The sequence below is a fragment of the Tenrec ecaudatus genome, chromosome 10 (assembly GCF_050624435.1).
Source record: "Tenrec ecaudatus isolate mTenEca1 chromosome 10, mTenEca1.hap1, whole genome shotgun sequence".
Taxonomy (NCBI): Eukaryota; Metazoa; Chordata; class Mammalia; order Afrosoricida; family Tenrecidae; genus Tenrec; species Tenrec ecaudatus.
In genome coordinates this window covers 41426702-41498790 of record NC_134539.1, presented here as the reverse complement: position 1 = coordinate 41498790, position 72089 = coordinate 41426702, and the positions used below count along the sequence as shown (strand labels likewise).

General features: G+C 38.7%; 1 protein-coding gene across 3 annotated transcripts; it reads right to left on the bottom strand.

Annotated features, from left to right (window-relative positions):
• Nucleotides 1–16035: 16035 nt before the first annotated feature.
• Nucleotides 16036–57423, bottom strand: SMC2 (structural maintenance of chromosomes 2). 3 transcript variants are annotated; one of them, XM_075560255.1, is made up of 25 exons: nucleotides 57175–57423; nucleotides 56238–56466; nucleotides 54509–54658; nucleotides 52303–52425; nucleotides 49258–49296; nucleotides 47484–47594; nucleotides 47276–47320; nucleotides 45465–45698; nucleotides 45087–45236; nucleotides 42683–42916; nucleotides 41077–41236; nucleotides 40497–40614; nucleotides 39431–39569; nucleotides 38182–38301; nucleotides 37039–37243; nucleotides 33872–34007; nucleotides 32428–32552; nucleotides 31741–31934; nucleotides 30000–30143; nucleotides 28823–29017; nucleotides 21664–21864; nucleotides 19501–19617; nucleotides 19065–19225; nucleotides 17583–17730; nucleotides 16036–16438 (listed from the first exon to the last, which is right to left on the bottom strand). In XM_075560255.1, the coding sequence occupies exons 2-25, from the start codon at nucleotides 56403–56405 to the stop codon at nucleotides 16280–16282; spliced, it is 3576 nt and encodes a 1191-aa protein (XP_075416370.1). In that variant the 5' UTR covers nucleotides 56406–56466; nucleotides 57175–57423; the 3' UTR covers nucleotides 16036–16279. The 3 variants fall into 3 exon arrangements, with proteins under 3 accessions (XP_075416370.1, XP_075416369.1, XP_075416371.1); XM_075560254.1 differs by having other exon boundaries at nucleotides 57238–57423; XM_075560256.1 differs by lacking the exon at nucleotides 57175–57423 and adding an exon at nucleotides 57062–57141.
• Between the last annotated feature and the right edge of the window lie 14666 nt (nucleotides 57424–72089).

The following is a 72089-nucleotide window of genomic DNA, read 5'->3' as shown; positions in this document are numbered from 1 at the left end:
TGTGACCCTTCCATAAGGGGAAGTCCAATTGCCTACAGATGTGCTTTGCGTCCCCACTCTGCACTCCACCTCATTCACGATATGATTTTTTGTTCTCATGATGCCTGATAACTGATCCTTTTGACGCCTCATGATTGCACAGGCTGGTGTGCTTCTTCATGTGGGCTTTGTTGCTTCTGAGCTAGATGGTCACTTGTTGACCTTCAAGAATTTAAGACCCCAGACACTATATCTTTTGATAGCTGGGCACCATCAGCTTTCTTCACCACATTTGATTATGCACCCATGTTTCTCCAGTGATCGTATCGGGGAGGTGAACACACAATGATATGATTTTTGTTCTTTGATGCCTGATAACTGATTCATTCGACACTTCATGATCATGCAGGCTGGTGTGCTTCTTCAATGTGGGCTTTGTTGCTTCTGAGCTAGATGGCCACTTGTTTACCTTCAAGCCTTTAAGGCCCCAGATGCTATATCTTTTGATAGCCTGGAACAATTAGCTTTCTTCACATTTGCGTATGCACCCATTTTGTTGGGAAGGTGAGCATCATGAAATGCTAATAGAACAAAGTATTCTTGAATTGAGGGAGTACTTGAGTGGAGGCCCAATGTCCGCTACCTTAATACTAAATCTATACATACATGCACACAGATTTACTTCCACATCCTCATATATAAACACATTTACATATGTATATGCCTTTATTCAGACCTCTATAAATACCCTTTTCCTCCGAGCTCTTTCCTCTATTCCCTTTTACTTTTCTCTTGTCCCACTATCATGCTCAGCCTTCATTTGGGTTTCAGTAAGTCCTCTGGGTTACATTACCCTTGGTCATGTCCTACTAGGCCTCCTACACCCTCCTCCCATTGATTTGGATCATCTATTGTTCCCTTGTCCCTGAGTTTGTTAACACCACTACCTTCCCCCCCCCCCGCCCCCCCACTCCTCTCCCATGTCCCCGGGAACTGTTGGTCTCGTTGTTTTCTCCTCGGGATTGTTCATCCAGCCTATCTTATTTAGACAGACCTGCAGAGATAACACGCACAAAAACTAGAGCAAAACCAAACAACAAAAGAAAACAAAGCAACACCACCACCAAGCCAATGACAAAAAACAAAACACATGAAATAAAGCATGTAGTTAGTTCAAGGACTGTTTGCTGGCCTTTATGTGTGTTTTCCAGTCAAGTCTGTTGGGGTGCCAAGGCCTGACCTTAGTCTACTTTTGGTATTCTCTGGGGACTTTGTTGCTGTTCCCCTTGCTGTTCTGTTGCCCCCCTTAGTGTTTTGCCTCGGTGTGGTGGGATCATATCGGGCGCAATTCCCACACTGTGTCTCCAGTGTTGTCCCCTGTAGGACTATGGGTCAGTGAGGGATGTTGTGTCTCATAGTGTGGCCGGCCATATGGTCTTCTCTGTGGATTGGCTGCTCTGAGAGGGAATATCGTCTGTCAAGGCTTGGTGGGCCAGGATGTGCTCCCCTTTTTCTCCGCCTTCATTTGCTCCCATGTGCTCTGATCAGACCTGTCCCTCTCCCAGAGCTGCAGATTCAGTGCTGTCTTCTGAAATAAATTCTTGGGGGAGGGGCAGGTGTCCACTGAGTTGGGATTGGGGCTGGGCCCTCAGATCTCAGCATTATTTTGAGGTGGCTATCTCTCAAGGTGAGTAGCTTTACTATACACAGGCAGATGAGCATAGGTGACAAACGCCAGTAAAAGCCCCCGGAAGGAATCTTGTTTGTCAATGGTCTTTTCACAAAATAAACCTTCCACATGATGGTGTGCAGTCTTTCTCAAACTGCAGTTTGAAAAGCACTAAGGCAGCCTCAGGATGTCGTTTCAGAGATCTATACAATCTTCTCAATATTTAAATTATCAAACTCTTACTTGGCAAGTTTTAACATGAGTTCATGCCTACTGGTGGCTCACAACTTGCATGGTCCTTTTGGGTCTCACATTTATACTTGTATAATTTCTTTACCCTGAAATGGGGGTTTTAATGCAATGGGCCATGAAATAAAAGAACAGCAATGTTCTTTATACGTTCCTGGTGTGTTCCCAGTGGTTGACGGCCAAAGGCCTTAGCATGCACAACGAAGGGTTTCACAGTGGTTCGTGTTGAGGAAAGTGGTGGGGAAGATGCATCCTGACATGGTTCGTATTATCAAGCTCATTAGAAACCAAGAGCCTGCTCCATAACAGGCAATATCATAATCTGACCTTAACAACTTCATCTCACACCACTGTCTGCACCTAGCATTCTTGTTGCTTTCTAAGAATTGTAAGGCACAAGTTCACTTCTAAGCTTATGCTCATCTCTATTTAAGTAAATCTTGCGTGAAAGTTTTTATGTCCTTAAAATAGTGGTTACATTATTAAATAACACTTTAGAAATACTTGTGTAGTTGAAAGATGATGAAACTTGAAATTAAATCCGGATCCGATTGCATCTTGGCTGAGGAGGTATGTGAACATCTCCGAGTCTGTGTTTTCTCATCTCTAAAATGAGAATAACTGCAAATCTGTTGAGTTACTAAAATAAGATAATAGATGAAGCTATGTGTGGAGAGTACACGCCTGTCTTCTTTCTCTTTCTACTGCGTTCACGTTCTGTCATGCAAAATTTTCATTAGCAACATACCACAGAGGAACATGAACCATGGAGAACAGCACATTTTTGGTCCATTTAGTCCTGATGGAAATTATGAGAGAGAGGACGTGGAAGATATTTCTTAAAGTATTGGAATTATTTATAAAAGTAAATTACCCGTGCTCTCTCTGCTCTCAAAAAGCAGAGGTAATCAAGATATATTTTAACACCTGCTTCCCTTATGCTGGGTTAGAAGCAATTTCAGAATAAAAATCTTTTTTCTTTTCTTCTATTAGATTTTATTTTTTATCAAGGTAATCTCTGCCTTGTATTAGCAAAGATTTGTATACCTAAATTAGTATGGGGTTTAGTTTTCTTCTGTGATTAAAGTTGAAAGATGAGAAAATTAAACCCCGTAACTGACCCCTTTTCTTGCACAGACAAAAGATAGTAAGTCTAGGTATATATACAAAGGGAGGATGGTATTACGTAAAAGTCTGATTTGGGGTGGGTGGGTGAGGGAGTCTCCAGCATGAGATACTACAAACATTTCACAGTACGACTCTGTTTTAAGTAAAGCTTTATGAGCTCATAGTCATCCTTCATAGGAAACGGGTCAATCGAATTTAAGGTAGTTTCTTTCTCCATTCAGAAGGGCACATGCGCTTATTAATCATCAACCACATTCAACTTTTGACTACTTTTACAGGCTGTCCCAGGGTGAACGAACCCTGTCCCTATGTGTTTGTAAATTGGTCTGCCGACAGGGAATACTGTTATTTACTGCAGTGTCAAGAAAAGGCTTGAAGCCTTCTCAGTAATTCATATGTTGCACATGCAGCAAGTGGAGGGGAAGGGATGAATTTGAACTGCCTCAAACATAACAATTGTGAGGATGGCATAGAACTAGGCAGTGTTTTGTTCTGGAGTACAAGGTGTCATTCTGAGGCAGAACCAGCTAGACAGCACCTACCAGCAAGGGCTTGGTTCAGTCATTTGGAAGTGACGGCAAATTTACTTAACATGAACGGGCAAATACAGGTTGGCTGTTTGTTAACTGTAAACTTCCTGGCTACTTATTTAAACAAATCATCTTCGAGCACTAAAAATGGTATGTGAGAATTACAGAGAGACAATGGGCAGAATGTATATACTTAGACTACTATTCATTGTTAGTATTATTTGGGATATTACTTGATAAATGCCCTAGGAAAGCTAAAGGAAAAAGGATAAAAGCTCTATTTCAGCAAAGTCATGAAATTATAAAAATATTTTAATTGGGAATAAATATCATCCCATAGTTCAATCATGTCCAGCAGACTTGTACATTTTCTACCATTTATTTTCTACATGGATCCTTTGACATTGTCTCCCCTTCACGCCCCCACCCCTGGCCCCGAAACCCTTATTTTACTTGCTATCTCTATAGGTTCATCAACCCTGGGTTTCATATACTAAAAATCGAAAAACACGTAACACAACTTCAAGAGGGTGACCCTTCCCCCAGGACCTGACACCTCTGAGATACACCCTAATATGTAAAAACAAATCAATGCAAACCAAAAGTACAAAAAATTTGTAAACTAGATCAAGCCAGCATGCATCATGAGGGAGATCTGCTGACAAAGTTTTAACTGCTCAAGTCAAATTTATGCCTTTGATCTTCTATACTCAACTATCTACTGCACTCTTGAGTAAGCACTTTCCTCCTGTCCCTCAATTATGGACAGAGGGAGCTTGCCATTCCTATGTGGTTCCACAAATGGATCTTGGGCTCCCACTATCCTTCATAGCCTCTGCAAACCGGATACTCACAATGTAGGCTCTGATAGTGATCCCTCCTTCAATTTCAGATTATACGCTTCACAATCCTTCAGTGACTGATGATGGTATGCTTCAACCCTGTGACATAGCTGACATCTATCTCACTTAGATGTCTGCTTGTTTGGAGACAAGTCTTGAGACCCCAGACACTATTGAACCCAGTATCTCGGCACCATCTAATTTCTTCACCACATTGTGCTAGAATACCCATCTCCTCTGTGTTCCCTTCCTGAGGGTGAGTATCAAGCTGGGCCAAGATCTAAGAATTATTAAGTTGGAGCTAGGATTTAGTGTAAACCCAACACCCAGTCCTAATCTGTTTTTTGTTGTTTGTGTTAGTTTGCGTAGACTATAGAAAGAATTCATGGACACACATATGTGTATAAGAAAAAAGTTTTATATACAAGAGCAATTTAGTACTGAGAAAATGTCCCAGCCCAGTCCAGATAAAGTCTATAAATCCGAGATTAGCCCGTATGTCTGATACCAAGCTACAAAGTCCTCTTCAGAGTCAAGAAACACATGCAATGACACCGAATGTAGGGGTTGGAAGGCCAGTGGGTTGGAAGTTATGTGGATTCAGTGGTGTTGTAAGCATCTCAATGCTGGCACAGGTCTCTTTGTGGCTTCTCCAGCTCCAGAGGCCTGGCTGCATAAGGTAGGTCCATGTGTCTTGTCAGTAGAGCGTCTCTCAGGGAGTGAGCAGAGACAGACTATTTCCTGCCTTCTCAGAGGAAATCCAAGAGTTCCCAGAATTCTCAGGAGGCAATGCCCACACAGAGGCCTCTTGATTAACAGGCCAGACTCCACCCCTTCACTGGTAATCCTCTCAAATCGATAGCAGATTATGTAACTACCACATTGTTCTTTAAATTTATTATTTGATCAAGTAATAATGAATAATAATCATTCAATCACATCAAGCAGGATTGTATCATTGCTTCCATCAATTTCCGAACATACTATTTCTTCCTGGGTTCCTTGACATTGTCATCTCTTTTCGCCTCCCCTAAACCGGCCCCCATGCGCACCTCCCCACCCATCATTTGAAATCTGTGCTCCACTTGCCAGGCTCTATGCAGAGAACAGAAAATGCTTAAAGTCCATCATGTTACATGGCTCATCCCACAACTACACCAAAAAAGCCCACCACCATCTAGTCAATTCCGACTTAAAAAGATCCTTTGTAAGCTGGGATTGTAAATCTTTACAGGGACAGTCTTGGCTTTCTTCAATGGAGCATCAGATGGTGGGATTGAATTGCTTACCTTTCCCTTATCAGCCCAATACCTAACCCACAGGGCCAAGTCTCTTTAACCTTTACCCTACCTTGTAAGAGTAGAAATCCAGGCCCCATTTAGAGGAGAGTCATTCCATGCCCGCCATACATTTAGGTATTAGTAGCCACCATACTATCTCATTGGAGCACCATAAAATGATCCACTTCCAGGAATCTAAGAACTAAAGTCTGTAATCTTTGGTTTCCAGAAACTTAAACACAAGGAGGACTTCAAAAAGTTAATGGAAAATGGAATTGAAAGATCACGGATGTTTTTTCATGAACTTTTAAAAATTCGTTCTACCTTTCCAGCACACATAACATCTACCAAAAGGATTTGTTTCTTTGTAAGGAGGAATATTAATGTTCTCACTTCTGGCATGAATATAGGACTATCCCTAGTCCACGTTATGTAAGCATCAGCCATGGGCTCGGTCCAAACCAAAATCATTGCCACTGATTCCATACTGGCTCAGAGTGACCCTATCTGGAAGAGTGGTTCTTGTGAGTTTCAGACTGTAACTGCTTACAGGAACAGAAAGCCTCAGCTTTTCTCCAAGGAACAGCTGGCGATTTCTAACTGCTGACCTGGAGGTTCACAACCCAACGTGCCATCATTACACCAGCAGGGCCAAACACAGAGTACAAAGCTTGACATTTCTACTTACTAGTTGTATGATTTGGGGATTATTAGGGTTTCCCAACTAGAGATGAGTAATGTATGTAGTTGGAGAAGAGTATTTTTAAGTATTTTCAGATAATACAGTCTTCTTTAGTATTAAGACAAAATGGTTTAAGTGGTAGCTGCTTGAAATCCAGTTGTGATATGATACCTGGAACCAAATACATGTTTTGTCCTCTGTAACATTTCAATCCATTGATCTTTTTCACTTGGAATGGCTTTTTCACCCAGGCAAGACTTTGCAACATCACTCATTAGTCACCTGGATAATACCAGTCACTGAGATGTGAACATCTTCCAAATGTTAACATTTCATAATTAACTATCAAAAACTCTCATCTTAGTACCGCCATTGACTTTACCAGAACTCTTTAAGTGACTGTCAAGCTCATGACGACAGATACAATTTTCCTAAAATCTAATACTTGTGTGAACACTATAATTTTATTATGGACAGCAAATATGTCATGCTCAAATGACACCCAGGCTCACTTTGAGCACTTTTTGAGAAATATGTACCAAATATAAAAAGTCTAATAATTGTAGTTTTTTCCTCAATCATTTGTTCAAGTAAAAATCATTTCCCATGAAAAAAGCAGTTACTTTAGTTCTCAGCTGAAATGACTGTACACTTTTCTGTAACATATTCATTGTGTTTACTTATATGGCTGAAGTGCTTTATATAGAATTCTTTCCCCCCCTGGATATATAATTCCATTATTCAGATGATAAGATTGCATATGTAAATTGAAGCAAAAATAATTCTTAAATTTCATTGGAGATATTGAGTACAACTATCATTATGGCTAATATGTGACACACATAGATTGCACTTGGCTTCTAACCAATAGGTTTCATTTTCAAGTACTTTGGTAAGATTACAGCCACTATACACCCTAGAGAGGACACTTCTATTCCGACACAAATGGTCCCCATGAGTTGGCAGTGATTTGATGGATACAGACCAATGTTATTTGATGTCAGCAGTTTTACAAAGCATAGCTTTCAACCATTCATGAAAATGTCAATAATTACAAGAATTCTTATCTACTTTGATACAACTGCTTCATCAATTAGATCCATTGCAAAATTTTTTTTATGTCTTCAAGGAACCTGGTAGTGCTGTGGATTAAGAAATAAGTGGCTAACTGCAAGGGTGACATTTCAAACCCACCAGCCAATCAATCTATAGAACGATGCGACTGTCTGCGCCCAAAACATTTAGTCTTGGAAACTACACAGGGTTGGTTCCTGAGTTGGAATCTACTCAATGGCAGTGGAATTGGTAGTCTATGCTGTTTTTCATTTTCTTGTTCTTGTCCTTAGATTCAATTTTCTTATGTTAAGGATCTTTTAAATGTTTTCATCTAGTATAACTTGGTATTTTCTCCCTATTTTCAGACAAACTGTTCTTTCCTTCCTGAAACCAAATCACTGCCATCAAGTCAATCCCAACTCATATCCCTTATAGGGCAGACTCAAACTGCCCTTGTGAGGCTTTAAATCTTTATGGGAGTAGAAAACCTTATCTTTTTGGTGCCTAGCAGCTGGTGATTTTGAATTGCTGAGATTGCAGACCAGCAGCTTAATGTAGCCACAGGGTTCCAGGAAGATATTTAATAGCAAGTTCAACTTCATTTATTCTGATTCTATTGTCGGTTTTGGTGAGTTTCATTTTTCAAATCTTCTCTAAATTTTCAAACTTGTCATAAACTATGCCCACCCCTTTTTCATTTTCTTTTGAAATCTAGGCCAAAGCCATAGTGGTAAATTATTTGTAAGTCCTCTGGGCACCTGCTGGGTCCTGTTTGGGCTGTGCCACACTTTTCTTTTCAAAGAACCAGCTTCTGGTCTCATTTTTCCCATCTTTGACTTTCTTGATTTATACCTTTTCTTACCTTTATCTTTCTACTTTAAGTTTACTTTGTCCTTCTCTATCTAGGACATAGATAGAGCACCAACCCACTCAATGTGTTGATCTTTTTTACTGCAGAACATGGTAGCACCGTGGGCTAAAAGTGGGGCTAACTACAAGATTAGCAGTTTAAAACCATCAGCTACTCGTTCAGAGAATGACAAGGCTGTCTACTATCATAAAGATTTAGTCTCACATCTTTCCCTGGAGGAGCAGCTTGTGGTTTCAAACTGCTGACCTTGCAGCTAGCAGCCCAACTCATAACACTGTGTCACCTGGGCTCCTCTTCAATAAGTGGTGCTGGAAAAAATGGATATTTACCAGCAGACAAATGAGGCAAGACCCTTATCTCATTCAATGCACAACAATAAACTCAAGGTGGATCACAGACCTTGAGGTAAAACCCCAGACTATTAGGGCCATTAATGAGGCAACGGGACAAACCTGAGAACCTTGGCACAGGAAATACATGGACGACCGGAAATAGAGAAGGATGCAAATACAGAGGAGTCACAAATTGGCAAGTGGGATATAATGAAGATAAATTCACCTGTGTACATTTAAAGAATTCACCAACGGAGTAATAAGAGAGTTCCACAGACTGGGAAAACATCTTTAGCACAGATACATCAGACAAAGGCCTTATTAGTAAAATCTACAATACTGTGCAAGCTTACTGCCCACTAAGGAGGTGAGCAAAGGACCTGAACAGAAGTTTCACAGAATCTGAAATCCGAATGGCTAATAAACATATGAGAAAATGTTCCCCATCATTAGCCATAAGAGAAATGCAAATGAGGTACCACCTAACACCCTAAAAGATAGCCCAATTAAAAAAATCAGAAAGTAATAAGTGCTGGAGGGGCTGTGGGGAGATAGGAACTCTTGTCCACTGCTAGTGGACCGGTAGGTACATACAGCCATTATGGAAATCAATTTGGCGATATCTAAGACTGATGGAAATCGAGCTACCATATGACCCAGCAGTCCCACTACTGGGCATATACCCAGAAGAGGCAAGAAATGAACCACGGCCAGACATCTGTGCTCCAATGTTCATCGCAGCACAGTTCACAATTACAAGGAGTTGGAAATAACCCAAATTTCTATCAACAGATGGAAACAAAAAACTGTGGTACATACATACAATGGAGTACTACACATCCCTAAAAAGCAGCAACGAATGCATGAAGCACATTGCTGCATGGGAAGAACTGGAGGAAATCAAGCTAAGTGCAGTAAGCCAAGCACAAAAGGACAAGTACAACATGAGTCCACTGAGGTAAGCTTAAACAAACAAACAAACAAACAAACAAACAGGGCATAAGAGAAAAGCTACTATAAACATATATCCTTGGGGGTGAGGGCCAGCAACTATGGCAGGGGCCAAACCCAATCTAGGGATACATATGACAGCCAACTAAAGAGGAGGAAAGAAAGAAAAAAGAAAAAGACATGGATGTGGGGGCAGAGCAGTAACCCACCCAACGGGAGGGTAATATTTATATCTTCACAGAAGGAGAAAGAGACCAGACGTCACACCAATGTGCCAAGACGAGAATACAACATACTGGCATGTACCAGGGAACCAATAGAGAGGTCTGTCCCAACTATGTGGACACCATCCTTCACCTTCATAAGAATGCACTTCAGAGGAAAGCAATGGGGCTACAGTTTAGGAAGAGGGGCGCGTCAGAGTACAGCACCTGGGAGAAACGAAAAGAGATGGGGAGGGAGGAGAGGATCTCCTGGCCCACCATGCCCTAGGAGGACATTCCTGCTCAGAGCAGAGAACGCACAGACCACAGGGCCGCGCCCACCATTACACCCTACGTCCATCCCTCACTAAAGCTTAGCGCTGAGGAAGCCAGCACTGGAGACAGTGCGGGAATAGTGCCCAATCTGACTCCATCACGCTGGGACAAAACACTACGGACATGCTCCAGAGCAGCAAGGGGAGCAAGGTGACACAATCCCCGGGGATACAAAAAATAGACTTTGGAGGCCGAGTGTGGCACCCCATCAGACGATACTGGAAAACACAAAGGCCAACAGATCTTAAACTATTTATGGGCTTTTCTGGTTTTGTCAGTAGCTTTCTTTTTGTTATTTGGTTTTAGTTTTTGTTGGTTTGACTTCCTCTGTTGTCTAATTTGGTTTTGCCTAGTTTTTGTACTTGGTGATGTATCTGCATGTCTATCTAGATAAGATAGGGGGGTTAAATAATTTGGAGATGAAGAAAATGGGACCAATGGTTCCAGAGGGATACGGGAGAAGGGGAGGTGGGAGAAAGGAAGGGTGGGGGTACGACCAACGACAAGGGAATAAGTGAACTAAACTCAATGGAAAGAAAGGAATAGGCTGCCTAGTGGGCTGAATCAAGGGCACTGTAGTAGCGAGGATTTACCAAACCCGAATGAAGGCTGAACATGATGGTGGGACAAGAGGAAATTAAAAGAAATACAGGAAAGAACCAGGAGCAAAGAACATTTATTGAGGTCTAAATAAAGACATGCACATATGTAAATCTATATATACATATAGATCAAGAGAGGAACAGAATGATATATTCATATCTATATATATTAAGAATTAAGGCTGCAGACAGACATTGGGCTTCAACTCAAGTACTTTTTCAACACATGAACACTTTGTTCTAACAATCCGCATTCTATGTTGCTCATCTTCTCGACAGGATCACTGAAGACAAAAAGGGTACATAAGCAAGAAAGCTGATTGTGCCCAGTTATCAAAAGATAGCATCTGGGGTCTTAAAGGCTTGAAGATAAACAAGCGGCCATCTAGCTCAGAAGCAACAGGGCCCCGCGTGGAAGAAGCACACCAGACTATGTGACCAAAAGGTGTCAATGGGATCAGGTATCAGGCATCTAAGACCCAGAATAACATCATACCCAATGTGAATGGGGGTGGGGAGGGGGGGGCGGGGACGGCATGGAGTGGAGACCCAATGCCTGTCTGTAGACAATTGGACAGCCACTCACAGAGGGGTCACAGGGAAGAGACAAGCCATTCAGGGTGCAGAATGGCACCTATGAAACACACAACTTTCCTCTACTTCCTTGGTGCTTCCTTCCCACCACTATCATGATGTCAATTCTACCTTACAAATCAGATTACACCAACCATGAACACTGCTACAGATAAGAGACTGTGACACAGGGAATCCAGGGCAGATAAACCCCTCAGGGACATCAAGGAGAGTAGAGATACCAGGAGGATTAGGGAAGGGTGGGGGGGACATAGGGGGAATCAATCACAAGGATCACTCTAAACCACCCCCTCCCAGAGGGACAAATAACGGAAAAGTGGGTGAGGGGTGACTGAGGATGATTTAAGATATGAAAATTATAATATTTAACTATTCAGGGGCTTTGTGACGGAGGGAGAAGAAATGGGGAGCAGGCATCCAGGACTCAAGTGAAAAGAGAATGCTTTGAAAATCATGATAGTGGCCTACATGCAAATGTGCTTGGCACACTGGATGAATGTATGGATTGTGGCAAGAGCTGTAAAAGCCACCAATAAAAGTACGGAGAAAAAAAAGGAAAAAAAAAAGATTTAGTCTCAAAACCTCACAAGGGCAGTCCTACTTTGTCCTATGGGGTCACCAGGAGTCAGAATCGACTTGAAGGCAGTGAGTATAGGGTTTGGGCTAACATGAGCATTTTATTCTATGAATTTATAAATTAAAAAAATCAAATAATACAATTTGTACTTTGATCACAGAGGAATTAAACTAGGAAAGTCAATGACAGAAAACGTACATGAAACATAGTCCCCTGCAAAATTCTTGAGTCAAAGAAGAAATGTCACACTAAATTAGAGGAAATGTTGAGCAACAACAAAAAACATGAAAGGACGAACTATGGTGTTAAGTTTAAAATGTACTTACGAAAGAAGTGCACAACAATGAATGCTTATTAGAATTAAGCAGGGGTCTTTACATCAATAACCTAAGAACAAAATAAGCCCAAAACAGAAAACTAAGTACAGAAATCAATGAAATTTAAAAAACACACTAAACAGGACTAAGCCAACATAGTCAAAGTGGCTGGTTCTTTATAAGGATCAACGAAACAAAGATTTCTAGCAAGAGTGATAAAATGTTCCTTAAAATTAATTTCCAAACAAACCCAGGGACAAGGGAACAACAAGTGATCCAAACTGGTGATGAGGAGGGTGTAGGAAGCCTGATCAAGGGAAATGTAATTAAGAGCAATAACTGAAACTCAAATGAAGGCTGAGCATGATGGTGGGACAAGAGGAAAGTAACAGGAAATATAAAGAACTAGGAGACAAAGGGCATTTATAGAGGTCTAAAAACAGGCATGTACATATGTAAATATATTTATATAAGAGGGAGGGGAAATAGATCTATATGCATATATTTATAGGTTTACTATTAAGGTAGCAGATGGATATTAGGCCTTAACTCAAGTACTCCCTCAATGCAAGAATACTTTGTTCTATTCAACAGGCATTCCATGATGCTCACCTTCCCAACAGGACTGCTGAAGACAAATGGGTGCATAAGCAAATGTGTGAAGAAAGTTGACGGTGCTTGGCTATAAAAAGATATAGCATCTAGGGTCTTAAAGACTTGAAAATTAATAAGCGGCCATCTAGCTGAGAAGGAACAAAGCCCACATGGAAGAAGCTCACCAACCTGTGTGATCACGAGGTGATGAAGGAATCTGGTATCAGGCACAAAGAACAAAAAATCAAGTGATTGTGAATGAGGGAGAGTGCAGATTGGGGATCCAAGACCCATCTGTAGGCAACTGGAAATAATAAGGGTCCTGGGGAGGAGACAAGCCAGTCAGGATGCAGCATAGCAACAATGAAACGTACAACTTTCCTCTAGTTCTTAAATGCTTCCTCTCCCCCCACCCCCTCCCGCTATCATGATCCCAATTCTACCTTACAAATCTGGCTAAACCAGAGAATGTGCACTGGTACAGATAGGAACTGGAAACAGGGAATCCAGGACGGATAATCCTTTCAGGACCAGTGCTGACAGTGCCGATACCATGAGGGTGGAGGGTGGAGAGAGGGTGGAGTGGAAAGGGGGAACCAATTACAAGGATTTACATATAACCTCCTCCCTGGGGGATGGACAACAGAAAACTGGGTAAGATATGACAAATTAAAAGTAATTTATAAGTTATCACGGGTTTACCAGAGAGGGGGGAGCAGAGAAGAAAGTAAAAAATGAGCTGATACCAAGGGCTTAAGCAGAAAGCAAATGTTTTGAGAATGATTATGGCAACAGATGTATAAATGTGCTTGACCCAATGTACGTATGTATGGATTGTGATAAAAGTTGTAAGAGCCGCCAATAAAATGAGTAAAAATAAAATATTAATTTCCATATGTTGTACACACAGCTTAGATTACTCATATATATTCATCTCTTAATTTTTTTGTATAACAAAAATGCAAATATTGAAGTTGCCAGAGGAATAGTATGTAACCTATTTGGAGTTCAATTGCCAACAGCTGCAACGTGGCCTGTACCTCAGTAATTGTATTATCACTGTGGGTAAAGTCCTTAATTTTCTCTAATTTTATTTCCTCATAATGCTGAAGATAACAGTATTAACTTTATTGAGTTAAGAGGTTAAATGTGAAAATACACGCAAATGAGAAGTGTCTGGTATACACAAAGCATGATAAATGTTATATCCATATTGCAAACGCAAGGAATGTCCCCTTAAGGTCTTCCATCGAACCAAAGAGTAATATTACTCATAAAACATTAATAAATGCTTGAGAATTTTTGTCAGAGTCAAATTGTATATAAGAAAAATTAGGAAAGCACACAAATCAACATTAGCAGAGGAAGTAAATTAGCATACTTGGCAAAATGTTCAACCACTGCTTATTTTTAAAATACTGGTTAAAATGGCAACCAACTAGCTCTTTGTAAAATAATAATGACCTCAAACATTAACAGCCAACGCTGTCAAGATTGTTTCAAACCAGCACACTAAACTTCATCCTTAACAGTTTGAATCGAAATAACATTTTTGGAAAATAATTTGCAATTGCATTTAAAAGGGAAAAAAGTATTTTTAATAAGCCCATTATCTATGATACTATAATTCGTATAATTCTATATAAACTCAAGTCTCTCTTTACAGTGTAGACAGAAATTATTTCATATTCAACACTTTCTGATGTGTCCCATGACTCCAGTTAACCAGTCATTGCATGACAGACAGCAAACCTCATGCTAGTAAGACTAAGAATTTATCTAGGACAGGAAAACAGTAATACTAAGTGCGATAGTTTATTGTGCCTCCCTGGCCGATGAACACAAGTAGGGTTGATTAACTGAAGGGCAGAGGGATAAATGCCTCGGTGAGCCTTGCCTTGTTTGTTCTATGCCTCAATTTAAAGGGGTACACTACCTGTGGGATGCCTAGCCTGTGGACTGTGTCGATACTAAGTAACTCAAACCAGGGTTTCTAGGGCTAAAACATAATTGCAAGGTCTGATTAGTCAGATCAGAGCTTCCAGAATTCAGTGTCTCACGACACTATTTGGGTGATGAACGATATTAAATATTCTTATATAAGCTCCATTATCTCAATCTTAAAGGAGCTTTGCCCCGTTGAAATGGAAAATCATAAAATAAAACACTAAAAGTTGTAATCATTTTTGAAATCTGAATAGATCAATTTATGGATTTATATATGTATAAGAATCATCGAATTTGATTTAGTATGTTAACTCCTACTTTTCATTTACCAACAGATTGCTTTCATTGAACATACAAATAAGCTGCCAAAAATCTACTTTAGAAGTATCAGGAAATTCTAGATTAACTTGAAGCAGAGAGCAACAGCACACAATATACCCTCGCGCTCCCACGTTATTCTTAAAAAATTCATATGCATAACTAATGGTAATAAAAAAATTCTTAAAGCGGAGAGCAACCACTAAATAGACAGACATGATATTTAAGCATCATTAAAATTAAGATAAACATCGGTGTTCAAGACTGGGTCTAATCCGATTTTTGGCATTGTGTCCCCTAGGATTAGCCTCTATGTGCCACTGTCAAGGCTGACTCACAGCGACCTCCTGTGGGTTTCTGAGACCCTAACTGTTTACACATAGCGAGGCAAGTCTTTCTCCTGTGGAGCTGCTGCTGGGTTTGAACTGCCAAACACGAGGGTTACAGCCCAACCTGTCGCCACTGTACTACCAGGGTTCCTTGTCGTTAACTTAATATATGGCTACTATCTTTCCCTGTATTCCCTTTGTGGTCCAGCTATAATTGCTGAAATTCTTTCTTGCTTAACTTATAAACAATAGAAAATACACAATTTTTTTGTTTTGGGAGTTACACTAATTAAAACTTGTAACATTTTTCAGTTACAAGCCCCATATTCCAAGTTCGAATGACTTTGAAGAATTGCCCCAGGTCTATACCTATGGGCTCTATCATACATAGTTAACTGTAAATGTGTGGGTTATAATAAGAGCCGAAACCACTTTCGATTGCACACCTTCTTGCAAGATTAACAGATTTTTTAGTTTTACTCCCTTGCCCTGCGGCATTCAACATTTGGTCAGTTCAGACAGGACCCAGGAGCAAGAGTAGACCAATAATGTGAGTAGAGCAATAACTTCGTTTCACTTGTTTCCCTGTATTCTTTCTTTTACTTGTAGGAATTACCACCGATCAAGCATTTCAAGCCAGTATGTAAAATGTTTACAAGAAAAAACATTTAATGATACACATAAAAATCACAACAATAATTGGACCATAGTAAGAAGAATGAACCTTTAAAAGTGATTGCATAACTGAAGAAAATACCTTGAAAATATGACTTTAGTGACAATAACACCATACTTCTATGTTAACAAATTAGATAAAGCACATTTGATTTTTTTTGCTTTATGTTTACAAACAGGTGAAGGGCTAAATTTGTACCTCAGTCATTGACTATTGATCATTTCGGCACTTTTGTCTTGGATTTTGTTTCTTTGGGAATCTTTCCATTTTGGCACTGAGTAAATCTGGAAACTGTAGAAACTCCATCCACAAACTTAGTTTTGAAAAGTACGTTTGCATTGTTGAACATACCTTCTTTTAGGGACACTACAATGAACTTAAGAGAGAGAGAGAGAAAAAGATATTGATAATACTTTTTGTACTACCTTTAAAGACGTTACTTTCTTTTTTTGTATTGGGGCTAAGAACAGTGCAGACGTTATTTCTTTATATACTTGACTCCAAGCACTTAGATATCCTCAAATGAAAGGAACAAGTAACTATTGTCAAACCATGCCACCCCCACCCCTAATGTGTTCCATAGGGTTTTTCACTGGCTAATTATTTGGAAGTAGATAGCCAGGACTTTATTCTGAGGTGCTTTGGGGTAGACTCAAAGTCTAAGCTTTCCATTAGCCATTCATGGCACAGATTATTTGGACCACCCAGAGAACGCTACCTTTCCATACAAGAATATATAATTTTTCAATTCCACCATGAGTGCATCTGATACGCTGACTGCTTATAAATTACTACCGTCTGGTCGATTGACACTGCTGTGTTCCACAGTCATTCAGTGTCTGTTCCTAGCTCCCCAACTGCAAGGTGAAACACATGTCAAGCTCTGGGCGGCATCAACCCTGGCCCCTTCTCCTTGATATACTTAGGAGGAAAGGTGCCGCTTCGTGCGTTCCTGGCCAACAACTGCCACAACAAAGCAGCAATCTTTGATAGGTATGAAAAAAAAAGGTCCTTAGAATTGAACAATGCAAATGTATACACATATACCTGATCGCCCCGTTTCCTATAGAGACAGTGCATTCAAAACAAACTGCTTCAGGGGGCTTTTCTCCCCTATTTCGCCAGGCAAAATGAGATTTGTCTTATGTACCACAAGACTTTCTGATATCTAAATAAATCCCCCAAATAGGCTTTTATTTATTGTGTATCTTCCTGGCAGCAAGCCAGAAAATTAATTGCAAGAAATAAAAATCAATTCCAAAATTATGACAAAACTGGATTCCCCTCTTGCCACAATAAACAATTTTAATGTTTGTTCTTTCTTCTTCAGGAGCCCAAACATGCTTCCTTTCGACGCCAATTAGAACATACGCACATTTACCAGAAATACAACAGTTTCAGTGTGCCTTAATCTTAAGGATCACATAAATCTTGATTACTGCGACAGCACACTTTTAGAACTAAATAATATGTGTACCATAATAATAAACTGCTAATGATATATGGATTCTGCTTCTCACCTGAGAATGTGTGAAATGGGTACGCAGCATCTGTCCGATATTCTGGGTGTGCGACAGGTCCAGGGCTGCATCAACCTCGTCCAGGATGTAAATGGGAGCAGGTTTGAAGAGGAGCATAGACAATATTAATGACAAGGCCACTAAAGACCTAAGATAAAAGGGGGCCATGGGAGAAAAGTTATTTTTAAAAAACAATGAAGCAATTGTGTCACCTTGGTACTATTTTGAACAGCACATATATATTTATACGATCACAAAAAGAAATGTAAGCTCCAAAGTTCCACATTTCTTCTGCAGTACTAATGTTTCCTTTTAGTTTTTCATTTTTTTGCTCTTCTCAAGAGTTTTACTTTAAATAAGACAGGTTTCTATTCTTTTCATTGAAACATCTAGGAATCTTAATCTAAAACCTTTTTCATGGGAAAAACTCTTTAATTTTGCCTCACAAGACTGTTTTTCAATTTATAAAACCAGTAATGTTGAAGGTAACACTTTAAAACTCACATAAATGTTATTTTCAGAAGAAAATTTTAGCCTTTTTAACCTATCTTCAATACAGATCCAAAAGATTTTGTTTTAATAGCATTTTCCCTTTTTCTCCACAAATGAGCACTCATTGCATAGATTGTTATCTTACATACTTCCATGTCAGAAATTAATACCATGTAAAATTTGTATTTACTGACACTCAGATTTCATAGATCTTTGTTTTCTTCTAGTTTTAACACCCTTTTAATACTAGATTTCTTTCATTTTAATCTAGTATACAGTATTATGATGATACTTTTAAGAAAACATTTATATCATAACAGTATTATTTGATCTTAATATAAAATACTTGTAATTACTCAACATTAAGGGAAATAAAAATATTTTCAACATACGTATTTTTGTGTTATACTCAATTAACATGACCCTTCCAGCCATAATCACTATGTGATATGTGATAATTCTGGATCTCAGAGATCTGTGGCTCTAGTCCCATTTTGGAGGGCATTATCTGCTAACAGACAAGAATAAGATTAAGATTTGGCCTGAGTAGAGGGTGTGAATCAGACCACACTCCTTGTCTAAAGGCTTTCCTGGACATTGTACTTGCAATGGATATAAAAGATTATATGCCCCAGCTGAGAGGAGAAAGAAAACTGCTTCTGGATTGGCCTGGGGAAAAGCCTGGCTGTTTATGGTTTGTAGGAGCCCTCAGGTGATATGTGCACAAATAAGATCCAGTCCATCTTGGACTGCTAGAATGCTCATTTCCCAATGCCTACAATAGCATTTTTCATATATTTTGCCTGGTTTTATAGTATTTTATTTTTGTTTCCTACTCAAATGCTTATACTAAACTGTATTAGGCTCTTCAAATTCTGCATGCAAAGAAAACTATGCAAGGCGATACTATGAAATTGGGAGGTAGACAGCTAATAGCTTATAATATCATGAATGGAGATTTATAATCTCAGAAAGGGACTACTTACTCACCTCTGACCACCGCTAAGTTCAGTTAGGTTGTCCTTCCAGGTGTTTCCTAAGGCAACCTTGAACTCTAGACCATCCAAAACCGTCTGTCCCTCTGGTGGTGCAAGCATAGCATTAGCGCCAGGCAACAGAGTAGAAAAAATAGAGCCAAAGTCCTGGTTCACCTGGGTAGAAGACATTAAAACATCACAAAATGTCCCCAGAAGAACCAAATGAACCTACTGACTTGTATGACACCTACACAACTCAGCTGGGGTAGATTGCTGTCTATTACAGTACTGGAATTCAGGGAACAACAAAAAGGTCATTTAACTATGACCCACAGAGAATCTCTCCCATTCATTTGCAAATTGTCTATGGCTTCTAGCAATACAGCAACTCACTCAAGTACCTGTGACAGATCTCATGCAGAATAAATTACACTTTAGGATTCAAATACCTTTTGCCAAGCAATATTTAAGGCTTGGTTTTTCTTCTGGTCAAGGTCTTCTATAGTCGCAAGGATTTTGGATTTGTCATTTTCTACAATTCTCTTCTTCTTCATCAAGTCATTATACTATTAAGATTAAAAAGCATGCTTAATTAGGAAAATACAAAATTTCCTTTATAGGCTACAATTCAGTCAGGAATAGTATTCATTATTTTTGTAAATAATAGATATCTTTCTATTGACAAAATCTTTTAAGCCCTAACCATTAAAATGAAAACCCAATTTCTGGATATATTAAACTTAATTTCTATAACTGAGAGTAATAAAGCCCCCCTTGAAATATTTTGACTCTATATTATTCTCTTACCTCCTTTCCAACCAAAGCAAAAAGGGAAATATGTCATGTAAACCCCTATAAAAGTAGTCCTGTTCTGTCCTGAAGGGTTAGTTAGCACCATAATATACAAGAGCTACATTTGATGCTTATTTTCCCTCACTTTATCTTACCAGTCCTCCCATGCTTCTGCCATAGTTTTTTTCTGTTCCTTTAATACAATACAATCATTCTCTAGCACAAGTCCAATGTAAATGTTCTCTCTTTGTGGATTGCTCTTCTCTGTAATTAGTATTTTATCCCACAAGTCTTAGCCAAAACATTACCTGTCAGAATAGCCTGTTTAATATAGAAATTTACTGAAACACTTCCAGAGGAGGCCACAGTGGGATAATTATACCATAAGCAGAAGTAGATAACCTATTTCTCACCCAAACCGCACATTTCAGGGAGGCTTCAGATTTTAGGGTTCCGCTGTGCCCTCTGCTTTACTGACAAGCTTCCCAAACCGAATCTTCATTAAAAAGTAGATAATTTCTTGTATAATAAAGTTTCTTATGTATACAGATATACAATGCAACAACAACAAAACCATCTGCTAATCCATCATAGGTTTGTTTTCTTTCTCTGATGAAAAGATGGGAGTCGGCAAATTCTGTCCTTAAAAATACTAGGCTGTCATCATTTTTTATAATAAAAACTCACAAGTGAGAGAAAACAGGTGCCATGATTAATCTCAAATTCAAACCAAAGATTTTCTTCCAGTTTTAATGTAGAAATTAAAAACTAAGAGCAGTGTTTTATAGAGAACAGAATGTCTGTTATTACTAGCCCTGGGCAGGTTCTTGGGAAATATTATTAAAATAACAGTTGGCCAAAAAAAGCCCCGATATAGCGAAATTTCTTTTAAAAAATTGAACTTATAAGTACTATCAGTTTTGCATTTATCTCATTAGCTCTACTGTAATATGCAAAATAAAAAAAGAATGTTTCAGAATTGAAGACATACAGGATATAATATTATAGAAGTAAAGAAATGAATGAGCCATTATATAACATTATTCAGGTTGTTATCTCATATGTCCCTCGGGGATAGGGATTCCCTTATTCTGTTTGGGGTTTTTTTTCCCCCCCAGTAACACGGTCTCCAAAATTAATCATTTAATGACAATAAAATTTCCATTTTAGACTTTGAGCGTTTTCTAAGGGGAGATGAGTAACATTATTGAGTAAGTGAGCACATTAAAACCGAGAAATACCAATGGGTTTACAAAGGATAAGACAATTTTAATCACAACTTATAAAATGGCTTTGAACTCCTAGTGGTATAGTGGTTACATGTGATTCATAAGGTCAGCAGTTCTATTCCTCTGAACAGTTAGTCTCAGAAACTCACAGGGGCAGTTCTACCCTTGAGTTGATGGCAGTGAGTTTGTTTTTTAATATAATGGTTTCAGTTTACACTAGAGTCAAAAGGCAGATAGCAGTTATGAAGTGACCGGAAAAGAGGAAAACAGCAGTATTTTACAAGGCTTTTTAAGTAAAAGAAATGATATAAATGTGAGGCATGAACAGCACCAAGAATGAGTAGAGCATGCTTAAGGCAAAGCACAAAAGGTAGTGAAAGTCATTACCATACACCAGAATACCCGAACAGCTGATGATGTTAAAACAAAAGGACAAGAAAAACATGAGAATAAATACAGAAAACCAGAAAGTAAAACAGGTATTAAGGGCATTAAACAAAAGTTAACTCTTATACTTATCAGGGGTCTCATAGCACCCTGACTGCCACACATGCCCCAAAGTGGTGGGTTATCCATGGGAAATTGGCTTACCCGCTCTTCAGCTTCTGTTAGTACATTCATGGCTCTCATGTTGACATTTCTTCCTAGCTTTTCCTTCATTTCTTGCAATTTTTGAAGTCTCTGGCCAGCTTCTTTTGGGTTGTTAGTTTTGAAATCATAGGCACTATTAGGTTGGCCAAAGAGGTGTTTCTCTGCATTAATCCAGTCATAATCTTTCAACATTTTGGATACCTAAACAAATATGAAAATGATAGGATCTATTCCTGCTTATAAACCTCTATTTGTAAGCCAGCTTCCTTTTAAATTTTTATTTATTTTTCAATTTTAACATACAAGGTGTTGAACGGACCATGTAGCAGACACCAAGGTACAAAAACAATCATTGTGTGATCACCTTCCTCACATAATCGCTGAAGACGAAAGTGTGCATAAAGCAAGTGTGGTGAAGAAGGCTGATGCTGCCCGGGTACTGAGAGATATAGCATCTAGAAGACTCTTACACTTAAAGGCTTGAAAGCAAACAAGCGGCCATCTAGCCCAGAAGCAACAAAGCCCACATGGAAGCAGCACACCAACATGGGTGATCGTGAAGGGCAGAGGAGACCAGGTCTCAAACAACAAAGGCAGGGGGCATGGGGAATCACATCACCGTGAATGAGGGGGAGTGCGCGATAGGGACAAAATGCCCATCTGTAGACAGCTGGACATCCCTTCCAGAGGGGTAGTGGGGAGGAGATAAGTCACTCAGGGTTCAGTGTAGCAACAATGAAACTCAAAACCTGCCTCTAGTTCTTGAACGCTTCCTCCCCTCCCAATCATCATGACCCCAATTTTACCTTGCTGACCTGGTTATACCAGAGGATGTACAGCGGTGCAGTAGGGATCTGGAAACAGGGAATCTAGGACAGACGAACCCCTCAACACCCACGGTAGGAGTGGCGACACCAGGATGGAAGGGGGTGTAGAAAGGGAGAACCGATCTTGGAGATCTATGTGTAACCTCCTCTCTGGGAGATGGGCAATGGGGAGGTGGGTGAGGGGAGATGCCGGGCAGTGTAAGATAAGATATAATAATTATTTGTAAACTATTAAGGGACCAGGGGGAAGGGGGGAGTGGGGAGGGAGGGTGAGGTAGGGGAAAAAAAAGGAAACCGAGCTCATTCCAGGAACCTAAGTGGAAGGTGAATTTTGAGAATGACGAGTACAATGAATGTATAAGGGTGCTTTGCTCAATTGTTTTATGTACGGATTGTGATAAGAGTTGTATGAGCCCCAATGAAAAGATTTATTAAAAAAAACCATCAAATCATTTTATTGGGGGCTCTTACAGCTCTTGTAACAATCCATACATCAATTGTATCAAGCACACTTGTACTTATCTGAAACATTTTCTTTCTACCTGAGCCCTTGGTATCAGCTCTGCTTTTTCCCCCTCCTTTGCCCCCCCCCCCCCACCGCATGAAGCCTTGATAATTTATAAATTATTCCTATTTTCATATTTTACACTGAAACGCTGTCTCCCTTCACCGACATCTCTGCTGTTCGTCCCCCTGGGACAGGGGGTTTTGTATGTTGATCATTGTGATCAGTCCCCACCCCCACCCCTACCCTCATTATTGGTCCCAAGGAGTTTATCTGTCCTGAATTCTTGTGTTGAGAATTCCTATCTGTACCAGTGTACATGCTCTGGTCTAGCCAGATTTGTAAGATAGAACTGGGGTCATGATAGTGGGGAGAGGAACCTTAAAGAACTAGAAGAATGTTGTGCTTGCTTTGTCAGTGCTATACTGCACCCTGTGTAAGCCAGTTTCTTAAATATTTGTCAATTTAAAGTATTATCGAGGAAACGCCATAATTACTCATTTCAAAAATATAGGGTCACTGTTATGAGGTACATATAAAATATATTTTAATCTGGACCATAGGCTCAGTGTAACAGAATGTCTATGATGCTATAAATATAAAATCTCAACCTACAAAAATCTTCCAGAACTAATGGAAACTTTAGTAAAGTTGATGGATACAAAGTCAACCAAAATCAACTGGGTGTCTAAATTTCAGCAATGAGAAATCTGAAAAGGAGAAACCAAAAACAAACCTGTTCATAATAGCATCTAAAACAATATAGTATCTAGAAATAAATGTACCCCGGAATGTAAAATACAATGAAAATTATAAAACACTGTTCAAAGAGAATAAAGGCAATCTAAAAAGATGGGAGACATTTTGTGCTCATGGACTAGAAGACTTAACATAGTCAAGAGCTCAATACTACCCAAAACAATGATCTATAGACAGATAAATATTCCAACCATTATTCTTTACAGAAATAGAAAAATAAATCCTCAGTATTACCTGAAAGGCCAAGAGACCGAAAGAACCAGGAAATGGTGAAGAACAAAATATGAAGCCTAATATTTCCTGACTCCAAAATATGTAACACAACTACAGTGCCCAAAACACTCTAGTACTGGTTTAATGAAAGATAGGTGGAATAGCGGAATAGAATTAAAAATTCAAAAATACATCCAAACATATGGTCAATTATTTTCAAAATGGCCTGAAATCTAGTCAATGTGGATAGAAAGAACTCTTCAACAAATTGTGCTGACAAAAATCGATCTCTAATTAAAAAAAATAAAGTAAGATATTCCCATAGATCCAAAAAGGGGGTGTCCTGAAGGCATACCCTTTACCACAACCATAAGGAACAAGTTTGTGAAGTAGGCCCCAGCATCTCTTAAGACTCCTGTAATTGCTATTCTATGTGCATCAGGATTAACAGTGGGCACTGCCCTAAGTGAACTCCGACATTTGCCCACATGGGGCTGATTGGTCCCCATGATGGTAGAGGGCAGGTGTCAGCATTGAATCAACAGACAGGGTAGGCGTGGTTATAATAGACAACAAGTTTTCAATAGTAATCAAAGCAACCTGTCTCGTGTGGAATTATGGCATTGGCTACTTAGCCACGGTGTCCCTAGGAATGAAATAGATGGGAAGCCTATTAACTATTTACGTGATCTGTACAGGCAAAAGAATGGTAGATCAGGTGAACAGCAGAATAGACAGTCACGATCGCTCAATCAATTCCCAGACCTGAGCCAGTTTACAGACCCACAACCCCTTGAATGAAGGGGAGACCGGGTCCCTTGTAAGGAGGATCCTGCTACATCACTGAAGGTTTATACTGTTAGTCTTTCTTCTAGCCTTCCCCAAAGGGACCTGCGGCCTTTCACAAGAGTGACGGTTCATTGGGGGAAAGGAAATAATCAAACTTTTCGGGGTTTACTAGACACCGGCTCAGAACTGACACTAATTCCAGGAAACCCAAAATGTTTTGAAGGCCCACCAATCAGAGTGGGGGCTTATGGCGGTCAAGTTATCAATGGAGTTTTAGCTCAAGTACGCCTCACTGTGGGTCCTGTGGGCCCCCGGATCCATCCTCTGGTTATTTCCCCAGTTCCAGAATGCATCATTGGAATAGACATACTTAGTAACTGGCAGAACCCCCATATCGGATCCCTAAAATGTGGAATAAGGGCTATCATGGTAGGAAAGGCCAAGTGGACACCATTAGAATTGCCATTACCTAGGAAAATAGTAAACCAAAAGCAATACCGCATTCCTGGAGGGATTGCAGAGATCAGTGCCACCACCTAAGACTTGAAAGAATATAGGGGTGGAAGCTGGAGTGGCACCACTCACTATTACTCCTAGTGATCCATTTGCAGCATTTTTGCTTCCTGTCCCAGCAACCCTGTGTTCCTCAGGCCTGGAGATCCTGGTCCCAAAGAAAGGAACTCTCCTACTTGGAAACAAAGCACGGATTCCACTGAACTGGCAGCTGAGAATGTCCCCTGGGCACTTTGGACTTCTCACGCCTTTGGATCAACAGGTCAGGAAGAGTGTCACCGTACTGAGTGGGGTGATTGATCCTGACTACCAAGGAGAAATTGGACTGGTACTACATAATGGAGGTGAAGAAGAATATGTCTGGAATCCAGGAGATCCCATAGGCCAACTCTTAGTGTTACCATGCCCTGTTATTAAAGTAAATGGTAAGTTGCAGCAACCCAATCCTAACAGGGCTTATAATGACCCAGACCCCTCAGGAATGAAGGTCTGGGTCACCCCGCCAGGCCAAAAACCACAGCCAGCTGAGGTGCTTGCTGAGGGCAAAGGTAATACAGAATGGGTAGCAGTAGAAGGTAGTTCTACCTATCAGTTATGACCACGTGATCAATGTAATTGTCAATGTATTTTCTTTGTATAAATGTATTGGACAGGGTTCTCTAGAGAGACAAACCAGATTGCTAGTAATTATATATGTAAATATATTTATAAAGATATATAATTCAAGAAATGAACCGTTAAAATTATATATAGATAGATAATACAAGAAATTAACAGTTAAATTATAAAGCAGTGAGACACTAGGAGAGCTGGGCTATATATACCCAGGCAGCAAACAGCAAGGCAGGCCCCCAACTGTCATCAACTGTCAGTCCCCAGCTCCAGAGATGAACATTCCAATCCTGTGGGCTTAAAGGGACCTCAACTTACAGCGACACAGTCCACAGGCTAGGCATCCCACAGGTAGTGTACCCCTTTAAACTGAGAACAACCAAGGTGAGGCTCACTGAGCCATTTATCCCTCTGCCCTTCAGTTAATCCTACTTGTGTTTATCAGCCAGGCTGGCACAATAAACCATAGCACCATCTTAATTCAAAAGAAGTACAGATTGTAAAGCTATAGCCGTGTTCTTTAGGGCCAATGTTTGAAACTAGTATCAAATACAACAAATGCACAAGCAAAAGAGTAAAGAGAACATACAGGTTGGGGGGAAAAAATCTTCAGGAATAGAATCAATAACGGCCTCATATCTAAAACATGTAAACAAACCCAGCTTAATAAAGAAAACAAATCGCCCAACCAAAAATGGGGGAAAGTTGATAAATAAGCACTACATCAAAAATATTCAAATAGTAAATAGACACATTAAAATTGCTCATTGTCACTAGCCATCGGAGAAATGCAGATCAAAACCACAATGAAGTAACATTTCACTCCTACCAATATGAGTATGACTTAAAAAAGAAGGAAAACAACAAATTTTAGAAGGAATGTGGAGAAATGGGATCTTCATCTATTGCTCACCACTGCCACCAAAAATCACTACCACTGAAGTTGATTTCCACATACAGACCCTACAGGACAGGGGAGAACTTCCCCAGTCTGAGGGTGTAGGGTCTTTATGGGAGGAGATAGCCTCTCTTTCTCCTATGGAGCAGCTGGTGTGCTTGAACTGTTGATCTTATAGACAGCAGCCTAAAGAATGCAAATTGCTTCAGCCATTGTAGAAAATAGTCTGGTGGTTCCTCAAACAACTAGAGAGCTAACATAATATACAATTCTAGTCCCAGGTATATAAGTATGTGAATCTATTGTTTCTTAATATATCTTCCAAAAGATTTTCTAGAAGTGGTGTTTGCATCTCTCTAACCCAGCGGTTTTCAACCTTCCTAATGACGTAATCCTTTAATACAGTTCATGTTGTGGTGATCCCCGCAACCATATAATTATTTTTGTTGCTACTTCATAACTGTAATTTTGCTACTGTTATGAATTGGATGACCCCTGTGAAAGGGTCATTAAATCCCCAAAGGGATTGTGACCCACAGGTTGAAAACCACTGCTCTAAACAATTTTCCAAAGAATTCTGCACTCTTTGATTAACCAGACTTCAAAAAAGCAGATTTGACATCCATAAAGATATTCAAATCATGTTCTCTTCAGATTTTGAGTTTAGGAACAAAAGGAAACCAGAAAGGACACAATCGGGGCTGTAAGGGAGGATAAGTAAAGTTTCCCAACATACATCTCATAGGACAGATCTTGGTACCCAGGTGCTCTGTCAGAATGAAAATCAAAACCACAATCTGCTTGAGCAACTTTCCTGGTCTTTTTCTCACGAATAGTTTCACATTTCTGAAACTATCTTCATAATAAGCCCCATAATTTCCTGGGTCCTTCCAAAAAATAATCTATTGGAAATTTTACTGTTTTGATTGGACCTACTTTCTGAGTCACATGGTAAACAGAGACAGGTCCCCAGCAATGCGTGGTTGCAAAAAGGTGAAACAAGTAGGCCTTTGAGCTACGCATTCTTCACACAATGCTTGTCTTTTTAATATCTTCTTTTCCCCAAAGACACTCGAAGGAGAGAACTTCCTGCAGCCACTCACCGATTTCAGAGACATGTTTCAATAGGCTTTCTTTGGAATAAGCCATATATAGTATGTACTAGTAGAAATACTTGTTTGACTTTATATAACTTTGAAAATTCCAGAACAGTGCTCAAGATCTATTAGCCTCTTTTAGAATTGTTTTAAGGTTCATTCTGATTGGTGGATTGTAATCCTTGCCACAATTTGTTTACCTTCATTACTTGCATGGATATTTTTCATGACTGTAAGTAATATCTGCTAAGTTTCACGAACGTGTTCTAGGCATGTGCTGCTTATTCTTCTATTAAGCATTAACAAATGATCTGACACTACAAGGTATTCAAGGAGGTATGGTGACATAGAAGATTACTCATTGGACTGTTCAGTGCAAGGTCAGCAGTCTGAAACCACCAGCCTTTCCTCGAGAAAAAGATGAGGCTTTCTACTTCAGGTAAAGATTTATGGTCTCAGAACCCACAAGGGCAGTTCTTACCTTACACTGCCCGGCGTCTCCCCTCATTCACTTTCCTGTTGCCCATCCCCCAGAGAGGCAGTTACATGTAGATCCCTGAGATTAGTTCCCCCTTTCTACACCTCCTTCCCTCCCGGTGTCACCACTCCCACCGCTGGTCCTGAGGGGTTCATCTGTCCTAGATTCCCTGTGTTTCCAGATCCCTACTGCACCACTGTGCAACCTCTGGTCTAACCAGGTCCACAAGGTAGAATTGGGGTCATGATAATTGGTGAGGGAGGAAGTGTTCAAGAACTAAAGGAAGGTTTTGAGTTTCATTGTTGCTACACTGAACCCTGAGTGACTCATCTCCTCCCACTACCCCTCTGTAAAGGATGTCCAGCTGTCTACAGATGGGCATTGGGTCCCCATCACGCACTCCCCTCATTCACGGTAATATGATAAAAAATTGCTTATTAAGAGTGAAAATGAAAAACACAAACATGCCTTCGCAGCAGCATCTTCAGCCTCCCGTTTATGTTTGTTGATGTTGTGGTCTAATTCCTTCAGTTTAAGCTGAGAATCATTGTTTTGTTCTTTATGTTTTGCCACTTCTGCATATTTTGCTTTAATGACATTGTCCTGGGCTGTAATCACTTCTTTTTGCTTGGTAACCTCTTCTTGAGCTTTATTTACTGACTCCTAAAACAATCAGAAGACAACAGTACGGTAGCATTTACATAGTCTGTAAAACAATACCTTTGCAGATTTCTGCCAAATGCATGGTAATATTAGAGGTAGATGGCCACTTAACCCTTTATATCCTCATTAATGTGGCTAATAAATTTACAAGCAGGAGAAAACTTGTGTTACCACCATAAACAAACAAACAAACAAACGGAATGGGTGCAGTGTCTCTGCTGGAAACAATAGAATTTCTGCTGGAGATAGCTCATATGGGAACAATTAGGTAGGGTGGGCTGTCAAGCATTTTTCTTCCTTGAGTAGTGTCTAAGGCCTACACGTAATGAATGTTACTTGTAATTTACTACAGCTGTATCCATCCTGTATAACAAAATAGAAACAAACTCCCTGCCCTGGAGATGATTCTGACTCATGGCAAACCTGTAATACAGACAGGATAGATGACCCTTGTGGGTTTCCAAGACTGTAACTCTATTTGGGAGAAAAAAGCCTTGTCTTTCTCCCATGAAGTGGCTGGTAGTTTAAACTGCTGACCTTGGGGTTATCTGTTCAAATCAAATCCCAGAACCACCAGCCTCCAATCTTCCAAATGTCTACTACAGTTAAAAATGGCTTCCATGACACAGCAGCTATATTTTGTGGTTGGAGCCCGGTGGCATAGCTGGTTACACATTGGGCTGCTAGCTGCAAGGGGAGTAGAGAGACCCCACTAGCCATATTCCTGTTGGATTTACAGTCTCGCACATCTGAAGAGGTAGCTCAACCTGGTCCTATAACGTCAGTATGTGTCAGAATTAACTCGACGGCAGTAAAAAAAAACAACAATATTATGTATTCCAAGGTTTTTTCAGAATCCTTAGTTTTGCCTCAAGCACTTGTCATAAGAAAAGTAGAGATTAAGAGCCCTAAAATCAAACTTCAAGCTAACATTTGATATATTGGCATTTATAAATTCCCTAATTTTATAAGTAAGTGGTACCTTATTTTTAGCAACTTCAGCTGCCATTATTTTAATCTGATCTTCGTAGGATTTGATAGCTTCGTTTACAGCTTCAAGCTGCTGTTCATAGGATGCTTGCTCTCTCTTGAGCTCTTCCAACTCCAGCGTGGTAGCTTCAAATTCCTATAACAAATGCGTCACAGGAGTGTTCTTAGTTTATTAACTACTGAAAGGTGAATGTCTGTGTACACAACAGTAACAATTCTCATACAGAGTACCCACAGCCCACTTACCTCACAGCCACAAAACACACGTTTTTATGGATTCAAAGCACTTATCACAGGTTATTTTCCATACACTTTTATTCTTAGAAACATAGACTTCTATGTCTGGGTTAAAGGGCTAAAGCATTTCTTTGAAGTAGATATTAAACTTTTTAATCATGATTATTCAATATGTAAAATGTTACACAATTTTCTTCTTTCCCATTAGTTTTCAGTCCATCAGAAAATACTTTGTCTAGCTATTCAATGATAAAATCCTTAAGGGCAAATGAGCAGCTGCTAAAACTACTCATATGCAGCCAAATACCTCCTGGGCTTTAGTTCCTTTGTTTGGAGGTTTGGTGTCAAGGGACAGACCAGTTTATTAGCCTATGAATGTGCTCAGTGCTAGTACATTGGCCCTGGGTCTCTATATGCTTGCAAACAAATATGGTAACCGAAGTTACATTTAGTCTCTATTCACCTAAAACAAAAACCAAACAGAAGCTAGCTGTCTCCATGCAATTGCATCAACTGACATGGTACTAGAAGAACTGGATGGTACCCAGGACCATTCATTACTGAACATTTTAGTCAAAAACTCTATAGAATAATTTCTATTGGACAGAATTTCAAATTCTGATGGTATCCAGATTTTCTAAGGGATGACTGAAACCCTGAAATAAACCTTAACCAAAATATTCTCTAAGAGAATCTTAAAGCAAAACAACAGTTTAAAGTAATGAATAGTGTCTGTCTTGAGAACCGTGTTCTTTTAAGACTTACTTTTTATGTGATTAAATTGAAAACAGTAATTTTAAAGATGAAGTAAGAAACTTAGAGGGCACTGAGTTTAAGACCATGGGAGAGGCACACTATGAAAAAGGAGGGTGAGAGCGAGCAACTGTGTAACTCCAAGGATGTAATCGATGTAACTGCATTGTGCATGTAGAAATTGTTGTATTGCTGCTTGTTCTATGTATATTCTCAGCAAACAAATAAAATAAGCCCCACAAAAGCCCTCCAGAAAAGGAAGTTTACACAGAATAGTAATTAAGAACATAGTCTTTGGAGATAGAAAATTAAGTTTTAAATTTCAGTTTTGGTGCTAACCAAAAGCTATAAAGAGAGTAAGTATCATTCTATAATTAAGAGTACTTCAGTAATATAACATACTTTGTCCTATACCATCCTCCAGCAGTAAACACTCAAACAGAGTGTTTGCCCACTATGATTAGTCAACACACAGAATCATGATATAAGCATTATTCACTCTTGAAGGTAACTTTGAATTAGTAAATCAATGCAACCCAAATTATTTTATAATTATTTGATATGATATTATAGGTTTTGCATGTAATAGTATGTTTGCTCTAAACCCTTTTAAGTATTTCCTTAAAATGCGTGTCTATCTTGAAGCTGGTAAGGAATAACCGGTAAGTAAGGTTAGCCAGGATGCTCTAACATATTTAGTTCTGACTTTAAAAGAGTGTGAATTTTCAATAGGTTATTATTACCTGCTGCTTTTCTTTCATTTTTTTGCTGGAAGCATCTGCCTTTGTTTTGGCGCTATCAAGTCTTTTCTGAGCATGCTTTAGTTCTCGCTCTCTTTCAGCCTCTGCATTCTTCATTTTGTTCTCCAGTACTTCATATTTTTCTTCTGCTTTTTTCTGAATTTCTTTGGTGTTTTTTAATGTCTCCTCACTTTCCTCTGTACAGAAAGTAGACAAATGAGGCTAAATAAGGTCCTCCATTTAGCTGCAGATAAAGCTTATAAATTAAACTTTTAATAGAAGTCTGAAAAGTTACAGGCTAGTTGTAAAAAAGTATCAAAAATACTACAAAGTTAAAAGACAATCTCACACGGCAAAAAGACCTTTGTAATGTACATGAGCTACAACAGGTTAGAACTCTTAACTAGAATAAGGAAAGCACATTCCCAATCCAAGCTGAGAAAAACACATGAATTGGAAATGCCAGAAGGAGAAATTCAAAAGACCAAATAACATAGATGCTAATCTTCACCATCAAGTAAGTACAATGAGAAACGCTAATGCGGGATCCCATTTCATAACATTGTATTGGGGAAAAAGAGAAAAACAAAAAACCCACAAACTCCCAAATATGCTTGAAAGAAAGCACAGCATCTTCTAAATACCCACAGCAAGATGTACAAACAGATGAAACACAGGATTGTATCTTACCAATGATTTTCTTAAGGGCATCTAATTCTTCTTGCTGCTTATGGTATGAACTTTGGTGGAGCTTGGTTTGTAATAAATCTGCCTCCTCAGTTTTCATCTCCCACTGCTGCTTGAGTTTGCGATACCTTGGACAAGGGGAAGTTTGTAATCAATCGTCAGTTTTTCTGGTGTTTGAAACATGCATCCAAACTGCAGGCTTTTACCTAAAATAAATTCACTTTACAATATAAATAACGTGCAATTGAGAAGATTTTTATGTCAAATTTCTGAGAAATCAAATTTAAGTCTTATTTGGTCAATAAAATTAAACAACTGCGCACGACCATAGTACAGCACAATACAAACAACCTAAAGATCCATAATAAGTATCTACAGAAGGCGTTCATCTTATAAAACACTAAACGCAATCTTTCAATAAGTAATTTTCTCGGAATATAATTTTTATACAGTTCTGAATTTTTTAAGTAAATGAGATTTTGTCTTTCATATAACCATGTACACAGTTCATCTACATCTTTTAGGTGTTCAACCTCACTCAACAGTCATAAGCTCAGGGAGGACTTTCCTACAGGATCAATCTGAAATTTCAACACCTCTTAACCCTTGTCAGTTCACAAATATTCTGTTTTGTTTCCTCTGAGTACTATTCAACCAAATTTGAGTTGTCAATTTGCTTTTTTAAATGATCCATTTCCCGAAGTAAATGAAAATTTTATAAAAGCAAACGTATTTATGTTTGATTCATTGCTATAGTTACAGCTCCAAAAGAGCATTGCTACACAGAAGGAACTCAGTATTTATTGAGTGACTAACAGAGAGGAAAAGAAGTTTACATTGAACAGTATAATCCCAATAGGGGAACAAAAACTCACACACATACCACTCCTAATTTTAAAAGTGACTTTCTAACATGAGTTTAACCCTTTTGGGGGTCAAACAACTCTTTCACAGGGGTTGCCCGATTCATAACTGTACAAAAATTGCAGTTACGAAGTAGCAATGAAAATATTTTATGGTGGGGGGGAGTTACCACAACATGAGGAACTGTATTAAAGGGTCACGGCCTAGGGAAGGTTGAGAACCACTGCTCTAGAGTATCTAAGGACGAGTCTCACCAAACTAATTGTTCAGTATGCATCTCAGCAAGGAGAGTGGTTATCTTTCTTTTTAATTATTATTTAATTAGACTTCCCTACTCACCTATTGCAAAAAGAATACTTTTATAATCATAAATAACTGACAAATTATCAACTCATACTTCACTGAAATAACTTAAATTAGAAATACTTTTTCCTTAAATAAAAATTTATATTTAAAGAAATATGAAAACTTATTCATGGAAATACAATTTCTAATTTAAAAAAAAGGAATTTTCTTTAACTTTTTATCCTACAAATAACCGACCAAGAAATACAAAAAAGATAGTCTAATCCAACAGACTTACTTCTCGGCAGTGCCTTTCAGACCTGCTAATTCCTCTTCTAGCACATGGAGCTCACTCTCCTTACTTTTCAGTTCATCCTGAACATCTTTGAGTTCCTGAAATTTGGTTAAAATGGAAGCTGCCTGAGAACGAGCTCCTGATAGAGACAAATTGAAACAGGTCTTGGTATTAAGTTTTCTCATACACAACAAGCAAGAAATGTTTTACATTTATAGCTTATGAAACTACAGAATTTTGTTAATTTCATAACTTAAATGTAAATGACTGCATTAGAGTTAATACACAGAAGGAACTCAATATTTATTGAGTGAATTAATATAAAGAAAAAAAGGTTTATATTAAACAGCATGATCTAATCATCAGGATCTTATGACAGACATAACTGCTAAGAAACACTTGTAAACAGAGGTGGTCAGTGATTTAAAGTACTCATTGGCACTGCCTCGTGGGCCCATCCCTCTCAGGATCATTGTCCTCTCCAATGACATCATATTAGGTCATGGGACTAGCTCTGGCTAATGAAATGTGTCTCTTATGAAAATATGGCTTATAAGGCAATACACTATTGACTACTTGCTCTCTTTCTGCCATGAGAAAAGCATCATGTACGTGTTCAAGACAGGGACTTCACCTTTAAGTTTGGCCACATAATGAGAATAATATGAAGCAAAGGCAACTGACTAGCACTTATGGAACAAATTTGTAAATCAATGAGATTTGGAAGCCATTTATTATCATATCATAACCTGGAATAAGCTGATCCACAACAGCACAGAGAATAAACCAGTTTCAATGTACAAGTTAACTACAAATCACCTGCCACTGGAAGTGGCAGGCTGCAATGCTCTGCTGGTAAAAAACTGTTTCCTGAGAACTTGCCACAGAAGAATAATGACACTCTCTGTGCCCACAAAGATTTACAATCTCAGAAACCAATGAACGTTTTCAGGCTGTCCTAAAGGGAGGGCCACTATGGGTTGACATTAACTCTGTGGCAGTGGGTATTATCTGTAAGGAGTTAATGTAATACTAGGTTACATATTTGCTAAAGTACAAACTTGAAGAGTCCCCAACACAATAAAATCGACAAAGTTCTTGGTTTTTTGAATTTTTTAAAAAAGTAACTAAAAACACTTGGTCTCTTTTCTTCCAGGTCTAGATATTAGTCATCTTCTCGTACAAGAGGAAATTGATACTTAATCACTCTAAATTTATTTGCTTGTTTTCTTGGTGCAGAACAGCAGTTCTCAACCTCTCAACAGTAGGTCCCAATCTCTTTGGAGGTCAAATGACCATTTCACAGGAGTCGCCCGATTCCTAACAGTAGCAAAATTACAGTCATGAAGTAACAATGAAAATATTTTGTTTGGGGGGTCACCACACATAAGAAACTATTAAAGTGTCGCGGCATTAGGAAGGTTGAGAACCACAGACCTAGAAAGACATCAAGTCCCTTGATATCTCAAAAGGCAGTATGTACTGGTGAAGAATGTAAACTCTGAAATGAAACTGTTGGAATTAAAATTCACTGGCCACATCCTAACATCATGCACCTTATTGGTTTAACTGCATTTTGAGGATGATAGCACACCTCATGTCAATTTGGTCAAATTCCAAAGACCAGGTTGTTACTAAGCCAAAAATGGAGGATCACCACTTCAAATCACCAAGTAGATAAAGATACATCATTATACAACTGCCAAACTCCCAAATGATATCATCACATTACTACAAGTCACTGCGTCGTGCCCCAGACAAATTGACACTTAATCTTAGCCATCAAAGCCACATTGTTCTCTTGCACCCCAGTATTCCAGACTCCCCAGATATATGCTGCTAATGCGCACTGAACAGCTGCATGGAGTTTTCCTTATTGTCTTAAAGGCAAAATGTCGGCTAATTAGTCAATAAGTGGGGTTTTAATATGTTCACCACATAAAAAAACTAAATGACCTAATTATGTAAGGCTTTAGAACAGGGCTTCATAAAATGATAATGTTCTATTACTGCATTGTCCAATAACTCATTAAACATTTGTGTTATTAAGTACTTCAACTATGGCTAGTGCATAAAGGAATTTTTTTATTATTTTATTTAAATTTAATTAACCTACATTTCAATATAGAGCCTCATGTGGGTAGTGGCTACTATACTGTGAAATAAGATGTTAGAACACAGTTAGTGCAAACAAAGTACTATCCAGGGTTTGATATTATATTAACCCTTTGCACAGAGTTGGTGTCTCAATGCGTATGTAAGAATTCATTTCTTAAGGCGTCACCTCAAGGAAAGAGTTAATATTTTATTCTTGACATAGTACTAGCAATAGTATGTACACAAATTTAGAGGTCAATGCTTCCTGGAGGGGAAGTGGATAGTTAGGGCCAAAATGTACCTAATAAGAAGGCTGCTACTCAACGGTGAGTTTCCTTATGGGGCAAAGAGTAAGAGACTAATGGAATGGATTTAGCATAGGAGCTCCATTAGGACTAAGTCCCTGCATCCCTCTACATACATACTGTAAATATATATGCGACATTAAGTACTAGACGGCTAACTGAAAGGCTGGCGGTTCAAACCCATCAGCAATCCACAAAGAAAGTTGAGGCTTCTTCTGTAAAGATCTACAGCCTTGGAAACTCTGTAAGGTTGTTTTGAGTTGGAATAGACTCACTGGGAGTCGGTTTATACGAAAAATGAAGGCCATGATTTAAACCCTTGGTTTCTGATCTTTCTATGTGTATAATCATATTAATGCATAACGCCAGCTGCCCTACTGAGGGGGCTGCAACTATCTATTTTGTTGACCAGGTTTTGTGTGTGTTTTTTTTAACTCTTCTTTCTGAACTCTCATTACTTTGTCCTTAGGTAAATGATACTCTTTTGATCTTAAATAGCTGATTATTCTTACATGGGAGTAAGTTCAATTCCAGACCTGAACTAAGGGCCATAATCTGTGGCCCACCAGTCTTTCTCTGACCAGTAAGCCAGGTCTCTTTCTTTCATGATTTTGAGTTGTTTCACATGTTCTCCTACTCTATTCAAGAATGTTAAAGTTTCAGAGCAATTAGTAGTGTTAGTCGGGCATCATCTAATTCCTCTGATCTCAGACATTCATGCTACGCTACACAAAGAATTGGGGGTGAAAAATAGTATATAAAACTCACCTCCACTCAGTGTCCCATGGGGATCAAATACATCACCTCCAAGAGTTACTGTTCTAGTCATTATCCTTTTATCGAAGGCCACTTTTTTGGCATTGTCCATGTTGTCACAAACAAATGTTGTTCCAAAAACAAATTCCATGGCTTTCTGAAGTTCTGGTTTATATTCCACCAGAGAAAGAGCTACATGTACATTATCAGGGCCAACCTGGGGTGTGGGGGGGAAACAATAGGTATGCCATAGTATGTACTTCTTCCTTTCAAATAGTTTTATATGCTAATAAGAACAGCTAATTAACAAGAACAACTTAACTATCACAATTCAACTACCAACACAACTACATATATTTTAAAGTTATTTTCATTGAATGAGTCTCAATTTCAGAAAAGACTTTCTATATCTGTTTTAACTACTTTAGTGTATAAATAAAATGTCAAATAGGTTTACTCTAAAGGCACTTGCTAATTACAAATACATGTCTAGGTTTTACAGAACTATCTTTACAACTCACAGTTGGAATGGCTACTCAGTAACAAACTGAAATCTCTGCTATATGTTACAATGAACTTCATGTTTTTATCCAATATTACATCATCACAGTAATGTTTCAAATGCAGTTCCCTAGACTTCTCTTTTTTCTTCCTGGTAGGCATGCCTATCCCCACTCAGTGGCTGACATGGTTCACCAGGCACCTGCTACACATACACACTCGTATGGAAGATGGCACTCTTGGACCAAGAAGAACCCCTGCAATCATCATTGTCAAAATGGCTGTCACTGTAGCAGTTTAAATGTGCCTGACACAAGAAGAAAGGAAAAAACCTAGACAATTCTGAATGCTCATCTATAAGCTCAAGTCTTGCTAGCAATTCAGAATGGGAAGATTTGCATCAATTGCCATCTGACACTCACGTAACTTGACCCAAGGTGTAGACATTACAATAATGGATTCTGAGGTGCCAAAGGGAGTTCTAGTCTGATAATATTTCTATTTGTGCACCATGTAAATGAACTAAACAAACTCCGTTTTCTTAGCTATCTTTTTATACTGCAACAAAATTAAAAATCGTGACGTCCTCAGAGGGTCTCATTAATGTCCTAGATTTTAAATTTTTACGGAAAACTAAACATCAGTAATACTCACAAGATTCTGAGCCACCCTCAGGGTTTCTGGAGCAATGCATCTGGCTGAAATTTTATTGAGTGGAATTATAGTATATCGACGTTTCAATTCCCCCTTTTCTAACAGTTTTTTGCCAGTAACCTAAAACAATATATGAGATTTTTTAAATGTGAAAAAAATATTTAATAAAGGTAATAGAAAACATTGAAATAGAAATCATGCCAATTTAAAAATCAAAAATCCATAATCTATATTGAGGATCCCACTACTTGTCTGCGTTTCTCATGCTATGGTGGTTGGAAGCTATGTCAATAGCAGCAAAGTCACCCAAGTTAAACAGGTTTCAGTGGGGCATCCACACTCAGAACAGACCAAAGAAGGACTATGCTGTGTACTTTGAGGAATTAGCCAGTGAAAAACTTATGAATAGCAGCACACACTGACAGATCGAATGTCAGAAGATGAGTTGCTCAGGTCTGAAGGCGTTCACATTATGACTGAGGTGGTGCTGCTGTCCTCTTGCAGTGGAATCAGTCATATTCATGTCAGTGGAGCACAGCTTTGAGGACCTTCATTTGCTGATGGGGCCTAACTCAAAATGAGAAGAAACAGCTGCAGATATCCCCTCGCAAGCGAGATAGAAAGCATTCAAAATATGAATTTAGGAAATCTAGAAGTTATCAAAAAATGAAATGCATAAAGATAGATATCCTACACATTAGTGAGCCGGAATGAACAATGAATAAAGACCTGTGAAGAACTGATGCACCTGAGTTATGGTGTTGGTGAAAAATCAAAGTGCTTATTAGAAGTCAAGCTAGTGAGACTTTGTCTATGTACTTTGGACCTCTGTGGTCTGAGGAGAGACCAGCCCTGGAGGACAGTAAGCTTGGTAAAGGAGAAGGGTAGCAAAAAGAGGAAGGCCTCCATCCTGATGGACTGACACAAGAACTCCACAACAGGCTCAAACGTAACTGTGAGGAAGGCACAGGACTGGGCGTGCTTCCGTCTGTTGTACATGGGGTTGCTGTGAGGTGGGACTGATTTGAAGATTCCAAACACATGATGCCCAAAATCTAAGATCAGTAATGACTCCAGGTTCCTGGGCCAAGTCAGCCTGAGACTCCCTCTCAAAGAGCTTTCAAAAACTCATTAACTAAAATGTTTTACCTGAAAATACAAATGACTTTAAAACATTGAGAAAGCATTTACTATTCCCAGCAGCATATAATGTTTCAAGCTAAATTGTATTTAATTACCATCAATTTACCTCTGTGTCCACGACAACATTGTAGAGTCGCTCCCCAGCTACCAATTCCAAAGCTGTGGTTGCAGAAGTATCTTTGACACTAACAAGAGAAGCCACGAGCCCTTTTACACAATTTCTATTCCAGTTCTTCTCTGGATCCCTATAATATAAAAGTTTAAAAAAATTAACAGATTAAAAAGTAGGGGAAAATGAGTTTAAACATAAAGGTTTCAACAAAATAAAATTTAAAAAAATATTCCAGATGTCCAGCTACATTATTTTTAAACCAGGCAAAAGAACTTACAGGATAGATTATATTACAAAAACAACTCCAATGTCCCAATTTTTATAATATATAGTTACTCTCATTGTTCTATTAAAACACAGTGGAGTAAACTGTAAAATGTCAGTATGGATGTTTAATATTATTTATAATAAATGTAAAGGATTTGAATTGACATTAAATTCCCCACATTGATATCCAGTAGATCGAACAGTTTCTCCTCTCACAATTTTGATATGTTTAGATGTTTAAGGTGACAATTCAGAAAACTTCTCATACAAAATTTTGTATTATCAAAACTCTCAAGTTGTTTTCTAGCTTAAATAAATTAACAAAAACAATCATTTTACATCAAGTTGAATCTGACTCTGACGACACCATATCTGTGAGAGTAGAAAACAGTAGGATTTTTCAATTGATTGTTTTTTGGGGTTTCTTTTACAAATAGATGGACTTAAAACTTCCAATCAGAAACCAATTGCATTTCTGCATTAACTATTTATATACAGTTTATATGCAGTTATATACATTAACTTTTATATGCAGTTAACCTGAAACCCCAAGTACAAAAAAAAATGCTTAGGTTATTCATATTAAACGTTTACTTAATATTAATTTTAAAATTCAGTATTTCAATCTGTGAGCCAAATAACTTGCACAAAAATGAGACTATTCACATCATAAAGAATGTAACTAATGTCACTGAACAACTTGTGTAGAAACTGTTAAATGGAAACCTACACTCCTGTATATACCTTCATTGAAAACACAGTATTATTTTTAGAAAAATTAAAAATCTTTTACCTGTATGCAAAACGGAGATTGGGAAATCTGGCCAGGAGAGCTTCGTATGTTTCTTTCAATCTACTGATATCACGAGACAGCTGTCTACGCTTTTCCAAAAGGTTTTCTTCCCTGTTTTCTGGGCAATAAATAAAAAGGAAATTGAAACAAAGTCTTGGACATGCAAAGACTTTAAGACACGCGTATATGCTTTAAGAAAAATAAGAATGAATTATTGTGAAGGCATTTCTAGAAGAAAATATACATTTCTGATGTTACGTAAAAATGTTTAATATTCAAGTATCTATCATATCCTTAGTAGATTATTTCCAACAAATATCACTATTTATATTTGAGGAAATAATATACAAATTGCTAATGTAAAACAAAAACACAAATGGCATCCTGAGTTTTCAAGTAGCACTTCACAATGATTAAAACATGAAATTCTCAATGCAGAGTTCTTAAAAATCCAAAAGGCTACGCTAATGTAAAATAAATTTCAGGACTAGCCAGAGAGTTATTTTTCCCCTACTTCTTTAAGTTTACTTCTATCAAGAATCATCACTCCCTAATGAGTTAAGTATCTTTAATGGCAAACCTTCATAATTTAGCTTTTTCATTTCTGCTTCTAGTTTTTCTTTAAGTTTCTTCACAGCCTCTAATGCTTCTTGATCTTTCCTGTAGCCACTATCCATCTTCTTAACTTCAGTCTGTTTAGCCATTAATTCTTGTTGGGCATGTTTCAACTTCATCTGAGCCTGTGATGGAAAAATATAGCAAACTATATGAAGCAGATGGCACAAGTGATTAAATGGCCTGATTCAAGTTGATTTACTTGAGAGACATTAGCCTTGAATCTCTTAGACTAGTATTTCAACAGATAAATCATTTCCCAAGATGCCCTTCTCAAAACACTACTAAGAATATGAACAGGTTCCTAGTAAATCATTAAAAATGTGCATGGAAGTCCTTATTTCTATGACTTCTAAAATATCTCATATTAATTCAACTCAAAGATTTGTATCAGAGAAATATAAACACTTATAAGCTACAATAGGATGCTGGAAACCACAAGTCCAGTTTCCTTTTCAACATGTATACCACCTGTGCACCTACAGCCATGGATTGAAACTATTTGGGGATGTGGTCCATGAGTAGGGGGTGGAAAAGCAATGTAAGTGATCAAAGTAATCCCTCGAAGATTTGAGAGGTAGTGTAAAGTGAAATTGGTAATTAACATTGTATTAAGGGTTCTAAGTAATCTAGAGATGATTGAAGGTAATAGAGGATGTGCCCAGAGAATGTATCGAAGTTACAAATACTCCATTTTATAAAAGGGACTTGAGCATCCTCATAGCTTAGAACCTTCAAAGAGTTCCAGACTCAAACTGTCCACATGAGCAATCAAAGGACACGTGTACTTGTACATGCTTGTCAATGCTATCAAACAAACATGGACAAAGTGTGGTGAGCCATGAGAAATATTTATATAGAGTAAATAAGCTATATTGACAAATATTTAAATATTGGGTGTGTTAAGTGTTGGGGCGCTAACCACAAGTTGGCAGTTCAATTCCACCAGCCAGGAGAAAGATGAGGTGAAAGTGTCTGCTGTCAGAAACACTGATTGTCTTGGAAACCCTAGATGCTAGGAGTCAAAACTGACTTCATGGGCGTGGGTGTGAAGGCAATCAAAACAGATCAGACACTATCAAATAGAATTGAAACTTGGACAAAAGCAGAAGGGAACTCTTTCTAGAAAAATCACAAAGTTACAGAAGTACCACATGAAGAGCTAGGTATGGCAGGCATAAAAAGGAAGACAATGTTTCCCTTTCCTCCTAGAGTTTAAGTCTTCAACTTCATGGTTTCAATAAAAGCAAATAAAGACAGTCAAAAAGATGACTCTACTGACTAAGCTTCAATTTTCAAAAAAAAGTTTCAAATTGAACAAAATATCTATTTCATTTAAAAATTCACCCACGGGGGTATTTTATGTTTTATAATCACTTGGTAAACTAACATCATCAAAACTCGGCATTTGAAATTTGCTATTTTAGGTTCTATTAAGATCAACACGGCAAGAAAACTCCTTGATTTTGAACTGATTATTTACAACTCTAGCATAAAACAATTATGAACAAATGATGTGAAGTCGCTTTAAAAACAAATACAATCACGGGGAGCTTAAAGTCTGCCTTTACCTGTTTGGCTTCTGTCTGAGCTTTACTTATATCATTTTTACAGGCCATCATTTGACCAGCAAGAGTTGCTTCTGCTCCATCTTCATTACTGGACAGACCAGCAGAAACGGCATTGAAGTGTTGCTGGGCAGCAGCCAGGGCTTCAGCGTCCTTACTACTCGCCTCTTGAAGGGCACTCAGTCCATCTGACATCTTTTTAACCTCTTTTTCTTTTGCTACTAACGTTTTAGAGTCCTTTAGGGAGGGTTTCAAGCAGAAAAGTATTATTTGTTAAGACAATCATCCAGTTTATTTTGTATATACATATATACTTTTGGGTTATCAAATTTCATAGAAATTCGAAGTTGAACATGGTAAGAAAAAAATATAAGTTGATTCTCATATCATTAAATACAGAATTCCCATTTTGAACTTCAACTGTTTTTTTGGGGGGAGGGGGATAAATATGCTATTTATCCCATTAGAAACTGTTTCACTTCATAAACTATAGTCGAATCTGGAGGAGAATGACTTAAAAAAAAGTGGTATTAGAGTTAATCAAACAAATAAATATCAGTCTATAAACTTAGAAAATTGAACAAATAGCCATCTTAACTGGGCATTTAGGATAAGGAAAATGTACATAGAGTTAACTATTAAAGGCAGTAAAATTAATTATTAAATAGTTGTGTTACAAGCAGCCATACTTAGCATCTTTAATAACAGCCAGGTATCAGACAGAATGAAAGCTACCAGCACAGTGAACAAATAATCTAGCTGCTTCCATGGGCGTGGCAAGACCTTTTGGCCCTTGATTAGTTCATGAAGTTTACATGGGGTACATACTAGGCACGAGGCACTTCTAAACATTAAAGATAAAGACTAAGACACTGTCTTTGGGTAGCCTACATACTCTGGTGAAAGAGACATAAAGTTAAAGGGATAATTATTTTTATAAGAATGGTGATGGGTGAATGAAGGGGGAGTGCAGAGTGGCGACCCAAAGCCCATTTGTCGGCTCTAGAGATCCCCTCATAGAGGGGTTTAGGAGAGGAGATGGGTCAGTCAGGGTGCGATGTAGTACCAATGAAGAACACAGCTTTCTCCCAGATCCTGGATGCTTCCTCCCACCGACTACCATGATCCGAATTCTACCTTGCAGGACTGGATAGGGCAGAGGTTGTACACTGGTGCATAAGGGAGCTGGAGGCACAGGGAGTCCAGGGTGGACGATACCTTCAGGACCAGGGGTGTGAGGGGTGATGCTGGGAGAGTAGAGGGTCAGTGGGTTGGAAAGGGGTAACTGATTACAAGGATCCACATGTGACCTCCTCCCTGGGAGATGGACGGCAGAGAAGGGGGGGAAGGGAGACTCTGGAAAGGGAAAGATATGACAAAATAACAATCTATAAATTTATCAAGGGCTCATGAGGGAGGGGGGAGCAGGGAGGGAGGGGAAAAAAAACAGGACCCATTGCAAAGGGCTTAAGTGGAGAGCAAATGCTTTGAAAATGATTAGGGAAAAGAATGTACGGATGTGCTTCATACAATTGATGTATATCTATGTATGGATTGTGATAAGAGTTGTATGAGCCCCTAATAAAATATAAAAAAAATTATTAGGGCAAAGAATGTACAGATATGCTTTATACAATTGATGTATGTATATGTATGGATTGTGGTAAGAGTTGTATGAGCCCCTAATAAAATGTTTAAAAAAAAAAAAAAGAATGGTGATGGAAGACAATGAATTTGAGCAGATGCCCAAACGAGGTTAGGGAGTAAACCTACTGGGTGGACAGGCATTTGGCAGAAACTAAAGAACATACTCGGATGTTTCAGGAACTCTGGCAGAAGCAGAGAGCATGTGGTGATGAAGAACCAGGCATCAGATCATATCATGTATGGCCTTTCAGGGCATGGGAAAGAGCTTGGATGTATAATGCATCTTTGAGACCACAGACTTTTAAGGGCAGAAATGGCAATATTCATTTATATTTCAGATTATATACAGAAATCAGATTAGACCTGGGCAAGAGGGAAGGCAATGTGATCGATAAGGTAGTCATATGTGACAGTCTTGGGACCGGCTTAGCAGTGAGAGGCAGAGAAGACTATCCAGTGGAAAACTACATTCTCTGCCGATCCTCTTGCCCTCAGCGACTTAATGTTTTCTCCACAAGCTAACGCTTTAAGAGGGAGGCCTCAAAAAGTTCATGGAAAATTTAAAGACAATTATTTTCCTACGAACTTTCTGAAGAATCCCTACATGCTATATAATTTACTAGTTTGTTTTATTACCATATTTCCACGTACTTCATCTACTTCCTACTTGTTCATTGCTTGGTCCACATTAGATGTTCAACAAATATTCGCTGCATGGAGAAATGCCCACTAGTGATCATGAAACAGCTTATTTGCTTACCTCCATCATATTTTTTTCCAGTTCTTTGCGCTTGTTTACTTCACTTTCCAGGTTTTTATTTTTGAGATCAAAAGCACTTTGAGATTTAGTATTCACTCGCTGAGCCTCTGCAAGAGTATTTTCTAAAGAGCGGAGTATGCCTCCAATTTCCTGTAATCAAATGCATCCAATTCAATCTCTTAAAAGCTGTTGATATTTTCTCATGTGATTTTGTGTGGGATAGTTACATCGTTTAAGAGCCATTTTTTGTTCTCTAATTTTAAGGCTAAGGAGTCAATAAGGAATAGAACACTGAGTAAATCCTAAAGAGTTACTATATATAACAGTTTAGTTTCTTTCTCACAGAAGTATATTCTGCCTTATATATTATATTCCTACCTTATCTTTTCTTTTTTCTAACTCTTCTATTTCCTGAGTAAGCCCTTTTATTTTTTTATCATTCTCAGACAATTCTTCTTGAAGTTTCACAACTTTATCTTGCATTTCCTTTAACTGCTCCGCTGAGCGTTCTTTGGTATCTTCAGCCAGCAAGAACTGATAGGCAATATATAAACGACTCAGGTGTTCGATTTCTCTCATTACTTTTTGGTACTCCAAGTAGGATGACCTTTCCTAGAAGAGAAGTCACCAATAAAGGATTCTTCAAGACTTCCTATTTTAAAACACATTTGAACAGAATCAAACTATGATACTCCAAATTTCTAGCCCATGATATAACATTACTATATCTAAGATTAAATAATCTTATAATGACAAAATTCTAAGAACTTGTAAAAAACATTAGAACTCTTTTAAAAATATATATATTATACCATTTTTAGTGAGCAGATTGCAATTGGCTGTCAACCTAAAGGGTGTGCTGTTCAAACAATCCAGCAGCTCTGTGGAAGAAAGTCATAACGGCTTCCATAAAGCTCATATAGGGTCATCATGAGATGACAAGGAGCCCTGGAGACACGGTGGGCTATGCACTGAGCTGTTATCCACAAGGTTGGCAGTTTGAACCCACCAGCCCTCTGCAGGAAAACGATGAGGCTGTCTGCTCCCATTAAGATATAAAGTCTCAGAAACCTAAAGGAGCTGTTCTATTCTGTCCCCTAGGGTATCTGAGTTGGAATCAACTTGCCATGAGTATAAAAAGTTTGCTTTAAACACTCAATAGCAACAGGTTGTAGTGAATTTTATGTGACTATTTCTGGTAATAACACAATCAGCATTTAAAAATAACAAATAAATGTGAATATACAGTTCATAGACTATGTCTCTGATAGGACCATACCTGTACAGTCAATCAATCCTTCCAACATTAACATGCTATTGAGTATAATTTGCAGAATTATCAAGCTATCTACTCAGCACTCACTCATGAAAACTACAGGCATCCCACAAAATATTACATTTCATTCCAAAGGGACACACTGTGGCACTTTAAATGACCAGTTTACAGATGAAGATGTCAGATTTAGAAAAAAAATTTTAAAGGGACAAAAATTTGGTCTGAAATGTTGGTTTAAATTCCTGATCTAGTTTTCTTTTTTATCTTAACTAAGCCATGCATATACAGTACCTTCAATATCACAATTTTTCTAATTCTAAAAACATAACTTTATTATTTGAATTACGGAAACATTTTTCAGCAGTATGAATTTCACTGAGCATTCAATTAACATATCTTAAAACACAATGTGCTACAAATGAATTCCTTCCCTATGCAACAAACACTAAAGAAATACTGACAAGTTTTATGATGTAGATTAGCTGAAAAATGGCAAGACAACAAGCAGGCCTTTGTTTCCATCTCTTTCCCTCATAAAATGTTCGAGCAGCAGCAAATATGTGATAGCACGTACATAGCAGCTATCCCCGACTAGCATTTTGCAGAGTTCCATATCCTGAAGAAATGTTATTCTAATCAATTCTAATTGTCCCGGACAATCTAAATGTGATTCTCTTCACCAAACTAGTAAAAGTTGACACAATGTGGAGCAAAATCAACGCCATTACAATGTAATAGGTAGAAAGCACACGTCTCTGTACACAAAAGGCTAAGGTATGGAACACCAACTCAACTTCATCTCATCACAGAAATAAATTCCCCTAAACCAGTGCATTCTGCATTCTTAGGCATGATATTGGATACATTACCAACTTAAGAGACATTTTATTAACTATCTTTGGACATATTATACCTCTTTTAATTTTTGAATGGTTGGAGTAATCTCTTCTTCAAGTATCTGAAAAATAAAGGAAAATCAGTATTTTTAAAGCACCATTTTAAAAAAAAGTACCATGGTAGGTTATAGAAAAGCAACCAGAGAGGAGAAAATCAGTTTTCCCTTCTCACAGCATAAAATATCTAAAGGAAAACTGTGCTCTTGTTCATGTAAATGTAATTACCGTCTTAATTTCTTTCAGCTTAGCCTCTTTCTTTTCTATAGTCTTCTGGGCAGCTAACTTTTTGTATTCATACATTCTGGTTCCAGCTGCTTCTTCTATCATCGATAAAATCTGCAACGACAGTGGGTAAATAATTTAAGATGACTTAGCCAATTGTTCTCTTCTGAATTAATCATAAGTGCATCATTTACGCAGGGGTCCTCAAATTACGGCCCGCAGGTCACATGCAGCCCGCTGAGGACATTTATTCGGCCCGCCGGGGTGTTTTGCTGCCGCTGTCTGTCCTGCTTAGCAGCTGACTCATCCAATGTGCATAGGAATTTGTTCATATTTTTTTTCAAACTATAGTCCAGCCTTCCAACGGTCTGAGGGACAGTGAACTGACCTCCTGTTTAAAAAGTTTGAGGACCCCTGACTTAGAGCCAGGACATTACTAAGCGTCTTGTCTTGTCAAAACAATGGTCCAAATGAATCCTTAGAGTCAAACGAAAATTCACATAGCTATCTATAACACATATACTCGAGACATTTCTAGATCATCACCCAAATTCTAAAATCACACTTTCCACTCGTTTCCAAATCATTTCTTTTTGAAAAATTGAAACCAGTTCTCTTTTTTCCTTCGATTACAAGTACAAAAAGACTTCATGCCCGTCAGCGTCTACTTGAAACTCATCCAGCTAGATTTCAGCTGTTTGGATCCCACAGGGATCAAACACAGCATAGAAGTGTGATCGCAAGCGTGGCACGTCCCTTAGAGAAATTCCACAAACTACCTAATCATCTTTGCACTTAATTTCTGACAGGAAGACTGGTATTTTCTCTTAAAATTGTTAAGAATTAAACAAAAATAATACCTGTGGAAAAGCATTTACCGTATATACTCGGGTATAAGCCGAGTTGTTAATGCAGGTTTTGTAGTAAAATTCGGTGTCTCGGCTGATACTCAGGTCGGCTTATACCCGAGTATATACGGTATTTTAGTGCGGTCCATGATTGCCAAACTGAAAGGATTGCATTATCGATTCATGTCCGAGAAGTTCTGTGCCCGTGATGAGGCGCAGTTCCAGCACTTTTCTTTTTAGTGCAAAATATTTGCGTTTTCCTTCCTTAAGAAGTTCCCATTCTACATGGACAGTGTGGACATTACCCTAGGACAGACATCATTGCACTTCAATATAGATCTTGAACTCTTCTACTTAATGACGGACACCAATGCTCTTGAAGTTTTCTTTCCTCGCATAGCAAACCATGACACAAAATGATAAATATTTAATTTCAACTTGTTATTCTTAGGATATTCATTTTTGTTTTTCCTTTCATTTTTTGTCATTTTCAATTTTCTTATATCTACACTTTATACACTGTGTTCCAATTATTCATGGTTTCGGCTTCCATAAACATTTAGGCTTGACAATTCCTAAGGGCAGTTTCTACCATGTCCTATTGAGTCACTACAGTCAGAATCGACTTGATGGTAGTGAATGAAGGATGCATCGCAAATAGTCCTTGTATGTTCAATCTTTGACGACATGTGAACACAGTATTTAAATCTTTTACAGTAGCGTTTCATTCTCATGCAATACTGACTCAGAAAGTATGCTTTGTACAATCAAGCTGTCTTAATAAATGGGACAGTGCCAACTATAAAACAACACTCTTTACAAATAATCCTTAAACAAACAATGCGACCATAATTTAATAATTAACTGTCTGGAAGAATAAAATGCTATTTAGAATGACTATATTCACTACTCATAAACAGTATTCTTACCTCTGGAGGTTTCATGTTCAATACTTTTGTAATTCGACCCTGAAAGCAAAAGGACACACTTACTACAACGGTGGCAAATAGCATAAAATGAAACCCAAGGGCCTAACTCTTAAGTAAAGTAGTATGCTTCTTATACGTGGATCACAGGGGACCAATCCTACTATCACATGGGGTTTTCTGAAGTAAAGGACCCATTGGACAGCAGCTAACAGTAACAACATCCTAATAAATCAATTTTTGTAAGTTCTTTATTGTACTTACATGAAAACATGTATGTTAAATTTGAGACCAAGGATATCCTACAATTTTAGGATTTCTAATCAGTTTCTCATTGACAGTGATACAAATCTAATGAAACAAAGTTATTAAACAATATAATTTTTTAAATGATACGTTAACTCAGAGTTAACTAGTGTAGCATAAAGCAGTATTATTGCTGTATAAACATCTATTTCTAAAATGGGCATATAAATTTTAATGGAATTACAATTATGGATTGAATTGTCTCCTCTGAAAATGTGTTGTAAATCCTAACCTTTATTCTGTAGTTATAGTTCCATTTAGGCATAGACTATCTTTGTATGATGAGGCAAGATTAGTATAAAGAATATCTTGCATCAATCTCTTTTGAGCTATGAAAGTTATTACACAAGAAAATAGGGAAGATAGGGAAAAGCAGATGCCAAGACACATGAAGAACCAGGATGCAGAAGCTGTTAAGACAAAGACTCCAGAACTAACAAAGTCTACCCCCAGAGCTGGTACTCTGATTTTGGACTAGCCTCCCAAACAGTGAGAAATCTATGTTTTTTAAAGCAGAGCCAAAGAACTATGAGAGGAGCAAAGAGAGATGTGCCTGAGAAGGAAAAGCTGTGGACAAAAGAAAATGTATCCGTAACATTTCACCGCCTGCAGAGTTGGGTGTGGCCACTGCAACGTTACCCAAGAAGAGTACTATGCAAGGAGGGAGAATTGGTGTCAGAATAGGGCAGAAAGAAAAAAGTTGAAGGGAAGAAACGTGTGAACTCTTTCCCTTAAGATTCATCTTTGGGCAGAAGAGAGCTGGCCTATCCCTCACTTTGTGTAGCCTAAAGATATGTCCGCTACATTATTTCTCAGGCCTCAACCTAGAATACAGAGGTCATGGCCCATATTCAGAGTCTGAAATGTAGGGTTACCATCCAGACAGTATGAGAAATTGGATGGTAAAACAGACTCAAGACATAATATATACTGTTCTAATGGGTTCTGGACTTGGTTGGTGCCTTATCCCTTCTTCTAATATTTCCCTTTTATAATGAAAATATTTACTTTGTACCTGGCTTGCTCCACCATTGCATTTTGGAAGCAGATGACTTGTATACTATAAGTCACGAATTAACAAATGAAGAGGAATTATGGCTCAGATAGTGTACAGCTACAATGAAACCCTTAATTATTGTATTCAGATGTTTTGAAAAATTGTATTTGGGGACATGGAGTAGACTAAGACTTTGAGAATGTTGTGATGGGTTGACTATTTATGTGACTGAGGGAAGAATTATAGGGGGGAGACACTCGATGAGTACAGGGTAGATAAGGCTACGAAGTGGTGTAGTTGGTTACACATTGTGCTAAGGTCAACTGTTTGAACTCAACCACCACTGCACAGGGCAAAAGTGTGCTTTTCTACTACCATAAAGGCAGAGGTCAGTTATAACCTGGATACCCTAGGGAGTAGTTTTACTCTTCCCTAAAGAGCCCCGTGGCACTGTTGAGCAAGCATTGCACTGTTAACTACAAGTTTGGCAGTTCTAACCCACAGGGGAAAGATAAGTACGGCTTCTCCCACATAGATTTACACACCTTGTATGTTTTCTCCCATTCAGATTTACAAAACTTTCCATGGAGTCAGCATCAACTTGATGGCAATGGGTAGGGAGAGGGTCTCTTGAGTCAAAATTGACTCCTAGGCAGAATTTTTTGGCAAGGGTTTTAAAGTGTGAGATGTTCTAGATTGGATTATGTCCTCCCAAAATATTGTTGTTAATCCTAACCTCTACATCTGTGGTTCTATCCCATTTGAGAATGAGTTGTCCTTGTTGAGGACAAAATCCTGCTTTGTGAATGAAGGAGAATTTGCATAGGTTATATCTAGAGTCAATTTCTTTTAAGATATGAGATAACAAGGAAGGGAGTAGAAGAGAGAAGCGATAAAATATACCAAGATACATGTAGATATCTAAGGGACCAGAAAGTAGAAGCTAACAAGACAAGGACCTTCCTCTTACACCAAGTGAAAGAGAAAGACTTCTATAGTTGGCACTCTGAATTTGAACTTCTTGCCTCCTAAACTGTAAGAATATAAATTTGTTTGTGAAAGTCATGAACTTCCGGTATATCTATGATAGGAGCACTAGATAACTGAGGCAATTATTTAACATCTTGATTTTTAGGAATGGCAGTCATCAAAGAAGTACATGACATACCTCTAGGCATTAAATAAAATGCTTAACTTCAATGCCAGAAAACATTAACTAAGTCATTAACCTTTTGCCCCACCCCCTCACCAAAAGGAAAATACAGCCAGCTTTTAGAATTTAAATGTATTTGAAAGACATTTTCAGCTTTTAACCTTAGATTTAGTGAAAAAAAAATTTTGAACCTCATCATCCTGTCATGGATTATGTTATGGTTTTTCTAAGGGTAGCTGTATGGGTCTAGTAAAATAATATGAGGATGAAACGTCAACTTTTTTCATTAAACCTCTTAAAAAAACAATTATTGAAACTTTAATATAACTTGAAATACTAAGATTCTTTAATTCAGCATTTTACAGGAATTAAAAAATTATGAGCATAAACTGTTCTTTTAATATGAAGGTAAGTGTTAAAAAAAAGTTAGTTCTAGATGTATCTCCAAATTCCATCAATTTAAGTAATTAGACAACATTTATAAACAGGGGCCAAAACACCAGTATATTGGTAAATTAAGAAAAAAAAACCCAATCCAACAAAGAACTTCACCAATTCTAATGATTCTATAATGACCACAATCAAAATATACCTGCATAATAAGAAAGTGAGGGTTGTTAACATTAAGGCCAACAGAACAGAAGAGATCTTGCACCCGAGTGTTGTTTGCATTTACTCCATTGATTAAATACTTATTTCTGCCACCAATAACCACCTAGAATGAAAATTTAAAAAAATTTTTTAAGTGATACAATATATATACATCTTGTGCAAAGATAATAAATTTCCTTGTCTGGCTGGGTGTGTGTGTGTGTGTATGGTTTTTATTAGCATCTAATACATATATTATACAATTCAATAGTTCATTCATATTAAGAGCTGTACAATCACTCCCATAATCAATTTTAGAACATTTTCTGCTGTTAGGTCCCCATTTCCTCCCAACCTCCCCTGCCCTGTCCCCTGGTAGTTACTAAAGTTTACTGACTCTATCAATTTACCTGCCCAGTAATTCATATACAGAACATACTAACCAAAATAAATAAAAGACCTTAATAACGACAAAGCAGAGAAATCTCTAATGAAAAACAAATATAAAATATTAAAAACTTGAACAAATTAAAATGGGTTAACAGGAAGAGCACATGGTAGTTTTAACTTCAACTGTGTCTGCCACAGTGCTGTACAATGATGACTGACAGCAAGGCTATTCACAGCTCTGAATCACGGCCAGAGGCTTAATCTGACACTGCAAATCCACCTGGGCTTCCACTGCCATCCACAGTCTTCTGCAACACACACACACACACACACACACACACACACACACACACACACACACACACACACACACAATGATAAGCACCCAACGGTGTCTACATTGAACTAAGTTAGGGCCAATTCAGGCTTTATGCTTCCAAGTATGTGTGAAACACATTTTCTATCTCTGGTAATGAGCTTTCTGCATTTCCCCCCATACTTAAAGCTAACTCCTCTGGCCCCACCTCACCCACCCTACTCCTTGATTTTTAATAGGAAAAGAGGTCCCAAACTAAAGACAAGTGGCCTTGATGGCAATCCTGGTCAAAATTCTAAAGTGACTCCCCACCTTCAGCATGGATTAACTACAACCCAGCCAGAGCTCAGCTTCTTTATACTCCTAGTGCAGTATTTACATTGTCAGCTACGTGTGCCAGCCTGAACCAACACATTGTTAAGGTCTTTATATGCAAAACGTTATTCATTCTTCTTTCAATCTGTTTATCCTGGTGCACTCAGAATTCTCAAAATCTTAATAAATATTGGGGGGAAGCTTTGTTTCAATTCTTTATCTAACTGGATTATTAGGTCAGTGTTCATGTATTCACATATTTTTGACAAACGACCTAGTATACTACTCATAAATAACTTGACAAGGTCTTCATTAATCCAGTTTGGGACAAGATACAGGTTGAGAGATGGACAGAATGAGGACAAAAATAACTAGGTAAATTAGGGGCAAATGGAGTGGCAATTCCTTAAGGGTGATAGAAGCCTGGGAGGACAACAGAATCCTGTCCCAACCTACTCAACGTTTTTTGTTGGTTTTTAAATTAGTGGCCATATTAAGATAGAAAATAAAACAAAACAAAAACCTGTGGCATCATGCTAAAACAGCAAGTAAACCAGAACAGAATTAAAAACCTTCCTAACTGAAAACATGGTGTGATTATGAGGAAGAAAATAAAGCAATAGCTATATGGTGCAGAAAAGGAGCCTGGTGGCACTGCTGGGTAAGCTTTGGACTGCTAACCACAGGGCGAGGGGTTCACTGCCATACGCTATTCTGCAGGACAAAGACAAGGCTGTTTGCTCCCATATAGATTACAGCTTTGAAAATCTTACATAAAGTTGCTTTGAGTTGAAATTGTCTTGGTAGCAATGGATTTTAAGCCCTGCATTAAAAAAAAAAAGCAAACTATAAATGTGGTAGGAGCGTGACTTAGTGATAATGGCTGTAAAAATAGTGATTTTAAGGAAATTTGATGTGAATTTTTAATGTGCCATGAATTCTCTAATCTTAGTATGAATAGCGTGCAGCACCTACAGTGAAAGAAATAAATTTCAATCATGTGGTAAGAAGACAAATGCTGGTACATCATAAATTTCTGGCAGTGTACACTCAATTTAGGCATCATGCATTTGTAAAAAGTTAAATAGGAAAGTGAAAGAACTGGAAGCAATTAAACATCAACTGCAAGAACTTTATAAGATTGTACAACTATATGGCTAAAATGGGTATGTTAGTAGGCACTTACCTGTCTTGTTATTGTGATTTCATCATGAACTTCAAATCCCAAAGGACTTTGTTTTTTGTCTGAATTATCAAAAGTGATTGACACTGAGGCTTTGGTAATACCAGCCTGCCCATTCTTATAAACTAAATCTTGTAAATTAGAAGCCCGAACCTAAAATAAAAAAAGACATCAAGTACAAACCCAATTATATTACATCAAGAATAAATATTACATCTGTGGCATGGAAAATAGGCAATCTATATTGGGTACCTTTCTGTACAGGACCTCGTCAAACCTGAGCAGAATCATTTTCTACCATTTCTTAACAAAAGTCTGTTAGGCAGGTTTGTTGTTGCTGTTGTTAATTGCCCCTGCCTTGGTTCTAAGTCAGTGATCTTATGTACAACAGAGAGAAAGTTTGTCTGGTCCTGTGCCATCTTCATAATCATTGTTATGCCTGAACCCATGATTGTATCCACTGTGTTAATCCATCTTTTTTGCTGACTTACTACTTGACCAAGCATGATGGCTTTCTCCAGGCAGTCAGTCCCTTCTGATAACAGGTCTGAAGTATATGAGCAAAGTATTGCCTTCTTCCCCTCTAAGGAGCATTCTTTAAGAAGCTGTTCTTCTCCCCAAATAGTTGGATTTGTTTTTCTGGCAGTCTATATTCAATACTGTTCACTAACACCACAATTCTAAGGCACCAATTCAATTAAGTTTTAGGCTTTTCTTATTTAGAAATATTTAAAGGAAGAAACAAACCAAAAACCAAACTCACTGCCATTGAGTTGATTCCGACTCATAATAACCCTGTAAGGCAGGGTAGAATGGTCCCTGTGAGTTTCAGAGTAGACAGTCTTGCCTTTCTCCAGAAGAACAGCTGGTGGTTTCAAACTGCTGACCTTGCCTTTAGCAGCTCAACATGTATCACTAATCCACCAGGGCTCTATAGAGTTACAGTAGGAATGTCCTTTACCGTTTCCAAGGCTATAAATCATATGGAAACTCTCTCCAGCAGATTGGAATCATGAACATTTTGGTTCACAGCTAAGCACTTTCCACCACTGGGACTTTTAACGGCACCAGAACCAAGCCCACTGCCTTTGAGTGGATTTGGACTCACAGCTAACTGATAAAGGTCAGAACAGGAATGTTCCTCACATTTTTGAGACTGCAAACCTTTATGGGTTCAGAAAACCACATTTTTCTCCTGAAGAGCAGCTGGTGGGTTTGAACTGCTATCTTGCAGTTAGCAGCCCACCAATGTTTAGAGCACAGGTGCACCAGGACTCCCACTCTTCTAACTCCTATTAGCAGTCATGCCTCGAACAGTATTACAGTGCAGGGGGTACACACTCTCGAATGATGCTGCTTAAAGTAAGCACCCCGAGTTTGGGTGGTGTTGTAGAGTGCCTTAAGAGGATGGGCCTTAACCAAATTTCTTAGGTTCTAAGTTCTCTTCTAAGAAAATTAAGTGATAATATTACTACATTAAAGGCTTCAAACTCACTGCTATTGAGTCGATTCTGACTCAACGTGTCCCAAAGTGACAGGGTAAAACCATCCCTGTGGGTTTCCAAGGCTGCATATCTCTATGAGGGTGGAGTTAGGTATAAGATAATTTACATAAAGTGCAAAACACAATACTTTAAAGCAAAAGAGACAGAATTATTGCTTACGTGTCTGTGTAAGACCGACTTCCTTGCCCAACCTCAAATTCACCTAAATTGTAAAGTTTATACTTTACCTGCGATAGGTTGGAGATACCCAGTAAGAAGCAGATAGAGTCCAATATGTTGGATTTTCCACTACCATTTAAGCCAGTGATAGCATTGAAGAGGGGGTCAAAACCATTGACTTCAGTCCTCTGTGCATAGGACTTGAAGCCCTCCAGAATGATTGACTTAATATGCATTTTCAAGTCTGCCTTGGACCCGGTAAACCTGTGTTAGCATCAAATAGGCCACCAACCACTTCTGTACAAAAGGGAACAACAAAATTTAGGTGAAATATACAAACTTGACACACAATGAGAAGACTAGAACATAGAAGTTATAGCCCAAAGGGAAAAATAAATCATTTGCCAAGCTACTCACTTTGATGTAAAAAGCTTTCTTTCCCTATTTAAACACATGAAGTTAATTAAATTCCAAGGTTAGCTTGAAATCCCAAGTTGAGCACCGTCCCTGTTCCCAGCCCATCTTCTACCTTTACCATTCCCTGAACTAGCTTACTTCAGATCCAGTTCTTGATGCCCCTCCCACCGGCGGTAAACACGGGTCGGGCACGTTACTCCTTTACCACCTTCACGTCTTTGCTCCCAGCTTCTTCCTGACTTTCCCGGGAGAAATTGCATTTCTACACATCCTCTACCATTCCCTTTTCTCCTAGAAGCACTTTTGGCGGACACGAAACCGTTACTTGTCCCACGTTTCAGCATACAAGTTCCCCTAAGATCTCCGCTGGCGTCCATCGCTAAATCCCCAATGAGGGCGAGCTCACAGAAGGGGTCCGTAAACGAGACTGAATCCCATAAATTCTGCACGCTCTGGCTTTTCCACAAGCTGTTACCGCGTCTCATCTGGCCTATCCGCGAACAGCTCGCCCCGCTACAGCGGCTCAGAAGTAAGCGTTCCCGCCAGGCAACCTTCGTTCCCATCCGAGAGCCCTTTCTTTCTACTCACCTCCCACCCCGCCACCTCATTTCCCGCCAAGAACGCCAGGCCCAACGGACCGCGCGCACGCACCTGCCCGGTCGCTGCCTCAGACCGCTTGGGCTGGGGAGCCCGAGGGCACCCCTAGGCAGCAAGGATGCAGCGCAGGCCAAAACAGCCGGCTTCCGGCACTAAGCAGGTAACTCTACCATGGCGGAAACAACATTGCCGCGGGAGTCGGGCGACGGTGCCGGAACTATTTATTCCTTTGAATTTCGGCGCGAGCAAAGGACCCCATCTCCACCGGCTAGTTCCTCTGCTGCCGCCTAGCAGAAGCCTGATTTCCTGCTTCCGTCTTTTCCCTCCAATCAAGCCATCAAAGCAACAGAAATACCGGACAGAAAATTCTGTCTGCGAAAGTTTCGGTGTGGGAGGCGGCGAGCTTCTTGCGATTAAGGAAGAAGGTGGAATTTATTAATACAGGCAACCGGCACATCTTGGGCAGTCAGGCCTCAGCTTGGGTCCTTGAGCCTCGTCAGTCCCGCCCCGCTTAGGCCCCGCCCCTCCCCAGGCCCCGCCCGCTCGGCGGCTGCGCACTGTAAGCTCGGCGTCTTGGTAGGCGTGTGTGCTCTAGTGTGAAAGCGAACCCGTGTGTCGTGTCCGGGCGAGAAGATGTGGATGCTGAAAGAGAGGAAGGTTTTCCTCTGGAAGTTTCTGCTGTATATTACGTCAGAATTTCCTTGGGTTGGGCCCAAGCCCTAAAAAATGGAAAGACGTCTTGTTGGGGCTTTGGAGGCACAGGACTTCTGAGGCTTGTAGGTCCCGTCTGGCCCCGCCTCTCATCAGCTTCTAAGGGGCGGGCCCTTACGTTTGTTTTTCTGTTTGTAAAAAGAGAAATGCTTGCAACTTACAGCTGAAAGTAAATCCTTCCTTTCCTCACTTTATTAATAAATAATGTTAATTTCCCAGCAACTCAAGTTGCTAAGAAAACTAGCCGTTCCGTGTGATAGAAATATAAATGTTAAGTCAGACATTGTCCTTTACCCTAAACTTAAAAGATAAATGGCCAGAGACAGACATAAACCAAATGGATGAGAACATTAATGCAAATACACTTGTGCTTGGTTGTAAGAATATACACATATAATTACTCCACTTTATGCCTGCTTATTAAAATCTATTACGATGAAAATTGCCTGTTAAAGGAAGAAATCTATATTATTTTTATTTCCGTGTAGGCAACAAACACTAAGGAATTTCCGTTATGTATTGCACAGATAGCGTTGAGAAATTCCGTAGTGGCCGCCTTGATACAGACTCCATAAGGAAGGAGAGAACACCAGGCCAAAGCCACCCTTCCTTTGTAGAGGTGAGGGCTGGAAACAAAGGTTGTAAAGTCAATGAACTTCACATGCCCAGGCGAGCACTGTTCTTGTTTCCCCACCATGGATCAATCCCTTGGAAAGCTTTACACCAGCAGGCAATGGCTACACTAAGCAGAAACCTAGCAAGTTAAAGGAGTCTTCATCTTTATGGAAGGTCGTAGAACTAGCAAGAACACAAGTCTACAAAACAAGGCCCTAGTGAAAGGGGCTTGAGTGAATCCTCTCTGAGGTTTAGGATGGAAGCAGAAATGAAATGCCTATCTTCAATGCCGAAATAAGGAAGAGATGGTTCATTTTGTTGGGAAGTTAATTTTGATTTCAAGAATATGGATTGTTAATGACAAGACTTGTGAAATTGCATTTAGGACTAGCACATTTGGAATAAAATAACACTGCTTTTTGTTTTTTTTGTTTTTAACATAGCAAATACTGGTGATACAGTGGTTGAAATGTTCAGCTGGGGTGCTAATTAAAAGGTCTGAAGTTCAAGCCCATCAGCCTCTTTGTGGGACAAAGATAAAGCAGTCAGCCTCCATAAAAGTAAAGCTTTAGCAATCCTGTGGGGTAGTTCCAATGTGTCCTATAAAGTCATTATGTTGGAATCAATTCAATGGCAATGGGTTTGCTTGGAACTAACTGGTCAGTGACAGAATTTTTTGTTGTTTTGGGTTTGGAATTGTTGTGGACTGAGTTCATCCTTTCTAACAAACTTGAAAGGAGAAAAATCAACAGCTGAACATAATTTAAAAGGAGGCATAGAATAGTAGGTGGCTGTATTTACTCCTTTATGGGATGTCAAAAGCCAAACTTACTGCCATCTAATTACTTAATTTCAATGACAGTGCTCTTTCCACACTAAACATTCCTGCTTCGCTGGGACATCTCTCTGCTTCTTTATGATTTCTTTTATTTTTTACCTAGACAACAAATAATAGGAGCCCTGGTGGCACAGTGGTTAAATATTGGGCTACTAACTGCAAGGTCAGCAATTCGAAACTACCAGCTGCTCCTCAGAAGAAAGATGGGGCTACTCCAGTAAAGAGTTAGAATTGGATCCTCACAGGGGCAGTTCACTACGGTTGCTATGAGTCAGAATCAACTTGACCTCAATGAGTTTGTTTTTTCATCCAGGTAGTTCTATTATTTCCATTTTTAAAGTTAGTGTTTCTCCTGTGCAATGCATTTGCTGACTTTCCCTCACAGTGATTTGTTTCCTCATGTGCTGCTCTTCTGCTGTGACGTTATTTTGTTTATGGGTATCTCTTCTGCCCGGAGTCAGGAAAGAGTCCTCCAGGGCAGTTAATGGAGTTACCTCTGCCAAGGTTCTTTGGCTCTTAAAGATTCTTTAAATGATAATTTCTCAGCGAGTGGTTACTGAATTATGCAGCTGTCGTAAATTTGGGTCTGTTACAGGCCTGTGGTTTTGATTTCTCACAGGTGTTTTTGGTTTTGTTATTTTGTTTATTTTCTGCTCCCACCCAAACCCTAAGCCAGTGGTTCTTAAGCCTCCGAATGCCACGTCCTTTCATTCAGTTCCTCATGTGGTGACCGCCCCCCAGCCAAAAAATTATTTTCGTTGTTACTTCATAACTGTAATTTTGCTATTGTTATGAATCAGGTGACCCTGTGAACGGGCTGTTTGACCCTCCCCCCAAGGGGTCGCGACCCACAGATTGAGAACCATTGCCCTAAGCAAAGTTTATTCTTCATCATTTCTTCCTTGACTAGTGGGGCGTTTTCTGACCCACGGGCTCTGGATAGAGCCAAAAGGCTCCTTAGAAGGGAGGCTGGCAAGACTCTGTCTCATGTACTTTGAACATGTTCTCACAGCCATACCAGTCTTTGGAGAACCAGCCCCAGGAGAAATGTATCATACTTGGTCAAGTGGAGGGTCAGTGGAAGAAGGAAGCCCGTCAAGGATATGGACTGACACACTGGCCACAACAATGAGTTCAAGCAGAACAAAAATTGTAAGTGTGGCCATTGTTTCATTTCGTTGAACATAGGTTTACTATGTGTAAAAACTGACTCAATGGTACCTAACAGCAGTAACAAGTTTCAACTGCTCTGCCTCACAGAAGCCCAAGGCCTTGAACTTGAGCATGAAAGCACCAGCTACTGCCCCTGAGGCCTATAATCAAATATAAAAGATGAGAGGAATGCTGTAGTATCAGTTCATGCTTGTAGCTCAAAATTTGTTTCTTTCTAGACGTCAGCAATTTCCTGTTGTTGCCATATTGTTTAGGGGGAGAAGCTTGTTTTGTTTTGATTTTTGTAGCCAATGTCAAAAACAAAGTATATATAAAAAAGAACGTCAGTAATCATTTTGCTAAGCCTTGCTTTCAGGTTTCCTATTTCATATTCAAAGATTTAAAAACAGCAACAGCAAAAGAATTGTCCACTCAGCCTCCAGTCTAGCCATGGAGATTTCATATGTGTCTGAGTTAAGCTGTTCTTCATTAGGCTTGTCAAAGTCTACTTTCCTTTTGTCCAGAAATCCAATGCCAGGCTCTCCTCTGAGGTACCTCTGTGTGAACACAAACTTGTAATATTTTGGTAGGTTCTCAAACTGCTTTTCCATACTAGTGTGCTATTTCTTTCTTAAATAACTATGTCTTTTTTGTTCTCTATTGTGAACAAAACATTGACAGAAAGTGTGCAATAACTGTGTTAGTTGATAGACAAATATATTTAGTCATCATTTTAGAATGCCTAGAGTATGCTAGCAAATATGTCTGGTGCTTGGATACAAAAATGGATAAGCTACGCCTTTCTCCCCAAGGTGTCCATAAGTAGATAGGAGAAGACTGGTATAAAGACATTAAGAAGAGTTTGTGAAGGGAACTTTTAAATTGAGTATATTTCACAGTAAGTGGATAGAAGATAATCATAACATATGAGTCAAGAAGTGACAAGATTTCATTTGAGAGATGCTCAGAAAGCCAGATTATATTTTATTCTGAAACATGATTTCTTTTGTCTGTATCTGTTTTTACACATGATAAACTCTTTACCTAAAATGTTCCTAACTTTTCTACACCTTCTTATGTGTGATTTCATATTTGAAAACCAAAATCAGATCCATTCTTATAAACTCCTTAACCATTTATCCAAACTTTTCATCTGATCTATATTATGCCTTTGTCCTATACATCAGTACATAATACAAGTCGCCACTTCATAAATATTGGTTGACGATGAATACATTTTATTTCTATGAACTGCTGTCAAGTCAGTCCCCAGACATAGCAAGCCAATGTACAAGAACAAAATGCTGCCTTGTCCTGTATTGTCCCCATAATCAAATTCAGATTGCATATTGTGATCCATAAGGCTTGTGTTACCTAGTTTTTGGATGTAGATTTATTTTAATCTGGAAACTCCACTGAAACTTGTTTAGCCCAAACACCACTGACTGAAAGAAGGTATCTGTATATTAGGAACATTGGCTGGGAATAAAACTTTGTTTTCCAGGTCCCTATGAATCATATGATTAAGGACTTGTTTTCTGCTTTTAGATTAAGGGAAAGGGAAAGAATAGATTTGGGGAAAGGATGGTTGTTTTATATGCCCACTCTCAGTAATCAACATGAGTGGGTTCTAAAGACGAGGTCATTTTGCAAGATAATAGAATTATGTGAAGTAGTGGATGATCTCAGTGCATTGTTGTTTTTGTGTTCTGTTGAGTTGCCTTATTACACAAGTGTGAAATTTCATGATAAATGCCAAGCTGCTGAGAGCCGAGTTGACACATAAACTTCACTATCACAGAGAACATAACTCTTGCCTTGTCCCTTTGCTCCTTAGCATTTCTTACACCAGATGTATCATGTTAATTAAAAATTACTCCACATTTTTACTATGTCATAAATGCAAAATATCAAAAAATGAGATAACTGATAAGTGAGGAGTGGGTGTATTTCTATAAACTTAATTATACAGATGAATTTACAAAAAGATTTTGTTACTTAAAGTTTAATTCAATCCAGATTTCAGGAGGAAAAAAATGCTTGTACCTTCTAAATAAGTTTTCCTATTTCTCTTCTTTAAGGACTTTAATGCTTTTTCAGACTTGAGTCATCTTATTTGTGACAATTATTCAAGAACAAAGCACATTGACTTTATCTCAATTCATAACAGCACTGAGAATCTGAAATGTCCTTTTGGACAATGAATGTATGCCAACTCCTCTTGGATTGGTCATTTCTGGCATAGTAAAGCATATGACTGTTCAATTCAAGATAACTAATACCAGTCCATTTTAGATCACTAATACCTAGGATATCAATCTACAGGTTTCATTTCATTTTTGATGACTTCCAATTCTCTTAGATTCATATCTGATACTTTCCATGCTTTGACTGTTCAGGGATGTGTGCATCTGTCTTTTCTCATATTCAGTTGTGTCCTATCAGCAAATGAAAGTCCTGAAACCTTTACTCCATTCACATCATTAAAGTGAACTCTACTTTGAGGAGAAAGCTCATTCTGTCACATTTTTGAGTGCCTTCCAAGCTGAGGGGTTCCTCTGGGATGACATCTACAGTGTTCTACTACTACGTATAGGTTTTCCAGCAGTGACTCTCTCAGAAGTGGTTCCTCTCTTCCTTCTATTCCTAACCTGTCTTAGTCTGGAAACTGCTGAAACCAATACACCATGGGCAACCTTGCTACTTTTTTGAAGTACCGGTAGCATACCTTCCAGTATCACAGCAACACACAGCCACCACAATATGACAAACTGATAGAAGATGAGTGGTAGTTAATAAGCATACAGGACAGAGCATACTTGCACTGGAAGGTAGCTGTGAGTTGGAATGAACTCAGTGGCAGTGAGTAGGCTTACTAGAGCAGTAAACCTTATGAGAGTCAGCTGCCTTTGGCATATCTTCCATTGGAACATAAATTCTCAAACCTATATATATATCTATATGGCCTATTGCCTTTTCACAAAAATCTTATTTAGTGCACCACTGGCAATTAGAACTTTTGTAGGATAACCCACAATCCAGCTTAAAATATAAGTATCTGCTTTTGCAAGGAGCCTTAGTAGTATCGTGAGTTATGCACTGGGCTGTAACTCAAAGGTCAGCAGTTTGAAATCAATCTCTCTGTAAGAAAGATGAGACTGTCTGCTCCCATAAAGAATTGCAGTCTTGGAAGCCCCCAGTGGCAATTCTGCCCTGTCCTATAGGGTTACCATGAATTGACTTTATGGCAGTGAGTTTTTGTATTTCCTTTCATCTGTTTTTGCAGCCAGCCCTCCTGAATCATTTCAGTGCCTCCCCAGGGGGTGATATTGCACACTTTGGGAAACACTACACTGGAGGATGGTGGATTGAAACCACTGACATTTTGGTTAGCAGTGGAGAGCTTTAACTGTTACTGAAGATATTATATATGTGTCTCCTGGAAATTTTCATTAAGCTTCCTCATGTAATAGAGCAGTTCTGTTGTATGTTTTATCTGTCATCAAGTCAACAGGGTACCATTGCCTTCCAGTTGTAATACCAAAATGAAACTCACTGCCATCTAGTCAATTTTGACTCCTTGTGACTCTCTATGACAGAGTAGAACTGGCCATTGTGGGCTTTCAACACTAATTCTTTAAAGGAATAGAAAGTGTCATTTTTCTCTCTATGAACAGCTGACTCCACCTTACTTGCTACAAATGAAGAAGATAAGAGATGTTGCTGTATACCTTTACTGTTCACTGATTCTGTCTTGTGGTAACCTATGAACCTATTAAATTCCTAAATAAACCCTCAGAATTGTTAGTATTGTGTGTGAGTTCTGTGTGACCATAGTAACAAATGATGACATCCAGCATAGACGTAGAGTGTCATAGGAGCAGTTCTCATCAGAAAAAAATACCCATAAATAATGATTGTATGTATGTTCCAAAGTTTGCTCATCCATTCATTCATGGATGGACATTTTGATTGTTTCTGTTTGTTTTCTACTATGAATAAAGCAGCAGTGAGCATAATAGTACATCATTTTTAAACTTCTAGTTTATATACATGGAAGTATGATTGCTAAATCATAGGTAACTTTATTTTTCTTTTTGAATATTCATCATACCATTTTCTATAATAGTTGTGCCATTTTATAGTCCCACCAGCAATAAGCAAGTGTTCAAATTTCTCCACATCCTCAAAAATATTTGTTATCTTTTGTTTGTTAGACCCAATTTTAGCTGAGATAAGATGGTATCTCATTATCATTTTGATTTGCTACTCTCCAATAGCTAATGGCACCATTTGTCAGTTTGTTGCACTGTTGGTGGCTTGAATATTGCTGTGATTCTAGAAGTTATGTCACTGATTCTTCAAATGCCACCAGGATCACCCAAAGTGAACAGGTTTCCATGGAGCTTCCAGACTGAGAGCAGACAACAATGAAAAAGAACTTAGCTGCCCACTTGGGAGTCAATAGCTGCTGAAAACCTTATAAATAGCTTCAAAACATTGTCATACATTGAAGACCTAATGCATGGAAGCAGAACATTGCTGGTGATAGTGCCAGGTCGGGCCCCTCAGGTTGGATGCACTCAATGTGACAGAGGGGCTGTGCTCTCAGAGTGGAGTCCGCCATGGTGATGTGAATGCGATGCAGCCTGTAGGAGGCCAGCATTTGGCATCTTAATTTTCTGGTGGAGCATAATATGAGGTAAGGAGAAACAGCTGCAAAAATCTGCTAATGATCGGATTTGAAAAATAAGAAGTATGAATCTAGGAAAATTATAAGTCATCAAAAATTAAATGGACTGCATAAAGATCAATATCCCAGACTTTATAGTGAGCTGAAATGGGCTTGTATTGGTCATTTTGAATGAGAAACTCACATGATTTACCATGCTGGGAATGATATAATCAAGAGGAATGGAATTGAATCAATTGCCAAAAAGTTCATTGAAAAGCAATTTGAAGTACAATGCTGTCTGTGACAGACTTATGCTTATCAGACTTCAAGGATATTAAACCAATGCAACTATTATTCAAATTTATGCATAACTACAAAAGCTAGTGATGAAGAGATTGAAGAAGTCTATGAGTGTCTTCAGTCAGAAACTGATCAAACATGCAATAAAAATGCATGGATAATTATCACCAATTGGAATGCAAAAGTTGGAAGCAAAGAGGAAGGAATAGTAGTCGGAAAATATGTCTTGTGATAGAAATGAAGCTGCATATTTCAGGATAGAATTTTGCAAGACCAATAATTTGTTCATAGCAAATACCTGTTTTCAACAACACAAAAGGAACCTATATAAATGGTATTCTCCAGATGGAAAACACCGAAATCAAATTGTTGACATCTGGGAAGAGACAAAGGAAAAACTCTGTATCAGCAGCTAAAACTAGGCCATGGGCTAACCGTGGAATAGATATCAATTGCTTATATGTTAGTTCAGACTGAAGCGGAGGGAAATGAAAACAAGACCAGGAGTGCTAAAATATGATTTGGAGTTTATCCCACTTGGATTATGAGAACATCTCAAGAAAAGAGTTGATGCATTGAACATTAATGACAGAAAACCTGATGAGTTATGGAATGTCATCAAGAACATCGATTATGAAGCAAGCAAAAAGTCATTAAGAAGACAGGAAAAAAAAGAAAAGATCAAAGTGAATGTAATAAAAGACTCTGAAACTGCTCGTAATTAAACAAGAGCTGAAGCAAATGTTAGAAATGATGCAGTCAGAGAGCTGAAGAAAACATTTTCAAGGGCAGTCCTCAAGAAGCAAAGTAAAATACTGTAATGAAATGTGCCAAGACCTAGAGTAAGAAAGTCAGAAAAGGGAGAAAACATTCAGCTTATATTAAACTATAAGAACTAAAGACAAATTCCAGCCCTGAGATGCAATACAGAAAGATTCAATAGGAAAAGATACACAATGGTGTAGGAAGCATCAACAAAAGATGAAAGAATACCCAGTTACTGTTCCAAAAAGAACTAGTCACCATTCAGCCACTTCAAGAGCCAGCATATGAGCAAGAACCTATGGTGCTCAAGGAAGAAGTCCAAACAACACTGAAAGTATTAGGCAAAAACAAGGCTCTCGGAATTGATAGAAAACCACTTGAAATGTTTGAACTAGCCAGGAAATTTGGAAGACAGATAATTGGCAAACTAACTGGAAGATATCCATATTTGTACCCATTGCAAAGAAAAATGACCCACCAGAATGCACAAATTATAAAACCATATTATTGATATCACATTCAAGTAAGGTTATCCAACAGTGCTTGAATGACGTTTAGGCTGAATTCAGAAGAGGATGTGGAACAAGGGATATCATTGCTGATATCAGATGGATCAAAGAAAGTAATAGCAGAAAGATGTTTTTTGGTGTGTGTTTAATTGACTATTCAAAGGCATTTGACTGTGTGGATTATAAAAACCTGTATAAAACCTTGAGAAGAATGAGAATTCCAGAACACTTCACTGTGCTCATGTGGAACCTGTAGGTGGATTAAAAGGCAGCTATGCAAAGCTAACAAGGGAATACTGCAGGCTTTAAAACCAGGAAAGGTGAGTGTCAGTGTTGTATCATCTAGTCATACTTACTTCATCTATATGCCAGGAAAATAATCATAGAAGCTAGATTTTATGAAGAAGAAATTAGCATTAAGATTGGAAGGAGGCTTATTAACACCTGTGCTCTGCAGATGACACAGCCTTGCTTGCTGAAAGTGAGCAGGACTTGAAGCACTTGCTGCTGAAGAGCAAGGACTGCAGCTTCATTATGAATTATAACTCAATATAAAGAAGACCCAAACTGGGCTAATTGGTAACATCATAGTAAATGGAAAAACTTTGAAGTTGTCAAGGGTTCTGTCTTGCTTAGATCTATAATTGGTCTGGGAAATCTGCTGCACAAAAACTTTTTGAACTATTGAAATACAAGGATGTGCGCTGTGTTCTCATTCGTCGCCTGTCTTGCTATGCCTTGTTTTTCGATGCATGTTATTATCTCTACAGATATATCCAGATAACATAGGCTGGATGGATAGTCTGGAGGAGAAAACAACAGAACCAGTGGTTCCAGGGGGGCACAGGAGAGGGGGAGGCAGGGGTAAGGAGGTGGTGTTGACCAACCCAGGGACAGTGAAGCAACAAGTGATCCAAAATTAGTGGCAAGGAGGGTGTGAGAGGCCTGGTAGGGATTCAGGAATGGCAAGAGAGAAATTCTTGAAACCCAAATGAAGGCTGAGCATGATAGTAGGTCAAGAGGAGAGTAAAAAGAGATAAGAAAATAACTAGGTGACAAAGGGTATGTATAGAGGCCTAATATATAGGCATGTGCATATGTAAATATATTTAGATAGGATGGTAGAGAAATAGATCTACGTAGATTTATTACAGGTTTAGCATTAAGGCAGCAGATGGACATTGGACCTCCACTCAAGTACATACTCAATGCAAGAACACGTTCTATTAAATTGGCATTCCATGATGCACACCTTCCCGACACTCACTAAAGACAAGTGTATGTTTAAGCAAATGTAGTGAAGAAAGCTGATGGTGCCCCACTATCAAAAGATATATCATCTGAGGTCTTAAAGGCTTGAAGATAAACAAGCGGTCATCTAGCTCAGAAGGAACAAAGCCCACATGGAAGAAGCACATCAGCTTGTGTGACCACGAGGTGTCAAAGGGATCAGGTGTCAGGCATCAAAGAACAAAAAAATCATATCATTGTAAATGAGGGTGAGTGCAAAGGGGAGACTCAAAGCCCGTCAGTAAGCAACTGCACACCCACTTACTGAAGGGTTGTGGGGGGGACATGAGCCAACCAGAGTGCAGGGTAGCAACGATGAAACATATAACTTTCCTCTAGTTCTTAAATGCTTCCTCCCATCCAATATCATGATCCCAATTCTACCTTACAAGTTTGGCTAGACCAGAGGATGTACACTGGTACAGATAGCAACTGGAAACACAGGGAATCCAGGACAGATGACCTCTTCAGGACCAGTGGTGACAATGGCGATGCCTGGAGGGTGGAGGGAATGTGGAGTAGAAAGGGGGAACCGATTACTAGAATCTACCTATAACCTCCTCCATGGGGTATGGACAACAGAGAAGTGGGTGAAGGGAGACGTCAGACAGTGTAAGGTGTGACAAAATAATAATAATTTATAAATTATGAAGGGTTTGTGAGGGAGGGTGAAGGGGGGAGGGAGGGGAAAATGAGAAGCTGATACTAAGGGCTCAAGCAGAAGGCAAATGTTTTGAGAATGATGATAGCAACAAATGTACATATGTGCTTGATGTCAGCAAATGTACATATGTACAAATGATGTCAACAAATGTACATATGTACAAAGGTGTCAGCAAATGTACATCTGTATGATGTATGTATGGATTGTGATAAGAATTGTATGAGCCCCCAATAAAATGATTTTTTTGTTGTTTTAAAAAGAAGAAATATAAGGATGTGACTTTCAGGACTAAGATGCAACTGACCCAAACCACAGTATTTTCCATTGTCTCATATGCATATGAAAGTTGGATATTGGCTAGAAGCCAAAGAATAGATGCACCTGAATTACTGGGCTAGAAAATTATTGAAAGTACCACTGACAGCTAAAAGGACACACTGATCTGTCATAGAAGTACTGCCAGATGCTCCTTAGAGGCAGGGATGGCAAGACTTTTTCTCACATACTTTGGACATGTTGTCAGGAGAGACCAGTCCTAGGAGAAGGACATCATGCTTGCTAAAACAGAGAGGCGGTGAAAAAGAGGAAGACCCCAATTGGTTGGTTTTACACAGTGGCTGCAGCAATGCACTTAAACACAAGAGCAGTTGTGAGGATGGTGCAGCCTGGGCCATTTCATTCTGTTGTGTCACTATGAATTGGAACTTATTTACTCGCATTTAACAATACAATATTTTTTAAAATAAAAATTAAGTCCCATAACTTTCTTCCTATATTGTCTTCCAAGAAATTTTTGGTTTTAGGTGTAACATTTGGGTTTTTGATTCATTTTGAGTTAGGGTTTTTTGTTTATCATGTGAGATATGGTCATATTGCATTTTTTTTGCAGGTAAAAGGTTTTGAAAGCACCATTTCTTTAAGAGACTGATTTGTATCACTGAGTGGACTTTGACTCAGGGTTGAAAATCACCTGTGTTTAGATGACTGGCTTTAATTTGGAGTCCTCAATTCAATTCCACAGGTCTGTGTAACTATTGTTAAACCAATACCAGGTGTTTTGGATAACAGTGGCTGGATCATATATGTTGCTATACAAGAGGGTGAGCCCTCCTGCTTTGTTCTTTTTTAATTAATTTTCTGGAGCTAAAATTAAATGTATGCAATTCAACATTTCATGTATGTCTAGAAGGGTGGTATAATCATTGCCACAATCCGCTTTGGAACCTTTCCTTCCTTCTTTGCCCACTGAAGTTGACTCTCCATTTCCTCCACCCTCCCTGTCTGTTTTCCTAGGCTCTCAGCAATAAAGCTATTGTCTATGTAATTTCTGGGGTGTCCTTCTACAGGTAAACCAATCAAACAAGGGAAAACCCCTAATAAGGACTCAGCAACAATGACCAAGCAAAACATATAAAGACCTCAATCTATGGGAATGAAGGAAACGTGTCCAATTAGGGATAAATGTTGTAACAATCTAGAATGTGTGTCCATGTTTATAAAGCAGATTCTATTTAATATTGGTGAAGGGAATTGGTACAGGGATAAACTGGGGTAGCAGGAAGTTTCCTTCATGGTGCTGGTTGGTGACATCTTTTTATGCAGAGAAATACTGCTTGAAATTCTGCTTGGAAACCTAATTTGGAGTAATTTTCATTTTATATATTTATTAGTTAATGGGATCTCTGAGTATAATAACCTGGTGAGAGTTTCTCTGCAAATGGCAATCAAATTAGTCTTATTCATGAAACTCATAAATAAGCTATAATTCAGCACTTTATGTCTGGGGAAAATAAAACTGGGCTCACGCTGTTTAAGGGGATAAGGGAATTTAAGGGAACGCAGGGACTTATAGCAGATTTATGACAAAGATACATCTAGCTGGAAGCTTAATTGTGATTTAAATTACAGGTCAAGCTGTGCAATGTGTTTCTTTGTAGGGGAGTGTCTTTGGGGAGGTAGAGTTTGCTTGTTTAAAGAGGCAACAGAAAACAAACGACAAAAGAGATCGCATTTTCTCTTTTTCTTTTAAAATTTCCTGCTGCTTTAAGTCAAATTGCCCCTGAGTGAGTTCCTGTTGGCGGCTGTTATGAAATTTCTATGCTGTACTTTCTTTTTGTTATTCTCTCCCCCCATTGCAGGGCGGTTAGCTCACTTGACAGTAAGAAAAAGACGTAGGCAGCATATCTGCCAGGAAACTAATATGGAAATTGGAGATAAGGTGTGCTCAACATTTCTAGAACTGTGACATCCTAACGTTTCAGGCTGACTCACAGAAAATAGGCAAGTTCTGCCGACGAAAGAATCTTTGAAGAATTATAGCCACTTATTTTGTTAATGGGGAAATGAAGGCTTCTAGTGATTTTCCTAAATTTAGTCTTTATCTCATGTAATTTAAGTTCTAATGAGGAAATAAGATTTGTGCACAAACAATTTTAATTGAAAGCCTAAAGAAATTCTTTCCTTGCAAAATAAAAGCTAAAACAGATCATGAAAGGTTGGCTCGGTTGGGAGGATTTCTAACTGGGACAGAGGAGTTTTGCTCTGAGGTCAGTCTCTTCTTACTTTCTTACACCTCCTCTCCCTAGAGAAGCCCCGCAACAATGAACACCGCAGCTACAATGCAGGCTTCAGCCTGGGATGAAGATGGAATTGGGTAGGGAATGAGGAAAAACGGCTTAAGAAGAAATAGAAGTGATCTGTCCTCAGATGCAAGGCCAAGTCAAGATGGCAACATTTAAACGGTTCCTTATTAAAGTTCCAGGAGTAATAATGGGCCAACAGTTATGAAAGAATGGTGACAAGGGAGGAGGGTCTGACTTACAAAATATGCCACTCATTTTCTGACTCATTGGCGTGGTGTCTTAAGTGTGAGATCCCAGAGAAACAAAACAAGTGTCACCGAGAGTAGCTCTGTCTTAATCCCCCATCTCACACAATTGTTTCCTCCCTCCAATGCTTACACACACACACCGCCTCCCATTTTAGCTTCTCCAGTTTGAAGGAGGAGCTCCACTGTCATCCACCTAAAAGACCTCCTCCTCACACAGGACACATTCATAACAAGGGGGCAGGGATGAAGTGCCAAGTCAGCTCAGGAGAAGGGGAGATCATGGAGAGAAATACCAAGAGAAAAATTTTCCTAGGAGAATTTTCCTAGAGGCTCTTAGAGCCAAATCCTTAAGGGTAAATATGCTGATGACAGCTGAAGGTAGGAAAATAGTAGTCTAAGTGAGCAGAGCCTTGTGGACAAGACACAAGAGGTGTGGTTTGCATAGGAAATATTCTGGTGGCAGGCTGTCAATGAGTGTATTTGCATTTGAATGAAATATTAAATATTCCACTGTTATGGTGGATGTTTGTTGCACTGCCAAGTTCTCTTGCAGACAG

What these genes read in the sequence shown, in the direction of transcription:
- SMC2 (XM_075560255.1), bottom strand. Translation starts at nt 56,405, where the DNA reads ATGCATATTAAGTCAATCATTCTGGAGGGCTTCAAGTCCTATGCACAG. An exon ending in TGGAAAAAAATATGATGGAG is followed by an intron (nt 42,917 to 45,086) that starts GTAAGCAAATAA and finishes CCCTCCCTAAAG; the next exon opens with GACTCTAAAACGTTAGTAGC. An exon ending in CCCATTTCACACATTCTCAG is followed by an intron (nt 16,439 to 17,582) that starts GTGAGAAGCAGA and finishes CTCTCTCTTAAG; the next exon opens with TTCATTGTAGTGTCCCTAAA.